This window comes from Oryctolagus cuniculus, chromosome 15, assembly GCF_964237555.1.
Source record: "Oryctolagus cuniculus chromosome 15, mOryCun1.1, whole genome shotgun sequence".
In the NCBI taxonomy this organism is placed as follows: Eukaryota; Metazoa; Chordata; class Mammalia; order Lagomorpha; family Leporidae; genus Oryctolagus; species Oryctolagus cuniculus.
Window position 1 is genome coordinate 16,957,509 of NC_091446.1, and position 71,722 is coordinate 17,029,230.

At 49.7% G+C, this 71,722-nt stretch overlaps 1 long non-coding RNA gene across 3 annotated transcripts; it reads left to right on the top strand.

Annotated features, from left to right (window-relative positions):
• The first annotated feature begins 25,030 nt into the window (after positions 1-25,030).
• On the top strand, positions 25,031-44,668 carry LOC127484167 (uncharacterized). Of its 3 annotated transcripts, none has more exons than XR_011382766.1 (3): positions 25,031-25,492; positions 38,242-41,039; positions 41,586-44,668. It is a non-coding gene; the product is annotated as an uncharacterized lncRNA (long non-coding RNA). The 3 variants fall into 3 exon arrangements; XR_011382767.1 differs by having other exon boundaries at positions 38,242-40,108; positions 40,600-44,668; XR_007910941.2 differs by having other exon boundaries at positions 25,060-25,492; positions 38,242-38,382; positions 40,902-44,668.
• The last annotated feature ends 27,054 nt before the right edge of the window (positions 44,669-71,722 follow it).

The following is a 71,722-nucleotide window of genomic DNA, read 5'->3' on the forward strand; positions in this document are numbered from 1 at the left end:
ATACGATGGGCTTTATCTTTCCATATCTTCAAGAAAAGAATTTAAGAATCTTCCCCAAAGCTAAATTTGTGTAATGTCAAAGCTCTGGCACTTTTCATTCAAATGACTACACTGGGGTTCCACAATTTAATTAGTGTCATTGGCGTCTTGCTCTTTGACATGACCTGAGGTCCTGCAGTGGCATGTCGTAGGCCCATGCTCTGTGAACACCAAGCTGAGTGCCTCGCTGAATCTCTCCCTAGTATGCAGGATCTGCTTGACACACCAGCAAATGTTAAGGTCAAACAAGAAATTTCCAACAAAGGCTACTTAATTTAGTGTGCCCTTCGGTAAGAATGATTACTTGGGCCTCTCCAAATGGCCACACCAACAAGTAGCTGCTTATAAACTAGAACAAGATCAGGTTCCCCAAAGATAAATCCTTGATTCATAAAGAGGAAGCAGCTGATTTATGACCTCTCTAGCTCTCTGCCGCTTCTCCTTCCCCTACCACAATACTGATGTCAGCAATGCCACAAAAACTCTGAACGTCATCAGAGCAGTACACGTGACTCGCACATGCCACAAACTCAGACATTTAAAACGAAGTCAGTGTCATCAACCGTATGACATTTAGCTTGATTTCATTTCTGACTTGAGCTCCTTGGGACACTGGTAGAAGACACTTAGTAAATGTAAGTAAAGTCATTGATTTCAGCATTTTCCTATCCTATCTTCATCCAGATAGCATTCAAGTTCCAGGGACAAGGAGGGGAAGGTACGTATGACCCTGGCCACTGTCAGCCCTGGCAGGCATCAGCTGTGCCTTCCCATTCCTGTGGGTCCCTAGTGGACAGCATCTGTCCTTGCTGCCATTTCTGAGAGGAGCTGATGTTTAGCCTAGGAGTTGAGACAGTGGCTAAGATGCCTGCATCCCACCCTGGAGTGCATGGGTTTGATTCCTGGCTCCAGCTCCTGATTCCAGCTTCATACCAATGTAGACCCTGGGAGGCAGCAGTAATGGCTCAAGTGATTACATTACTGCCACCTTGTGGAAGACCTGGATTGCATTCCCATCTCCCAGTTCTGACCCCAGCCTAGCTCCAGCCATTGTAGGCATCTGGGAAGTGGACCAGTAAATGGGAACTAACTTTCTCTCTCCTCCTTCCCACTCTTACTGTCAAACTAATAATAATCAAAAGACAGTCTCTGACAAGGTCACTGTTAGTCTCTATAGTTCTTCCTGGGCTGTCTCAAGCCACCTCTGCCTCCACAGGCTCATCACCAAGGTTCCCAGTGCCCAGGGTCCACACCCAGGGCAGGGAGAAGCTGGGAGGCTCTCCTGGGAGCCATGTAGGAAAAGAAGGAATGGGAGGAGTAATTCCCTTTGTCCCAGATCTCCATGTGTATCTAGAGGCTTTGCACTGAAATCCAGCAGGAGGGCATCAGACTATGGGAGACTTAGCAGAGCCAGGCCAGGGTCTGACTAACGCCCTGTGGCTCACCCTCTTTGTCTAACCCAGGGACTCTCTCCTTCTCCTAGGTTACACAAACCTGTCCCTTGAGTATCCTTCTCTCCTGGACTTGGACTTCAGCATTTGGAATTCAAAAGTCAAAAAAGGGATGCCTCTGCATGACTGTGACAACCCTTAGTCTGAATGCACAGGTGGGTGATGGCGATGACAGAGGAAAAGGGACTCTAAGATTTCTTTTAAGATTTATTTATTTATTTGAAAGTCAAGAGTTACACAGAGAGAGAAGGAGAGGCAGAAAGAGAGAGAGCCATTCACTGGTTCAGTCCCCAAATGGTCACAATGGCCAGAGCTGCACTGATCCGAAGTCAGGAGCCAAGAGGCTCCTCTGGGTCTCCTACACGGGTGCAGGGGCCCAAGGACTTGGGCCATCTTCCACTGCTTTCCCAGGCCATAGAAGAGAGCTGGATCAGAAGTGGAGCAGCCACTACTAGAACCAGTGTCCATATGGGATGCCAGCACCGCAGGTGGCAGCTTTACCTGCTCCGCCACAGTACCAGCCCCTCGAAGATTTCTCAAAGCAGATAAAACACTCCTTAAAAATGTTTGTTCAAGAATCATCACAGCAGAATTGCTGTATAATCAATTCCCTGAAGCAAGGTGCCTTTCGGGCACTATGTATAGTCGTGTCGTTTCTTTTGTAAGATTTATTTATTTGTTTGAAAAGCAGAGTTATAGAGAGGCAGAGAGGGAGGCAGGGAGAGAGAAAGAGAGAAAGAGAGAAAGAGAGAAAGAGAGAGAGAGAGAATCTTCCATCTGCTGGTTTACTCCCCAAATGACCATAAGGCTGGAGCTGGGCCAATCTGAAGCCAGGAGCCAGGAGATGTTTTGGGATCTCCCACATGTGTGCAGGGATCCAAGGACTTGGGCCATCTTTCACTGCTTCCACGGGTGCATTAGCACGGAGCTGGATCAGAAGTGAAGCAGCCAGGACTCAAACTGGCGTCCATAAGGGATGCTGGCACTGCGAGCGGCAGCTTTGCCCGCTACGCCACAGCACTGGCCCCTTCTCTTGCCATTCCTGTGGGTCAGGAACACAGACACTGCTGAGCTACGGCTCAGCATTTGTCACAAAGCTGCAGTTACCACGGGCCAGGGTTTTATTATCGGTCAGGGCGGCACCATCTCAAAGCTTGACCAGAGAAGGACCTGCTTCTAAAACTCACTTATGCAGTGGTTGGCAAGATTCAGTTCCATGCAGGCTGTTGGACCGAGGGCTTCAGTTCCTCTCTGGATGAGAGCTGGAGGCCTGCTTCAGTTCCTTGCCACAAGGGCCTCTGGCTCACAACATGGTGGCTGCCGTCATAGGTGGCTAAGTGAAATGGCAACAATGAGACGCAGACGTCACCACCCTTCATTCCCCTAATCTCACAAGTGACATCACTTCTGCCAGTACTCTTGGAACTGAAACAAGTCACTAGGTGCGGCCCACGGGAGGGGAAATGAAGACACCAGGGCCCCAATACCAAAGGCGCTAGCTGGGGGCCACTGACCGCAAGCTGGGTTGCCCCCACCTAAGCTGGCAGTACCCAGATGTGCCAGGTAAGCAGAGGAACACACTGTAGAACGTTCATACAATAGCATGGTACTCCGTGACGTAAAGGAGCAGGCTGACATAAAAGGCACTTCTGGATTGCACAAGTGTTTTTGCATTAAAATAAACATGTATGAATTCTATTTTCCATGAACTTCTTCAAAGACCCCAGATAGACACAACATACATGATGGTCATAACCATGTTGAGAAGAAGCCAGACACAGACGAGTACACACTTAGAGACTGTATTTTTTTTAAAGAGTTTATTTATTTATTTGACAGGTAGAGTTACAGACAGTGAGAGAGAGAGAGAAAAAGGTCTTCCATTCATTGGTTCACCCCCCAATTGGCCGCAACGACCAGAGCTGCGCCAATCAGAAGCCAGGAGCAAGGTGCGTCTTCCCGGTCTCCCACGCAGGTGCAGGGAGAGGCCCAAGCACTTGGGCCATCCTCCACTGCTTTCCCAGGCCACAGCAGAGAGCTGGATTGGAAGAGGAGCAGCCGGGACTAGAACCGGCACCCACATGGGATGCGGCTGCTGCAGGTGGAGGATTAACCGAGTGCGCCATGGCGCCGCCTCGAGATTGCTTTCTAAAAGGTTTTAGAACAGACAAAATTCATCTAGGGTGATAGATCAGTGGTTGCCTCTGGAGAGAAACTGATCTAGAAGGAGCCCAAGGAAATTTTCCAGAATGAAAGATGTCCTGAATTGTATGTGCTGGTATGGATCATGGGACTAGGCAGTTGGAAGCTGTGTATTTTACTGCATGTAAATTATGCTTCAATTTTAAAGTAGACTATTGATAAAGCATCCCTCGGTAGCTCACAGTATTATTCTACTACACCACTACTATTCCTGTTTTCTTGTCCCAGGAAGGAAGTACAACAAAAGATGAGATTCACTTACTGTGTGCCTTAGGTAACCTTTTTAACCTCTCTGAGCTCACCCAGTCAGCAAGTTTTACACATCCACTCTTCTCTTTTTGTGTTTATTGATTTATTTTTATTTATTTGAAATGCAGAGCAAGAGAGAGAATTTTTCATCCATTGGTTCACTCCCCAAACGCCTGCAAAAGCCAAGTGTGGGTCAGGTCAAAGCAGAAGCCAGGAACTCCATCCAGGTCTCCTCATGGGTGGCAGGGACCCCAGTATTTGAGCAATCACCTGCTGCCTCCCAGGGTGTGCATTGGCAGGGAGCTGGATCAGGAGTGGAGCAGGACACAAACCCAGGCAACTTCACTATGGGACATGGTACCATCTGGCGGTTTAATCTAGTGTGCCACAAAGCCTGCCCCCCACATCTATTCTCTATGAGATTTGTGGGATATAAAGGAGAAACAATTCAGTCAGCACTCTTCAAGTGCCTATAACAAGAATGACACACACATAATGAATGTAAGGTTGGGAGACAGGAGTACTGGGATGGATTAGTGATGTCTGCCTCAGGCATGAACTATGAAAGTGGTATTTGTCATCCCTGCCCCAGGGGATTAGAAGATTTAAGCGGAGCATCTGTTTCCTGGGTCCTGTTAAATCTGGTGGCAAGACCTTCCTACCTCCTTGTTCAGTGTAATTTAATTCAAAAAACATTTATTTCTTGGTTGCTTTCTGTGTACCGGGTATATTCAAACATTCTTTAATTTTTGTGATATGTCCATCTGGCCATTATAAACAAAATCTTACCTCAGTTGCAAGATGCTTGTTGGAAGATTTCACTATGAACTCACCATGGAGGGCAAGCCCACATACCATTTTTTCAACCTTTAAAACTCACCACAGAGCTTAATGGCAACATGCGACAAACACAGAACATGACTCTTCACAAAATCTGACTTTATAAGTTAGCAAAGGAGCAGCCAAGAAGCACCCCTGCAATGATTCCATGACGTCATCACATGCCCTGATCCACGCAGCACTCAGCGTTGCTACGCTGCTCCACACCTCCTCACAGCAAACACGAGGATGCCTCCACCATCACCCGCGTCACCCCCACTTCACAGGAGGAAACCAAAGCTCAGGAAGCTTAGCGCTTTGCTGAATGACCCAGGGTTGTGATGGATGAACACCTTTCTCTACAATCCCTTCCATCTTGATATGAAGCCATTTTTAAATGCCCAGAAAAACTACAATCCGGAGCTAAAACTTTCCTTGTGGGCCTTGCCAAAGCACTCAACATCATCTCCACTGAGCCCCACCCAGTTCTGCCAGTTTGATCAGAACACCACTGACAGGCGACCTGGGGCAACTCAGTTCCTTTCTGTCCACGCCCCCCCCCCCCCCCCCCCCGCGCGCCCCGTGTCCCCACCTGTGAAATTCGAGTACTCAACTTAGTGACAACAGAGTTTCTTCCAGATCAAAACAAAAATTTTACAATGCACATTTTAAAATGTTAAGAATCCTAAGAAAAATCATATATACTTTACCTGTGGCATAAAATTAACTTAATAATACTCCCTAGTTGATAATTAGGTTACCATTTTCTCCTAGGGACAAGTGGGGAAGTGGTTCTCTTTCCGGGTCATTAAAAGTAGACACTGCAGGAACCATATTTGCAAGATGTCATGCCAATCCCCCGCCTTCATCGACACTAATGTATTCTAAAAGCCATTTTTAGCATCTGGATGTTGAGGACTGGGAGTCAGATTATGTTTCCAAGTCAAAATGTAGTAAAGTTCACGTTCAGACAGATTTCGCCATAATCCAATAGTACCTTAATGGATCTATAAGCCTCAAACCACATTTTAACCCCTGAATTTTCAGGGAGAGCTTGGTCATATCATTTTTCATGGTTTATTGATTTTATCCAAGAATAAGAAAAGGCACTTCCAGAAAAAAGGGTTTGGTTTAACTTATAAAATCAAATGGATCCTGAGCTAGGAAGTCCAAGGAGTCTTCCACACTAAAACAACACTGAGTGAATTGCATATAAACAATGGGGCCTGGATGAATAGCGATGATTGTCTCCTTTATAGAAGACAACAACAGCAGCACTTCATTGAGGACAAAAGGATTTCTCTATTATGTGCAGCTAGACTGCAAGATGCAAGTGTTGTATCCTCAGCAGCTAGAAGGTTGCTCTCTTCACGGTTGTGAATTTTAAAAGAAGAAAAGAAAGCAAAGGAAATGGAGCAAAAGTGAGAAAGAGGAGCTTAATCCTGGGAGTGCGTTCCTGGGCGGAGGTGACTTGCTTGATGGGCCTCAGTCAGTTCACCTGGTTGGCTTTCTTCTTGGGCGTCTTGACAGCGGCTCCCTTCCTTGGGACCTTTCCCTTTCTTGATTAGATGAGGAAAGAAGAGCCACCCCCACAAAGGAAGGGAGGAGAGAGGTGACAGGACGTTGGCCTTGGAAGGGACTTTGGAGGCCTGCAACCTTTGGACATCTGCACTTACAGATAAGAAAACCAAGGCAACTGAAGGCTGACCAAGAGGTGAAGACATTGCCTTCAGCCTCTCACAATGGGAGTGGCACCACTGACACAAGATATTGATCTACTTTTCCAGGCTGCCACTGGTTCCAGAACATCTCATGGTGTTCCTCTAATAATGTACCTCACAGCCACCCCCAAACTTTACAAAATCTTAGGTCACTGCTGGAACAATGAAAGATCAGTATAGATGAGACTTCCACTCCTAACAGCAAATTGAGTGGGGTGGAGAGGTTAGAATCAGAACCAAGTTATCCACTCATGTTCAATAATTACCTGTTATCAAGGGGAGCCTAGCAGATCAGATGAAAATGAACATCACATCTTTTAATCAAAATAAGCAAGTATTTTTGAGCATCTTCCAAGTGTAATGGGGAAAGGAGGAAAAAGGAAAAGAGCTGTCACAAGGCCCCTCAGCAACTGAGTAGCCTAAATTCAAACACACAGGATCCTCTGATGAATACAGTCTCATTATTACAATACCTGAGCAAGGGATAGTCCTATACCCTAACAGAGAGGAGACAGCAGAGGCAAAGCCAGAACCTTGGTGGACAAAAGGCACCATTGCAACACCTACCAATGATCAGAGATTGTTTTTGTCTTTGTCCCTTATCTAAGATCAGGAATGCAGAGAGGTTAAATCCCAAAGCCCAGGTGTTAAAACACTTTCACACACTTTCTACTCTGCCAAGAGGAATGCACCATGCCTTTGCTGATTCAACACACACTCATCAAGTGCTTGCTTTACGCTGGGTTCTGCCAGAAGCTGTGGATGGAGCCAACAAGTTCCGGGTCCTCATGGAGCTCAGGGCCCGGTGGGAAGAATAGATCTAAGGGTGGGAAGGACAAAGGCATTAGGAGAGAACACAGGTGTGTGTGTTGGGGGTTGGGGGAGATCCTAGTTTAGGCCAAGAAACGCCTTTCTCAGGACGTTCTCTTTCATCTGTGACCCAAGGCAAGAGAAGCTGCCACCCTGGGGAAGCTGGAGGAAGCAGCATCCCAGGTAGAGCATCCAGAGGGGCCATGGTCTATACTGGGCAGTCAGAGGGAGGGGCCAGGAGGTGCAGGCGGTCAGGTGGGGAGGGGAGGGCAGGCAGTGGTGTGAGATGAGGCTGGAGCCCTGTGGGCCTGGGTGGGGGGTTTGGGTTTTATCCCCTGCACAATGGGAGCGCATTGAAGGGTTTAGGAACAGTCAATAGAAAGGAGCACAAAGGGCCTATCCGAGGGCCCCAGGCAGCCCCGTAAGCCCCACATTCAGGACCTCCCTGACTACTGGCTGCATTGTCTCCACTGCTCCTTTCACAAGGGTTTCTCAGCCCTTGGCTTTCCCAGTTCTTTCTCTCGGTGGCTGTCTTATGGCTCCAAAATGAACACGAACAAGAGAGAAAGAAGAAAAGCCCCCGGCCCCAGGGGCCCACGGGACTGCCGCACTTGGCGGACAAACACACAGCGAGGCAGGAGAGTGAGTGCGGCCACTCTGGGCCGAGGGGAGGGCAGGCTGAGAACAGAGGGCCAGACGCTGCACGTCGACAAAGCCCAGCCTCCCGTGAAGCCTTCCCAAGGGATGGGGAAGCCGAAGGACCCTGTATCACGCCTGAGATGTGCCTGCTGCCTGCATCCCTGGACCAAAAAGAGCACAGGAGGAGGAATAAGAAGCCTCTGGCGAGGGACAGAGACCATCCTGGGTAGACTCCGCCGGCCCCAGATTCGCCCTCCGCCCTTTGTCCCTGCTGTCCGCCTTCTGCCCTGCCAGGCACCCAGCTCCTCCAGGTCCCCTTGAGTGTGTGTGTGCGTGTGTGTGTGTGTGTGTGTGTTTAAGATTTATTTATTTGAAAGACAGTTACAGAAAGTGGTACAGCCAGAGACAGACAGGTCTTCCATGCCACTGGCTCACTCCCCAAACGACCGCAACAGCCAGAGCTGAGCTGATCCAAAGCCAGGACCCAGGAGCTTCTTCCAAGTTTCCCACGTGAGTGCAGGGGCCCACAGGCTTGGGCCATCTTCAAATGCTTTCCCAGGCCATAGCAGAGAGCTGGATGGGAAGAGGAGTAGCCAGGACTCAAACTGGCGCCCATATGGGATGCCGGCACTGCAGGCTGGGACTTTAACCCGCTGCACCACAGTGCCAGCCCCTCCCATTGGGTTTGACCAACTGGAGGCCCTGGTGGGAGGCTGGAGGTTTGGGGGAGAGGCAGATTTCGGTGTTTACTCTCCCAGCTCTCTCCCCCAGAGCTGGTGGGTTGTGTTAGCTGCTGCGGTTTTCTGAGGGCCCTGATTCCTGCCAGGCAGCCTTGTCCGTCACCTTCTCTGGATCTCAACAGCAGCCCCCCACCTCTTCACCCTGCTAGCCTGGGGGTGGTGACGGCTGCCTTCTGTGGCAAGCTCTGGGTGTTTCCTGTTCCCTCACTGGTCTCCTTACCCCTGCTCCCTACTCAGCAACCTTTCTTCATTTGGGGCCATCTATTTCCTCTCCCCTCCTAGCCAGTCCAAGGGGCAGTTACTGTGAGTCCCTCAGACTTGGTTTCTCCCACTGGTAGCAGCCCTTGTGAGAAATTCTTCTGGAAAACAGATCAAGCCAGATGATGCCCAAGAAAGCCTATTAGCTATTCACAATACCCAAAAGGTGGACACAGCCCAAGTGCGTATCTACAGATGAATGCATGACTACACTGTGACCCATGATCACAACAGATTATTCAGCCATAAAAACGAATGCTTCATTTCAAGGATGAACATTGAAAACACTATGCCAAACAAACAGCCAGACACTAAAGATCAAGCACTATATGATTTTTTAAGAAAAATATTTATTTTGATTTTTATTTGAGAGGCAGAGTTACAGAGAGAAGAGGAAAGAGAGAAAAAGAGAGAGACCTTCAACTTACTGGTTCACTCCCCAAATGGCCACAATGACCAGGGCTGAAGCGAGGAGCCAGAAGCTTCATCCAGGTCTCCCATGTGGGTGGCAGAGGCCCAAGCACTTGGGCCATCCTCTGGTGCTTTCTCAGGCTCATTAGCAGGGAGCTGGATCGGAAATATAGCAGCTGGAACTCAAACTGGCACCTATATGGAACGCCAGCCTTGCAGGCAACAGCTTATCCCCTATGCTACAGCACCAGTCCCTGTATGATTTTATTTGCATGAACTACTCAGAATAGAAATTCTATAAAGACAGAAAGCAAGCTGATTGGCTAGAGGGAGGGAGAATCGCAAAGAAACTGCTTCCTGGGGAATGGGTTTTACTTTGGAGTGAGGGGAACATTTTGGAACTAGAGGTGGTAGTTGCACAATAGGATGTGTTTGTTAAATGTCACCAAATTTTGGCTTTGATGTTATTTGCATTTCACTTCAATAAATTAATGGTTTTAAATAGTAAGCCTGCTAAAATCTATAAATTGCTGAAGAATTTTTCTGATTATATATCAGAAAAACATACACACATATATGTATGTATGTATATGTGTGTGTATATATACATATATATAAAACTAAAAATCCAACACATGCACAAGATAAGGCTTTCATATAGCTGGTAGAAGAGCAAAATGAGTGGGTTGGGTGATCACTGGGGCGACGGAGATGGGAATGGATTCCAGCCTGTGGCCAAGCAGCGGAAGCCAGGCCTTGGTGTGCATGTGAAGAATGAAGGTCAGAGCTTCCCAAGCCGGTGTCACAGGAAAAGTTCTGAAGGTAACAGGATCAAGGGATTGAGAACAGTGGTGAACAGTGTGGTAGGAACAGAGAGGCAGCTCAGAAGGAGGGGGAAAAGTCGGCCCAAACTTGGTTGTTTGGACTCTCAAAGAAGAGTGAAGTGGCCCATGCCTTATTCTAGAGGGGTGGGGATGTCGTTAGGATCTCCAGCTGGCACGATGCAAGGGAATTTTAGGCAGGTGTGCTTGATGGCACTGCCGAGTTACAGGGTAGATAATCTACAGTCAGGGAATGGCAGCAGGAACTGCCTAGGACTGAAAGGCAAATTTACCCAGCAGGGATTTATTCACTTTCAAAGCCAAATGGGTAGACTGATGGGGAGGCAACCATGTTTATTTCTCAAAGTGTGTCCCAAAGAGGATTTTCCAAATAGATTTGAAAAATACCGTGTTAAACAAAACCAGACATGTTTGTTTACCACAGGGTTTCCCAAAGGCTTTAACCTGCAAACGTGCATTAGGGAAGAGCCAGGAGCAGGGCTGCCAGATTCGGAGGGGCAGGGCAAGTCGCTTCACTGAATCAGAATTGCATCATACAGACGATACTAACACATTATTTGTTGTTTATCAGAAATTTCAACTTAACGGGGCATTTGCATTTTATCTGGCAGTGTTTCAGGGGGAGCCACAGTCTGCAGCCACTGTTCAGGTAGCATCTGCTGGGCCAGTATTCCAGAGCCACATGGTGGCAGGTGGCTGGCATCACAGCAAGACTACACAGGCCTCGGGGCAGACAGTGCCGGCTGTGTGATCGCAGCTGAGTCCCACAAGTCTTCCCAGGCCTCCAATCCTTCTGCAAGATGGAGAAGATGGTAATAATCACCTCTCTGGGTCACCAGGGAGCGTAGACGATGCAACAGGAAGCAAGGTCAGTAGAGTCCTGGAACATGCTGTGTAGGCAGCACTGTGCAGCAAATACTGGAGAGCTCACACACTCCCTGGCCTGTGGCCTCGGCATGTGGCAGGTGCGAATGTAACACCACTGAAGGCCCTGCGTAGTGACAACTTTCCAGTAGGGCTCATCAAAGCTTTCCCTTCAGCTGTTAAAAGAGAAGCTGGCATTTGACCCAGCTGTTAAGACACCTGTGCTCCACCCCAGAGAGCCTGGGTCCCATTCCTGGCTCTGGCTCTTCATCTCAGCTTCTGTTAGTGCAGACCCTGGAGGCAGCAGTGACTGCTCAAATGCTCGGGTTCCTACCAACCCTGTAGGAGACCTGAATTGAGTTCCTGGCTCCCAGCTTCGGCCTAGCCCCGTTCTGCCCATTGTAGGCATTTGGGAAGTAAACCAGCAGATAGGGACGTTTTCCCCTGTCTGCCTGTCTCTCCCCATCTCTCAAATAAAGATTTTAAAAAAGAAAAAGTTAGCAAAATGCGTTTTTGGCCAAACAGGCAGCACCTCTGAGGACAAGAGGTATGTGCGACCTGAGTGAATACTTCTAAGGCTATTCGTGGACTTAGGTTAGTCCTTCGCACTGGCGAAGCTGTCCAGGTTAGGTATCTGGAGGACAGTTCTAGGGGGAACTCCTTGGGGAGCCACAGACCTCACTTGTCATGGGTCATCGGCAGCTGGAAAGCTGGCCTTCCAGGATACAAACACAACCCTGACTTGTAGCATCTGCCGATTTCCCTGGTGTAAATTCTCCCAGCTTGGCTGATTTCAAGCCCCGGGGTGGTATCACTGAGCTCAGAATTGGACCAAGATGCACACAATCATTTCTCACAACCTGCTAAGGGGGTGCTGTCATGCCCCTGCCCCAAGAATCCTCTAGAAAATCCTTTGATGTGGACTCTCAAAGTAAACAAAGCACTAGGTATGCTAGATCAAGACTCACACAGAAAAGTCTTTATCAATCAGGGCAAAAAGGAAATGTTGCCATCTTCAGGGTGGTGGTTTCCTGGACGGGCATGGGCTGTGCTTTCTAGCCTCTGGTGGTCAAGGACACTCATCTCACATGACTTTTTTTTTTTTTTTTTGACAGGCAGAGTGGACAGTGAGAAAGGTCTTCCTTTGCCGTTGGTTCACCCTCCAATGGCCAGCGTGGCCGGCGCACTGCGGCCGGCGCACCACGCTGATCCGATGGCAGGAGCCAGGTACTTCTCCTGGTCTCCCATGGGGTGCAGGGCCCAAGGACTTGGACCATCCTCCACTGCACTCCCTGGCCACAGCAGAGAGCTGGACTGGAAGAGGGGCAACCGGGACAGAATCTGGCGCCCTGACCGGGACTAGAACCCGGTGTGCCGGTGCCGCAAGGCGGAGGATTAGCCTAGTGAGCCGCGGCGCCAGCTCACGTGACTTTCATTACAATCAGGAAGTAATGTTTGAGCTTCACGTGTAGGAGATGCTTAAATATTAGGAAGTCACAATAAGAGAACTTTGAATTTGTAGGAAACCTTCCAGGCCTTAGGATCAGATAGGAGTGATTTTTCCACACAGACAGCCGAGGAAACGGAGGCAGAGAGAGTGGGGACTCGCAGAGATAGCCTGGAACCCCGGACACCTGCACAGAGACTCAACACTCAAAGCCAGCTTCCTGCATGTCCATTTGCGGGTGAGTAGGTTCAGCTTTGGGGGTGGCCAGGTAACGGCGAAGGTGGGGCAGAGGGCCCGATGGAGAAGGAGAGGAAGTTGGCCCCCAGGGACTGCAGAGCAGGTGAGAGGACTTCAGGGAGGCGTGGGAGGAAGAGTTGAGTGGCTGCTGGTCTGAGGTCCCCATAGACGAGCATCCAGACCTGATTTTACGTCACAAGATTAAGCGAATCTGCAAACTGGGGACATCAAGTGCTATGTAGGAATCTAAAAGGCAATAAATAAATACCAACCTACTGTTGCCCCTCTCACCTGGACATATCCCCTCCTTATGGCTGGGGGAGAAGGAAGGCGGGGTGACTGTAAATGTCTTTGGAATTTAGGAGTCAAAGATTCTTTTCAGGAAGGTGGCCAGTCAGGAGGAACCCCATGAACCCCATCTACATCTCTAGTCTTGCATTTCATCCCTCCCACCCATCAACACAGCCACATGGTTAACATTCTTCATTCTTTATCTGGAGATGATCGCAGACTCACGGGAAGTTGCACGTGTCTTTGCTTTGAGATGACCTCAGGCTCACAGGAAATAGTACATGGTGCCTTGGACATTCTGTGATGTCTTTTCTTTTTTTTTTTTTTTTTTTTTTTTTTTTTTTTTGACAGGCAGAGTGGACAGTGAGAGAGAGAGACAGAGAGAAAGGTCTTCCTTTGCCGTTGGTTCACCCTCCAATGGCCGCCGCGGCCGGCGCGCTGCGGCCGGCGCACCGCGCTGATCCGATGGCAGGAGCCAGGAGCCAGGTGCTTTTCCTGGTCTCCCATGGGGTGCAGGGCCCAAGCACCTGGGCCATCCTCCACTGCACTCCCTGGCCACAGCAGAGGGCTGGCCTGGAAGAGGGGCAACAGGGACAGAATCCGGCGCCCCGACCGGGACTAGAACCCGGTGTGCCGGCGCCGCTAGGCGGAGGATTAGCCTAGTGAGCCGCGGCGCCGGCCCTGTGATGTCTTTTCTAACTGTGGTGTGATATCCAAAGCAGAACATTGATATTGGCGTAAAACATTAACTGGATTTCAGACAGTGTTCAATTTCTACCAAGATTTGTATACACTTGTGTGTGTGTATAGTTCAATGTGATTTGATCCCTCACATAGATTCACAGGATGATGACCACCAAATAGGATACAGAGGATTTTTTTCACCATGAAGAAACTCTCTCATGCTACCCTTTATAGATTCATCCCCCTGCTCTATTCCTGGCCCCTAGCACCCACTAATCTCTTCCCTGTCCCTAAAGTTTTGTCACCTGTGTATGACATATAAATGGAATCACAGGTGTGATCCTTTTCACAGATCACCCCTCATCCACACTGTTGCATATAACAAATTTAATTATGTTCCCTCAAAATTCACATGGAGAAGTCCTAGCCCCTAGGACCTCAGAATGTACCCTCGTGTGGAAATAGGGCCATAACAGAAATAAATTCATTAAGATGACGTCATACAGGTAGGGTGGGCCCCTGACCCATTAGGGACTGATGTCCTTATAAAGGGAGAACTTCGAGTGAAGGCTGGAGTCTGGCTGCCACAAGCCGGCCAGTGAAGTCCCGGAACATAAGAGAGACCTGTCACAGACCCTTCCTTCGCACCTGCAGACGCAGCCTGCACTGACGGCGTCCCACACTTCAGCCTCTCACTGCTCGTTGCCAGAACCATGAGAAAAATGGCTGTTGTCTGGGCCATTTCATGCACGGGGTTTTGTGGCCCAGGAAAACGACCACCTTGCATATCTCCAAGTGAGTGCTCCAGTCTATCGTGAGTTTCTTCCAACTGTTTGCTCACTGAAGGACATCCTGGATTGTTTCCAGTTCTAGGCCATTACAACTAAAGCAGCTATGAATATTCACAGATAGGCTTTGGTCTGGAAGCAGGGTGTTCATTTCTCTGGGAAAAGTGTCCAAGAGTACAACGACTGGGAATTAAGTCAAGCATATGCTTAGTTGAAAAGAAAAATTACCCAATAAGGTTTCCCTATCATTAATCTTTGTAATGAATAGATTCTCTCCAACCTCTGCGATGCACTCGTTCCACTTTTAAAGACAGTAATGGATCCATCAAGGGAGGTGGGAAGAGGGAGAAGGTGGAGTCCCCTCTAGAAAGCCTGCAAATAGGACAGGGCTGTGGCGTCTGATGACTTCAACGCTGACAGTGGCAGAGTGGGTTAAAGAAGCGTCATGGCCAGCCTTGGTTACCAGAAGGAAGTCAGCAATTTGACAAAGGTTGACTCAATGCTCAGTGTGTGCCAGGCTCCATCCAACCTGAGTGCTGGGAAACCACATACAGGTGGACGGCCCTTCTTCCTCAGATCCCTTCACTTGGCTTCACAAGTGTGTAAGAGACAGATGTGCACCAAGGCACCAACTTGTGAACCACACGACTGAGAGGGCAAGGGACGGTGAGACACACATCATGCAAGACAGATGAGGAGCCCAGAGGTGTCAGCGTTTGAGCTCTGGAGGGGATGGAATGTCCTCGCCCCCTTCCTATGTCTTCTGACGTAGGATGTGACTGCCTGAAACACGAGTAGGCAGCTTGGAGATGAGGTTGAGATGAAAAATGAATACTGGACAGACCAGAACGTGAACACCAAAACTCAGAGTCACTTTTTTGACATCTTGAGCAACTGGTAATAGTATGACCATTTTATCAGTCACAAGAAAAGCAGTATTTTGCAGGATTATTGAGATCACCCATCTGGTTGAACCCATTCAGTCAGAGATGGCCCATATCTCATGGTCTCAAAGCTTCTTTCATGGGAACACATTCACTGTCCACAAGTTTGCTTTGTCAGTTTCCTTTATCCCCTCCTTGCCCTGTGAGGGAAAAAATTATCTATGGAATTAAGACTGAGCCCTAATTAAGGGCTATGGGCAAGTTTTTAAGTCTCTGTTGTCTCTTCTCAACTGAGAGCTTTTAAGGCCCCAAAGACTAACTCAGCATTTAATCTAATCAACAAAGCTCTTGTCAATAACACAAATAGTTCTCACTTGCCCTGTCTTGAGGATTTTTATTGATCTAAAACATCTCCATGTATGTTTGACTCTATGATTCTTTAACTTGACATCTGTCACTCGCCTGTCTCTCTCCTTCCGTCTTGTCTCAGGCAAAGCTGACATAATGGAGAGCTACTTTGGAGCATACAATCAAGACCAGCACTTGAGATCCTGGGTCCTCACCTCATCAACCAACTGCTTATTCTTGAGCACTGCTGGGAAAGTGAAATTAACATTCATCTTTCCTGTTGAAGCCACTATGACTCTGGTCTTTGAAATAACAGCTGAATTTGCATTCTGAAAATACATGGAAAAATCCAAAGGAGAGAGCCAATTGATGGATAAGATGGAAAGGAGAGAGAGAAAAGAGAATCAGGGGCTGGCACTGTGGCGTAGCAGGTAAAGCTGCTGCCTGCAATGCTGGCATCCCATGTGGGTGCCGGTTCGTGTCCTGGCTGCTCCACTTCCAATCCAGCTCTCTGCTGTGGCCTGGGAAAGCAGTAGAAGATGGCCCAAGTGCTTGGGCCCCTGCCCTGATGTGGGAGACCTGGAGGAAGCTCCTGGCTCCTGGCTTCAGATTGGCACAGCTCCGGCCATTGCAGCCATCTGGGGAGTGAACCAGTGGATGGAAGACACCTCCCTCCCCCTCCCCTCTCTCTCCCCTTCCCCCTCCCTCCCCCACCCTCCCTCTCCGTAACTCTGACTTTCAAGTAAATAAATAAATCTTTTTAAAAAAAGAAAAGTGAATCAGGCAAGGCTCTATTAGGAAAAGTAAGAGACTGAGATTGGTACAACCAAGCGGAGGGGATAGCTCACTGGACTGAAGCATGTGGGAATCATTCAATTAACATTTGTAGGCTCCAAAGCTTCCTCCCAGCAGCCAGTGTCCATTCCGCAAATGCAACATCCTCTTGGTCACTTCCTGGCCTACCCATGTGCTTTCTCCTTTGCAGAACACCTTCTCACATCCACCATCCTGCACACTTGGGTAAATTCTATTCGTCTCAGATTTACTCCTGAGGGTTAACTTTCCCAGAGAAAGGTAAAATGAGGTACTCCCTGCCCGGGTACTTCCCCTTGACACTACCCCTGCCCTTCAACCTGCTGCCCGTTTGTCTGTCTCCCCCTTCAAAAGAGGGCAGGGAAACCACACCTGCCCTTGAGCCACCGTATCCTCAAGGCTGGCCCACCAGGATGTCCAACAATCACTAAATAAATGACCAAGCCAGAGGCTGGCTTTTGAGGGAGCTGGTCGGGCACCTATTTCCTGAGGCTTTGAGTACACATCAGACCCTCTCTTAGCAAACCCCTCCTTCTGGGAGACCCAGCCAGATGCCCTAATGCCTGTCCTTGGGGAGAAACAACTGGAGTCCCCATTTCCCATTTACAATTCTTACTACTGACTTCCCTCTCTCTACTTCGACCTGTCCCAGGTGGCTCCAGTTGAGTTGGGGTTGCTTTTCCCCCATTTCCCTCTCACTTCCCACTGTGACTTGCAGTTTCTAGTGGTCATCCTGCTGTTTGGAGCAGAGCACCTCGCGGACAGCACCCTGGCTGCGCTCCTCCACGCTGCCTCCACCCCATCACCCACCTGCCTCCCCTGAGCACGGGGCTCTGGGATTCTCTGCTCCCAGCGCCTACAGCACCAAACGGAAGCTGTGCTTTCATTGTCAAATCCCCTTCACCTCCGAGTTTCTCATATCTTAATAAGGCTCAAACCAGTTGAAGCCGTTTTTCAAAAGCCACACATATTATTCAAAACAACAACAACCGAGAAGGAAGAAAAACAGCTAAACGGCAGAAGTCATCCTGTGGGCTCAACCTTTGGTCTCGTGCTGTCTTTGATGACAGGGAGTGGAGAAGGCTCACTGGGAAAACCACCTCACTTTCTGCAGCCCCACATCCCTCAGGGCCTGTGTTCCTGCCAGGAGCAAAGTGTCCAGGCCACGGACACTGTAGTCGTGCAAACGTGGAACCCAGGGCTCAGGAGGGACCCACGGCAGCCTGGCGCTCTGCCGCCCTGGTCTTGAATTCTCAGTAACTTTTGAATATGCACCCTCCTGCCACAGTTTCATGATACGGTGGGCCCTGCCATAGGCACCAGCTCTGGAGACTCACAGGCCGCCATCCCCCCAGCCAGGGCATGGCCTCCCAGTCTCATGAGGACTCAGAACCAAGGCCTGGAAGGGCCACAGGACAAAGGGCACAGTCTCGAGTCCCACCTTGCCATTTACTTAGCTTGCAATTCACCAGCACACAGCGCTGAGCCTCAGTTTCCCCTCCTGAGAGTGAAGGAAGTCATCCCTCACCTGAGAAGGTTGTTGAAGGGGTCAAAGGGCATCACGTGCTATTAACCAGACCCCCAGGAGAGACTGGGACTTTGAATATTCCAAATTGGTAAACAGACACTTGTGGCGTTTTGGATAATCTCTAGTCTACGAAGGAAAAAGTGAATTTAACTTTGGCACAGGCACTCCCTTTGTTCCAGGCGGGCTGTGCCCAGAGCCCCTTTGGTCCTGCTGGTAAGGCCCGTTCTCATCCTGATGGATACCATCAGCAAGTGCCCATGGGAGACTCTTCAGATGAAATCTGAAGTCAGAAATCCTTTTTCTGAAACTCATGGAACTTTGACACTGCCTGCCTGCAAATCCCCAGCTGCTCTTGGGAGATGAGTCTGTCTTTGTGACCCAGACGGACTCGGGAGGGATCAGGCACCAACACTGCATCTTTGCTTCCCTGAATATTGTTGTAAAGATCATGAAGACTCTGGGCCTGGCTTAGCCCTCAAAACGGGACCCAGGTTACTGAGTCGCTCCTGGGGGGCCACTGAAGAAGCCAGATGGGGCGAAAGGTCAGCGGTGAGTGTGAGTGCCTGGTACTGCCCACAGCCTGGCAGACGGCAGGGGCACGGCCTTCAGAATGATGGGAGCCCACTGCTGGCCTTCCCAGGAACTGCGATGAACCCTGGTTATGCAGATGAGGAGGACTCTGGACTGGAAGGGAGGAAGCACTTCCTTCTCGGAGAGCCACCTGCTATTTACCAGTAGAAATGTTCCACAGGTCCTGTTGGGTCCTCTAACCTCATGAAGACCCTTGGAGAAGCTATACAGGGGCCAAGCTTACTTTTTGAGTCTAATTCTCTTGTTCCCAAACAGTAAATAAAGTTATACCAGTTCTATCCCATTTTAGCCATGCCTTAAGAGACTGAAGAAAGGAACTCATGTCCAGGTTAGGAATAAAGATATACAAGGGTGAGCATCAGCAGCTTGGAAAACAGGATGCTAAGGGTGCTCAGCTGCGCTCAAGGCAGGCAAGAATGCAGAGCTGGAGGCTGGCAGGGGTGGCACGCCACTGCCTGTGCAGACCTGGGCAACCTACAGTCCTCGGGATGCCCAGAAATACCCCAGAGGAGGGGACTTCCTTGAAATGTGGACTTCCTTAGTGGACACGACACTAGAAGAACAGGCAACAAAAACAAACAAGTAAGTGGGATAACATCAAACTAAAAAGCTCCTGCACAACGAATGAAACCATCAAAAAGAGAAATGACAGCCTACAGAAATAGAAGAAAATACCCCCAAACCAATGTATCCAATAAGGGGCCAATCTCCACCATACTTAAGGAACTCCCACAATTCAACAGTAAGCCAAAACAAATAGCCCAGTTAAAAATGGCCTAAAGATTTGAACAGACATCTGTCCAAAGAAGACATACAAATGGCCAATGGGTATATGAAAAGATGATTTATGTCACTAGTTATTACTGAAGTACAATTCAAAACCCTAAGTAGGTATTTCTTCACACCTGTCAGGATGGCTATTATTAAAAAAACAAAAAGAAAAAAAAAGTGTTGGTAAAGATGTGGAAGGGTGAGCTTTTTAGGTAGCAGTTAAGATACCACCTGGGATGCCCACGTTCCTTATAAAGCACCTGGTTTCAGTCTTGTCTCCACTTCTAACTCTAGCTTCCCAGCAATGTGCACCCTGGGGGACAGCCCAAGTTCTTAGATCCCTGTCACCCACATGGGATATCCAAACTGGGGCCCAGGATCCTGGTTTTGAGCTTGGGCCTTACCTAGTTATGGTCCTTATGGGCCCTGGGTATTTGGAGGATAAACCACTAAACACAAGGTGTTTGTCTGTCTGTCTCTCTCTCTCTCTCTTTCAATAAATAAGCAAAGTTTTTTAGATGTAGAGAAATTGAAATCTTTGCACTCAGTTGTTAGGAATGCAAAATGGTATAGCCACTACGGAAAACAGTATGTAGATTCCTCAAAAACTTAAACAGAGAACAACCATGATTCAATAATTTCACTTTGGGTACATTTTTTCCAAAGAACTGAAAGGAGAAAATGCTGCATATACATACAATTCACTACTACTGAGCCCTACAAAAAGGAGGGACTTCTGCAATATAGAGCAACATGGAAGAACCACGACAACATTACGCTAAGTAAAACAAGCACAGAAGGACAAATACTACCTGATTCCCCTATACAAGAGGTCCAGATAGTCAAATTCCTCTCATCAAGGAGCAGAATGGTGGTTTCCAGGGGCAGGGGGAGGCGCAGTGAGGAATCAGTCATCAGCAGGCATAGAATTTCAGTCTTACATAAGATGAATAAGCTCCAGAGATCTGACGTCCAATAGTGTACCTGCCGTCAACAATAGTGAACTGACAAAAATGTAAGAAGGTAGATCTCATGTTAAGTGTTTTTCCCATAATAAGAGACAAAAGAAAGGGGGTGGACTTCTTTATCCGATAAAACAGGGTTTGCATTAATATTATGTAGCCACAGTTGCCTGAATGGGGGTGGAAGTGGGGTGAGCTTCCAAAAGGGGGAGATCAACTGGACTCCACAGAAAAATGATTCACTCTGACATTTAGTGGCCAATATAATAACTGTTATTTTCAGTTGAGAAAATTAAGGTTTAGAAAGCTGAACCATTGTTTCCAAATGTCCTTTATTTCTTTGTCCTCTGCACCCCTGTATTGGAGAACCTGCCCAGTTCATGGCTCTGGGAGGGCAGCCCAGGGCATCAGGGAACCCATTTCCCCAGTCACTGCTAATTGGACCAGGAACTAGCACCTGGCTCAAGATAAGCCAATCAAATTCTCTCTCCTGGTATTTAAGGGAAGTCTCTGGGGCCAAGGCTGTGGTGCAGCAGGTTAAGCCTCTGCCTGTGGTGTTGGAATCCTATATGGGTGCTAGTTGAGTCCCAGCTTCTCCACTTCCAATCCAGCCCCTGCTAATGTGCCTGGGAAAGCAGTAGGTGACCCAAGTTCTTGGGCCCCTGGACTCACCTGGGAGACCCGGAAAAAAGCTCCTGACTCCTGGCTTTGGATCAGCCCAGCTCTAGCCATTGCGACCATTTGGGGAGTGAACCAGCAGACAGAAGATCGATCTCTCTCTCTCTCTCTCTCTCTCTCTCTCTCCTTCTCTCTGTGTATCTCTGCCTTTCAAGTAAATAAATAAATCTTTTTTAAAAAGTAAATAAAGTCTCCAGCACTAAGTTGTGAGGAGCTCGAGTGTCAAGTCTGAAACCGGTACCACGGTCAGCCAAAGCCAGGGGCAGCTGACAGAGGAAGAGGTAGAAAGTAGGCGTGGCTAGCAAAGTTGGTCTGTGGGGAGGACAGGTGAGCAAGTGTCCGAGGAGCTGCCGAAGGAGCCATCTACAGGATGGCAGAGAAATGGTGGTTTCCCACTCCTGGGAGGCCAGGCTGCAGGAGCTGCCCCTGCCTACTGATAAGACTCCTGTGTTTCACTTGAACTGACTGAAGGAGCTTCTTTTCTTTTCTTTTCTTTTCTTTCTCTTTCTCTCTCTCTCTTTTTCCCTTTCTCTTTCCTTTCTCTTTTCTTTTCTTTGACAGGCAGAGTGGACAGTGAGAGAGAGAGAGACAGAGAGAAAGGTCTTCCTTTACCGTTGGCTCACCCCTCAATGGCCGCTGCGGCCGGCGCTCCGCGCTGATCCGAAGGCAGGAGCCAGGTGCTTCTCCTGGTCTCCCATGGGGTGCAGGGCCCAAGTACTTGGGCCATCCTCCACTGCCTTTCCGGGCCACAGCAGAGAGCTGGACTGGAAGAGGGGCAACCTGGACAGAATCCAGCGCCCTGACCGGGACTAGAACCCGGTGTGCTGGCACCGCAGGCAGAGGATTAGCCTAGTGAGCCGCGGCGCCGGCCTGAAGGAGCTTCTTTTCAGTACATTCAGCAATACCTTGTTTCCAGAGTGTGTGGAGACAGGTGGACTCCTTGCCTAGTGCTCCTGCTGGGCCACCACTCTACCTGCTTCTCTGGTGTCAGTGGGATCTGTCTCGGGACTCAGCAGTAAAAAATGTGATTTTTCTATATCCTCTCAAGGTTCTGGATATGGCATCATGGCCAGAAAAGACCCAGGCCTCCATCCCGAAACAGGGATGTTCACATGACACCTGAGAGCCAACCGGGAGACACCAGGCCACACAGTGGTGCGAGCCAACTCAGGCACCAAGGCAGCCTTTGTCTGTAGCCTGGCAGGGCTCCCTGTGCTGGCCCAGAACTCATGTTGCAAATTTTCATATCAGGTGATTCCCAGAAAACAGTGTGACTCGAGCCCCAGGTGGCCAAGTCCCATGGATTATTTCCCTGCTAGGAAACAAACAACTTGGCAAGAGAAATCACTGGGTACTCCCCACCCTTGGTGAGAAAGCCAGGACCCATTCACTCTGGGCATGGCTACAGGAATAATCCACTTACCTCCACCACCACCACCCATCACTGTTTGCCTGCCATTCATCTGGGACTCTCCATAAAAGATAAACCTCCTCAGAAATAATAGACAATAAGAACCATTACTATCAGGAGCCTGTACAATTTCTCTCTAGCTTCAAAACTATCATAAAATAGGGAGCATCCCCCCATTTCACAGATAAGTACCAGAGGTTCAGAGTCCTTCACCATTGCTGCTGTAGTCTCTCGCTGGCCAGTGATACAGTTGGGGTCTGCTTGCTTACCCCTGCTAAAGCTGGCATTACTAAGTTTTTCAACTACGAGCAGGCTGCTTTGTTCAAGTGTTTCATTCATTCATCACCAGCAACCCTAAGTTTGCAGTTATACTAGCGTATGGATAAGAATCCAAAGCAGAGAGCCCAAGGAATTTGCCCAAATTTGGTAGAGAAGAGACTTGCACTGCGCTGTGCCTGGAAGCCCTCCCTAGGTTTCTGGCAAACCTAGGCCAGGGCTGGCGGATAAGAGCCTGCTGAGACTCTCACTGATGGGCCGAGGGGGCGTCCTCCCCGCCAGCGTGCATTTCTCCCAGCGTCCTCACTGGTGCCCCGTGCAGCATCCTGTTGGAGCTCACAATCACCTCGTAGGGTGAGCAGATCACGTCCCTGAAGAACCGCCTCCCGGATGGGAACAGCAAGGCTGGGACTGGTGCTGTGGTGTAATGGGTAAAGCCGCTGCCTCCAGTGCCGGCATTTCATGTGGGCACTGGTTCAAGTCCTGGCTGCTCCACTTCCAATCCAGCTCTCTGTTATGGCCTGGGAAAGCAGAAGATGGCCCAAGTCCTTGGGCTCTTGCACCCACGTGGGAGACCCAGAGGAGGCTCTTGGCTCCTGACTTCAGATGGGCACAGCTCCAGCCGTTGCGGCCATCTGGGGAGTAAACCAGTGGATGGAAGACCTCTTTCTCTCTCTCTCTCTCTCTCTCTGCCTCCCCTTCTCTCTCTGTATAACTCGACTTTCAAATAAATAAATACATCTTTAAAAAGAAAAAGGAAAAAAAAGAACAACAAAGCTCAGAGAGATGCTCTGTCCACTCCTAGATCACACAGCTGGAAAATGGGCTTGAACACGAGTTCTCGCCACAGAACTGCAGAGACGCACGACAGAAAACCAGAACACCAGGTAGAAAGGAAAGAGTAACAGAAAGGCTGAATTTGAGGAAGGTGACAGAAAACATCCGCCCATCCCAAAGCCCCCAGAGTTGGGCCACCACAGTCAGAGATCTCAGGGGTCCTGAGGGGACAGTTCTGTGTCCAGAGACACCTGTGACAATCAAACGGCCAAACGGCCATGGCGACTACCCAAGAGCAGGTCAGCCGTGCTTGGGCCAACTCTTATTTCCTCTCCCTTGAAACAGGGAAGACCTTGGGCCAGTGCGCAGTCTTCCTCTATAGCCGCCTGAGAGTGGACTGTGCACACAACAGGTGTCCTGCGGAATGTCCCCGGGATGCACAGAAGGGGAGGGCGGGGCAGCAGGACTGAACGGAGGCCAGAAATGGAGCAGAGACTGAGTCACACAGAGAGCCCTGCTGCTCCCACAGGGAGCCCTGGAGCTGGGAGGGGCCTCATGTTGTCCTGAACGTGGGCAGGGGGCCGAGGCCTTCCATCCCTAAGTGGCTCAGTCATTGCATGCAGGAGTGCCCGGCACAGGGCACACATGAGCAAGGCGGCTCCCCTTGGGTGAGGGCAGCCCACGCTGGCTGTGAGCCGCCAACAACCACACTGTCGGCAGCTGAGTGAATGAGCACTTTGGTCCTCAGTAGGGACCTAGGGGTCCACCACAGTGTCCATTTCAAACAGCATTTGGGATGCACATGGTGTGAGCACATACCGCTCTGTGCGTATGCTCTCGCTCACTCACTCTCGCTCGCTTGCTCTCTCTTCTAGTCCTGCCCTGCCCAGGCCTCTGCAGCCTACTGCTTTCCCAGCCAACTGGAGCAATGTGAAAGGGATGCCTGCCTCATGGCAGAAAATCCACAGGGCCAAAAACAGCTGGCTATTGTATTTCAGAGTCACTTCATCTGTCTGGGGCTACCTGGAAGCTGAGAGGGCGTTACCCCTTCTGTCTCCCTGGACTGACTTGCAGGGGCCTCCACGCCATCTATAGCTCCATTGGCACAGGCCCTGCTAGTCACTCCCCGGTCCTCCTCCATCCTAACGATTGGTGTTGGATGAGCTCCAGACACCAAACCTGAAATGTGAGTCCTCTGGTGAGGACAAACGTGCTCTGGGCTGCTTCAGAGGCAGTCGCTCCTCTCCACCAAAAACAGGAATTCAGTTTGAGGGAAAGCACTGTTAGACACCACCCTCTGAGACAGACACTGAATTTCCCCCCAAAGGTTTGCTTTTCCAAGAGCTAAGTAGGGAGAATGAACAAGCCCGAGTCCCCCAACTTTATGATGGCTTTGGCCAAACTCACCCCCATTATAGGGGATTATGTTGTTACTCAATTACATAATAGATGGTTGCCTGATTCATCCAACTGTATATAGATTTTTAAAAATCCATTTCCCCCCATAAACAAGAGCATAATTTTAACCACCAAACCACTCAGAATCTTAACCCCAGCCACCTTATTTGCATTTTTTCCCGACAGAGCTTACATTTTTCATTTCTTTAATTGGACATTTTCGAGCCCTGAGCCTGACCACCGGCTGTGCAGGGTGATAACACCCTCACTCCGGGGTCCTACTCCTTCCTCCCCCACTCCCCACTGCCTGAATTAAAGGAATGTCTCATGCCTCAGGCCACTTCCGGAGTAAAAAGCATGTAGAAAGATTTGGGCTCAGGCTGTTGGGTCAGGAGACAACACCAAGGGAAAGGAAACGCCCCCTTCTAACTGTGACATCACAATGGTGGCCACAAATGTGGGGGCTCTGAAACTCCCACAAGTCTTCCTTCCCGGAGTCCCGAGAACCTCGGGGAAGCTCTTAGAACCGTAGGGAAAATGAGAAGAGGACACAAGAAAAACCAGTAAGTCATCTACCCCCCAAATCCTTCAAGCATTGCCAGGCCGTATCTTCTCCCAACTCTTCATTTAATTACCTCATCTTATGAAAAGAAGCAGCTGTGACCCACGCTGACAGGACCAGCTCCATCCATTTCCCTATAGACTGGCGTGATAAATTAATATGGGCACACCTGTCATAACATGTACAGAGGGCAGATTTACAATCTAACAGCTTAAAAACCTTCCTAGAGGATTCTCTGCTTGCTCATACTTGGGTGGGGGGGGGGCGTATTTTATCAGTGTATTGGGTTGTTATTATTACTGTGATTGTTGCTATTGTTTTTAATCTTCCAAGTTCTTGGAAAATCCTTCCCCAGGGCGAGATCTTTGGGGGCCTTTTAACACCAGAGTAGCTTTGCAGTTAACTTGCAGCCATGGTACCATTCAAGATCAAAGAGGCAAGGCGGGATTAATGGCAAGGAATTGCTGTTCCTTTGTAAGACCTGCTGGATGTTAACCATCTCTGACCGTGTGTCAACTCCTTCCAACTCCATTCATCAATAGACTCTCTTGAAACCTCATGGATCCCCTGGCCTGTAATCTTTTGTTTCTGTAATGAGATGAAGGGAAATAACTTCCATTGAAATAAGTTTCAATTAATTATGCCTCTGAGTCAAGCTTTTGGATCACCATCAGTGGCTCACAGTCGGAAGTGCAAACTCTCCTGGACTATGTGTGCGTGCTTGCTTTTGGTTTCGTGCTTCTTTTAGGAAGCAAGGAACGTCAGGCAACAATAAAGGAGCTCAATAACTGATTGCAATTAAATACTTGGAGGAGGATACCAGCGTTGGAAGATGAGGTTGATATGTCTGCAACTCTTCTGGAAATAACCTCTGGCTAGAGGAGTTGGATTTGGGTCTTTCCTTTCAGATTTAAATGCTATGAAATGATCAGATTGCCTATATTTCTTTCAACTTCTGGTAGAGAGTGTGGGAAAGAGGGTAGAGGGCAGGGAATAGGGACAGTAACCAAGATGAGACAGAAATGTTTATTAAAACCAAGTAAAGGTTTTATTTTACATTGGAATTTTTGCCTGGGGAAGGTTAACAATTACTTTTCAAAGATTTACTTATTTATTTGAAATGCAGAGTGACAAAGGAGGGAGAGACAGAGACAGAAAAAGATCTTCTGTCCACTGGTTCACTCCCCAAATGGCTACAATGGCCAGGGCTGAGCCAGGCCCAAGTCAAAAGCCCAGAACTCCAACCAGGTTCCCAAGCACATTAGCAGGGAGCTGGATGGGAAACAGAGAAGCCAGGACTCAAATTGATGCTCCAATATTGGATGCCAATATGTCAAGCAGAAGTTAACCCATTGTACCACAATGCCAGACCCAACAATTGTTCTTACAGTCTTTCCAATGCTCTACACAAAAGTGTATAGTTTCTAAATTCAAGGATCATTGGCCAGCAGGTAATAATTTGAACTTTACAGAATTTTCCTATATACAGATTGCATACAAAACCCAGGGAAAGAAGACTCAGCCAGGAAGGCCAGAGTAGCAAGCAGAGTGCTTTGGGGAATGCCACCATTTCAAAGGGAAGAAGGAAGGAAGGGGTTCCAGGAAACCGAACTGAGACACAATTGCCATCCTTCATTGAGCCAGGTGTCGGGCACAGAGCTAAGAACGTCTCAAACATGAGCATCCATCAGACTTGTTTCCAGACAGTGGAACTAAGGCTCAAGTTCAGATTCTGTTCAACAAAAGAACTGGCATTCAAAGCCAGGCCAGCCTGGGGCCACAGTATGAGCTCTTAGTCACCTCACTGTGTTGCAGGCTGATAAGAAGGAAATTCTGCAGGGACCTGGGAAAGAATATAGCTGAGGAAGACGAGGAAAACATCTCAATAGCGAGGAAATAGTGTTTCGCTTGAACTATTCAGAAGAGTAAGAGGGTAAGTATTGAAGAGTCAGCATTGAACTTGACAATTTGGAAGCAGGTCCCCATACGACTTAACAGGTGTGTTTGCTCTTTTTTCCGAAACTTAGCACAAGTTCAGGGACCACATAAGCTTTTGCCTGAAAACAGTGTCATTCTTTGGGACACCAAACTTTTCCTATAAAAAGACCAGAGAGTAAACACTCCTAAGTGTTGCAGGATTTGCAGTCTGTTCCGTAACTCCTCGACTCTGCCACTGGAGAACAAAAGCAACCACAACACACATGCAAAGGGAGGCGCTTCCCTTAGGAACAAGCAGCGGGCTAGTCCGACACACAAGCCGTAGCCGGCCAAGCTCTTGTCTAGCATAACTGAGCCAGCCTTCCACGTCCTGGATTCCAACATCTGCATACGCAACACCTGCTGATTGGAAACCCCGTTTTAGGCCGATGATGCTCATAGGTTGTTATGCCCTAAACCATACAGTATAACAGCCACTGACGCAGCACTGACATTGCGTAAGGAATTATAAATAATCCAGAGATGGTTCAAAGCACACAGGAAGGTGTGCAGAGGTTATGCACAAATACCATGACGTTTCATAGAAGCGACTTGAGCATCAGCAGAGTTTGCCGTGCACTGGAGCATATTCCTCCACCAATCCCTCCTGGATGTCAAGGGGCCGCCCTACTCAGCAAATACCAATTTCCTTAACTAAGAGTTAGCTGGACCTCATTAACTTTGGGCTCAGCAATGTCCCGTCTAAGATTTTTTATCTTGAATAAATATTAGAGAACGCGGTCTGTGACATGTTAGAAGGATGCCCACTGCTTCATTGTTTGTAACAGAAAAGAATGGGAAACACCAAAAATTAGAGCTTGGTTAAATGAATTATGTTACATCCCCATAACAGAATGCCAGGCAGCCATTTAAAATTAGATTCCAGAAGAACACTTGATGTGGACATATGTTTCCTACATACCAAGTGAACAAATCAAGTTACAGAACAATTTGAACAATCCATTTTGCTAAACACATATTCATTGTAACGTACACAGACACAAAACCAATGACAACAAACTGAAAAGACGTGTATCAAAATACTGGCCGTGGTTGAGATGGGGAGAACTTAAGTTTTCTTTATGCTTTTGCATATTTTTTAGATTTTCTCCCTTGGGCAACTATTCCAGAGAAAACATGTTTTTAAAATCATGCACAACAAGGTTTCAGAAGACTTAACAGAAAAAGAGGATCCACTTACCCTCTTCAGGTCGCCCGCCTGTCTCCTGCATAAGCCCGGTGCCACCCCGAAGAGCTTTCCCGGAGGTCCCAGACTCTGGTGGCTCCACAAACTGCAACACAAGCTGGAGTCGAATGGAATCCCCACAGCCAAGCTCCTTCCTCAGGCCGGCACCCACTGAGCCGGAAGCCACAGCGGCTGCCCGCACGCAGCTCCTGCTGGAGTGGGAGAGGCCAGATGTACACAGCACAGTCCCGCGGGTCCCTCTGACCTCCCCCTGGGAGATGCAGGCAGCATCACCAGGGTCAGCGGTTGTGGGTGGGCAGGAACAGGAAGATTCCTCTCCCACTAGCCCGAGAACCGCATCTCATTTAACTGCTGGAGGAGGACGCCTTGGAGGATGCCCCGTCACTTCTTTAAGAAGAGGAAACCCAGCGCCGGAGCTGAAGCGAAGTGGGCTAAGCCTCCACCCGTGGCGCCGGCATCCCTCCCTGGGGCAGGTTTGTGTCCCGGCTGTTCCTCTTCCAGTCGGGCTCTCTGCTATGGCCTGGGAAAGCAGCAGAAGATAGCCCAAGTTCTGGGCCCCCGCACCCACTGGGAGACCCGGAAGGAGCTCCTGGCTTCTGATTGGCCAGCTCTGGGCATTTCAGCCATTTAGGGAGTGAACCAGCGGATGGAAGACCTCTCTGTCTCTCCCTCTGTAACTCTGCCTCTGAAGTAAATAAATACATCTTATTAAAAAAAGAGAGAGAGAGAGAGAGAACAAGTCCAGATGGCCTTGGGACAAGAAGCAGTAGCGCTGGGGAAGACTTTCTCTCCCAGCCCCTCTGATCTCTCCAGTTCTTGCTCTGTGTCTTACAATGTAAGAAATAAAAATCCACCCTCTGCAAGTGGATGTTCTACTTTATTTTTAAAATTTATTTATGAGAAAGAACGCTCACATCGGTCAGTTCACTCCCCCAAATGCCCACAACAACCAAGGGGACCAAAGCCAAGAGCCAGAAACCCAACCCAGGTCTCCCCACATAGGTGGCAAGAAATCCATTATGTTTGCCATCACCGCTGCCTGCTAGGGTCTGCATTAGCAGGAAGCTAGAATCAGGAGCCAGAGCTAGAAGCTGAATCTAGGCATCCAATCTGGGATGCTAGTGGTTTAAATGCTAGGCCAAATGCCCACCTCAGGTATTCTACTTTTTATTAAAAAGGGTTCCAAGTTCAAAGATTTGGTGGAAGTGGCATCAACTCCTCTAGCACACTGAAGGCTCTGATAAGTCCTGCAGCGAGACACCTGCCATTTTCGATGCCCACCTGAGCATTTTTCATGCACCCTGCACCACGAAGCCATTTTTCCACGTGCCATCTGCTCATCCCCTGGGTACCCATGAATCTCAGCCTCTTAGGCAGGGGGAGGCTGCGTATGACGGAAAGCAGCTCAGCACAGAGAGATCACACCCTGACGGGCGAGCGCGGAGCTGACAGGCTCAGCCGGGGAGACAGGTTACCACATCCTTTGTGGGACCCCAGCGGCCGGCATGCTGCAGCCAGACTGTGAAGCCCCTAAGTGAAGCCCCTCTCCCTGGATGGCAAGGGAGGGCCTCAGGATTTGTGCCTGCAACGATGCAGAAACCTGGGAGGCCGTGCAAAGAGCGCGAGTGACAGCCACGCTGGTGACAAGTTAATTTCCTGGTGCGGACCCGAGCCCGCCTGACCCAAACAGGCACACGATTTGCCTAATGCTCCCTCAAGGGACTTGTCTTCCCTCCTCCAGAAGCCACCAAGGAGCTCCTCCCTCTCTCTGGTAAACAGCCGTGGATAACGTCTCCCCCCATGATCTTACCAGCGCGCCGGCCTTTGGACGCTCATTTACCCTAAATGGCTGACAGCTTCGCGGGGCTCTCTGGGGGCCGCAGCCTACCGGATAGGCAGCCCTCTCCCCACTTTGCTCGGCTCTCCAAGCACCTGAGAAAGTGCACAAGGGTGCGCCCTCCAGGAAGTCTGCACAGTTGTAGGCCTGGGGATTCTAGGACTAAAAAAGCGCTGACTGAACAAAAACCAGGCCACATTTGCCACCAGCGCTCAGCACACATGTGTCCTTACCATGCACACACCTGGGAGTCAGCGCTGGCTGTGAACCTGCACTAGCTGTGGGACTTTTGAATAAGAATGCAGCCTCTCCCAGTCCCAGACCCTTAGCCATAAGTCAGGAATGGGATGAAGTGAGGTGACAGATGCCAAGCACCTAGGACAAAGCCTGACTACAGCCCAAAGTGCTGATGACAATGGCTGTGATGGTGACTGACTCTGACCCAAAGGAGTCCCCATGGCTGGGGAGAGGACGTGAGCAAGTGCAACCCCTGGGAGAACTTTTAGTCCCCAAAGCTTGGTTCCATCAGGGCTGTTGGAAGAAGAAAGGCCCCTGGCACCAGCAGGCACAAGAAGAGGCTACACAGAGGGCGTGGGGTCATGAGCAGAGGAGCAGCACCACGAGAGGAGCAGAGCAAGAGGAACAGCACCAGCGAAGGCTCAGAGGCAGCCGAGGCTGTCCCAGAGCAGGGTGCCGGCTACATCCGAGACAGCCGGGCACAGGAGATGAGCAGGAACAGGCAAGAGCAGCAAGAGGCAGACAGAGCCACTCAGCCCCACACCACGAGGACACACAGAGCTCTCGGAGGCTCCTCAGCGCAGGAAACAGGGAACTAAAACGATCCTCGGGAGAAATTCATGACAACATCGTGGCCTCTGGGGGAGTGACGACCGGAGGAAGGACACCTGGGCACAAGCGAGAGTAGCTTGTCATCAAAGCACAGTAGATCTCACCCGGAGACAACAGGCGTGTGTGGTCAGATGGGACACCAGAAGCACACAGCCCACCTAAGGGTGCCTCCAGCTCTCACTTCCCAGGCGGTGGGCACGTAGGGAGAGAGCCGCTCTAGCCTTGTGGGTAATGATTTAATTTTTACAAAATTGGATTAATGCATTACTTGTGTAATGAAAAATTAATTTAAAAACACAACAAGTAAGCAGTCAAGCTTCCCGGCTCTCTAAAAGAGGATTCCTCGCAGGGATTTCTCTTTGATTTGTGGGCAGAGGTTTTCACAGATTAGTCAAATGAAACACCAACATTCTGGGAAGAGTTGCTGTCCGAGGCCTGGACGTTGCCTATACCCGCCTCCTTGCCAGCCAGGGTGTAGACGTGAGGGTGTCTTTAGTGAGGGTTCGCTGAAATCAACAAACCAACAGGCTGCTGGCTCAGGGTTTCTCCTTTCTCCCAACGTGCCCCTTCGAAGCCCCTTCCCGTGACTGCTGCCACGCCGTACGCTGGCAGTGGCACCAGAGATGCCACCAGAGATGAAGTTTCATGGTGCTGTAGTCGTTGGCATCAGCTGGTGACAGGGCTGATCCCCAGCCGGAGCCCCATTTTACATGCCTGCTCCTCACCGCCTTGTCAAAGGTCCCTGCAGTGCCCTATCATCGTCAGGAGAAAAAAAAGACAGAAGGCTGTGCTGGCTGGGCAGTGATCAGCAGCATAGAAGGTGCCAAGGGAGAGGGAAATATGCAGCATTAATATTTAATGCCCCTTTTCCATTTTCCCCTAATAAGCCGAGCGCTGTGGCGGGCAGAGCTGATTTATTTTGTCAGTAGTGGAAATATTTCAAGTATGAAGCATGTCACTGGGTCACACGGAACCCATCACACACAAAAAAACACACACTGCAGAAGCTTCCAAGGGAAGTCACTTCTGGACTTGATCTCAGAGTCTGGGCTTTGGGAAGTCTTGCGAACAGCACAGGATTTCAGTAGGGATTGTTTGCGGGCAGGTATGGGGGCAGGCATTGGAGTCATGGTCTGTCCCCCAGACGGGACAAAGCACTGCACTACGAGCCAAAGGGCAAAGACTTTGGACCCATTTGGCAAACAGCATCATGTCCCACACTGGCGCCCTCAGCCTGTGCTATTCTCCGTCGGCCCAGAGGGCTATCCATTGTAAACTCTTGGTCTAAAGGGGCTCTCGGTAGCCACCAGAGCTTGCGCTGCCTGTTAGCAGGACAGGCTGGAAAAGCCAAGGAGTTCACGCTTCTGGAATTAGCCCATAAACTGCTCTCCGACGGGAGGTGGTGGATCCACAGCACAGGTTCCTTACTGCTCGGAGGTGGCCTCTTTACCAGCTCCCAGAGGTCCCCCATGGGGTTGCTAGCCCCAGCAACATCTAGCTCATAAGTGCCATTGGTTCTGGTTTCCTGTACTCCCTGTCCCACTTCTCCCCTTGCTCACCAGTTCTTCCCAGAATCATCCCCCAAATAGACTTGCACTCAGATCGTCATGGCAGATTCTGCTGGGCATACAGTTTCACTCTTGGTTTTCTCACTGGTCAAAATGCTGGCAGCAGCAACCATCTTGCTGGTTGTTCCGAGAACCAAATGTTGTAACACCGTGAGGGTGCCTGCATGCTGAGAGATCAAGGCAAGACTCACCCATCTCCAAGGAGAATGTGGGTTTCTTGTGAGCCAGGCACCAAACCCTGATACTGGGACATAAGATGAGTCTTCATTCTACCCCTATGTGAATATTAGTTTAGCCCAACCCTAATAGTGTCATTAACATTCTCCTTACCATGAGCAACAAGCACATTGAAGAGGAGAGAAAACTAGAGGAAGTGCTGAAAAGACAATGGCAGAAAGAACGTTAGCTCTGAGTCAAGTGATCTGGGTTAATGGTGGTGATTATGGCTTCCCCTCAAAAGATACTCCCAAGCCCTAACCCCGGCAGCAATGGATGTGACTTTATATGGGAAAAGTATACACATGTTAAGTGAAGGATCTCAAGGGGCGATCATCGTGGATTGACTAAGTGAACCTTAAACCCAGTGACAAGACAGAGAAGGACAAGCAGGGGAGGAGGCCAGGTGGGGATGGCAGCAGAGGCCCCATGCTGTGACCACCAGCCAGGGACGCCTGGAGCCACCAGCAGCTGGAAGAGGCAAGGGAGGACTGTCTCTTGGAAGCTTTGGAGGAAACACGGCCCCACCAACATCTGGATTTCAGATTTTTCGTCTCCAGAACACCATGTTTCTGTTATTCTAAGCCTCCTAATTTGCGGTCATTTGTTACAGCAGCCTTGGGCAGTAACACACTGGGTACGGCCAGGGCTGGCCCATTTCCCATCTCAAGGTCCATGAACCCTAACTCTCCTGCATGGCCCCATGTGAGTGTAGGCCTAGAACACAATACCTGGCCTTGTGCCAGGGAAGCACACGTATTCATGGGCTCCAACAGTGATTGCCAAAGTCACAGATTCAATGGCCAAGAGTCTGGGCAGCCAAAGCAAGCCAAATTCACACCATGAGATGATGCCGGGTAGGCTCAGCGGCTGCTGCGACCTGGAAGCTACCACGTGCTCCTCCCCACCTCCAGTGGTGGGCACTGAGGCCCCCTCCTCATCATCAGCTGCACACTAAAATCACCAGGAGCTGCCTTCGGAAAACCAGCATTGCTTCCACCCCATGCCATTCTGATGGCATCGGTCGCAGGCTTTGGATTCTTTTCAAAACCCCAGGGATGATTCCAAGGTGTAGCTGTCCTGAGCTGTCTGACGTTATCATGACATCTGGTATTTTTCAAGAAAGAACTTTCCCATAGATTATCTCATTGAATCCTCAAAACAACCCTATGAGCGAGGGTAGACCAATATTGTGGCCCCTTTTCCCAGATGAGGAAATGGAGTCCCTGAGCGTTCCTCCTCCATGTACCACAGCTGCTCAGAGCACAGCCAGGACACAAGCTCAAGTCTACACGGTCAACTCTGGTGCCCTAGACAAGAACTCTTCTAGGCAAGACAGCTGGCTAAAACACTCCACCCCCTCTTCACGAGGGAGGCCTCAGCTAATTGAAAGGCTACAGCAAGACCCGGATTCAGAAGCACAATGTCTTTTTTTCAATATCAAATCCTAGCATCTAATGAGAAGACTGCCCTGCCAGCCACACGCCCGCAGTTTGGATGTGAGGCTGTTTTATCCCTGAGGTGCGCTAGGTATTGTGCCTGGGGCCCACCTCCTTTGCAAGTGCTTACCATAGTGCTAGAGGAGTGGAACATCATCGGCTCTGAAATACTGAAAGCCAAGTGCAAACTAATAATACATTAACACTTGATTGATATATACAAACACCAGGACTGACCAACTTTAGTCTGCATTAACATTCTATAGAATTTGAATGCAATTTGTAGGTTAGATTTTTCTTGCTTTGCCTTGCACAATGAGCTGCAAAACCTGAGAAACTGTGGCTAATCATAAAATAAATGAGTTACTCGGAGCCATATAATTTCAAAAGCAAAATCATAAAAGTCCTTTGAAGTTTTTTATAGCAAAATATAAATTTTGCTATAACGCGGGTGCCTTTCATATTGTTGATATCATGTGAGGTGGGCCCATCAAGATTAGAAACTGCCCAGGGCCAACAGAGGACTTAAAATAGCCCTGGTTATATGAAGGCCACGGTGTGCATTGCCCCCATCCCAAACCACCCTGCCTACGGCTGCTGGTGACAGGACCAGGATAGCCACGCCCACGGCCCTGGCCTCCCCTGTGCCTGGGGAGCAAGCCCAGACACCCCCACCGTTGATCTTGGTGGGGCAATAGAAAGATTTGGCAGATAAAAATGAGGACTTCCTCATGGCTTTATCAATGTTGATTGATGGAAATCTCCACTGGGCTTTGATTTCTTTTTAACGTTCTAAGTTCTTAAAGTCTTAAAATGATGCAATCTATAATTTATTCTCCTCCTTGGCTCCCCACACTTCCGTGAACAGCTTTCCCACAAGTTCCTCCGTGCTCCTCAACAGCTTACACTTGATTAGACCAATGGGCCTGTCAACCGAGACTTGGAATCTCTGATACATTTCTCTTCCTCGCCCCTCCTTAAATGGTTCCCTCCTCTACTCTCTCCTCGCTTCCCTCTTTCTCCTTCCTTCCCCCCATTCCCATCACATTCAGCCTCTACAGGGGTAGATACTCAGAACATAGAACTGACAAGGGCAGGGGACCTACTGTAAGAACTGATAACTAGTGGAGGGGGAGATAAGGTAAACAGATTTTTCAATAAATTATTGGAATCCAAGATCATGCAGGTGTATAAGTGGGATCATAGGTTTACAGAAGAGGATGTAGAAATGAGAGGAAGAGGCCGGCGCCACGGCTCACTAGGCTAATCCTCCATCTGTGGCGTCGGTACCCTGGGTTCTAGTCCCTGTAGGGGCGCCGGATTCTGTCCCGGTCGCTCCTCTTCCTGTACAGCTCTCTACTGTAGCCTGGGAAGACAGTGGAGGATGGCCCAAGGGCTTGGACCCTGCACCCGCATGGGATACCAGGAAGAAGCACCTGGCTCCTGGGTTCAGATCAGTGCAGCACGCCGGCCATAGCAGCCATTTGGGAGGTGAACCAACGGAAGGAAGACCTTTCTCTCTGTCTCTCTCTCACTGTCTAACTCTGCTTGGCAAAAAATAAATAAATAGAAATAAAAAGAAGTGAGAGGAAGGAAGATTATAAATCTCTATTTGAAGAAGCCAAAAAAGTCTTCCCTAAGAGCATCCCTTGCCCAGGAATGCAATGTTGTTCTGATTCCATGGTGTTTAGAGGCAATTTGGGGGAAAGTTGAGGGGAATAGGCCAAAAATGCCACTGTCTAAAATACTTGTGTGAGGCCCCTGGCCATTCTGTCAAGTTAGGGGATATAATTTTATGATGCTACTGAATATACTTTATGTACACATTCATTTAATAACTTTCAGCAAGGGTTTTGACCCAGAGATGTGCTTGTCTTCCTACAATGAATTGGCATGAAAGTGAAGTAGTTAACCAGATTTCCCTTTTTGCCTTAGCAGCCAGGAGGCTTAGAGAAAAGTTCCATGCCTATTAGAAGGAATATCTCATCCTTAGGCTATTGTGGAAGATATAATTCATGATTAAAACTGGTGATCTCCAAATTTATTGTAGGGCCCAGCCCACAGGATGGAGTTCCTGGCTCCTGGCTTTGGTCTGACCTAGCCCAGCTCCAGTCATTGCAGCCATTTGAGGAGTGAACCCGCCCAGGGAAGATCTCGCTCTCTGTCACTCTGCCTTTTAGATACATAAATCTTTTTTTTTCTTTTAAAAGATTTTTATTTTTATAGTATTTATTTGAGAGAGAGAGCGCGTTAGAGAGAGAGAGACAGAGAGAGACACACACACAGAGAGAGAGAGAGAGAGAGAGAGAGAGAGAGAGAGAGAGAAACATAGAAAAAGGCCTTCTTTCTGCTGGTTCAGTCCCCAAATACCCACAACAGCCAGAGCTGAGCCAGTCAGAAGCCAGGAGCCAGGAGCTTCTTCTGGGTCTCCCATGTGGATACAGAGGCCCAAGCACCTGTGCATCTTCCACTGCTTTCCCAGGCCATAGCAGAGAGCTAGATTGGAAGACGGCAGCTGGGACTCAAACCGGTGCCCATATGGGATACTGTTGCTGCAGGCAGAAGCTTAACACTCTACTTCAAAGTGTCAGCCCTCAAATAAATAAATCTTTTAAAAAATTATATTCAGAGTGTTAAAGTAACTCTTACTCTTCGATAATAGTAAGATTTAAAATCCAATAGAACATGGGCAAATTGCTTGAACGGGCACCTAAATGAGATGCACAAAAGACTAATAAATGTAAACAAAGGAACTCAACCTTAGAAGTCATCAGGAAATGCAAATGAAATTCACAAAATACTAGGTTTTTCTGCTATAAGAAGTAAATGAAACAAAGCAGTTGAGCTAACCCTGGGTCAACATGTGGCCCTATGATGCAGACTTAGCCACAGTGCCTCCCCCAGGCCAATAATTCCTGAACCAGTCAATTCCCTGTTGACCAAAACAAGTCTATGAATCACGCATTTGGGTACTGGTCATTGCCAGACTGTTGTAGATGTTCCTAAATATTCAGTCTCACATTCTGTAACTGTCTCATTGCAGAACGGTAAGTCGATGGTTAGCACAGGTCTGCAGGCAACATTTTTTGAGTATTGGTGACATAACTATTGTTGCCAAAATTCAGTAACCAAGACAATAAGCAGATTCTTTTGCAGAATGAAGCATTCGCCAGGTTTAATTCAGCAAGGTGGGCTGCACTGTTAACTAAGGGTTTTCCTACTTTAAATCAACAGATAGGGAAAAGACCGCTTATTCCAAAATCGCCAAGAAAACTCAAGATAACAGCTTAGGAACTAGAACTGGGTAAAAGAAAGCCGAAGTACACACCTGAAGATAACTTTGTATACTCTTGGAAATAGGAGATGATGCCCAGAAATAATAGCCCGAGGGGAAGCTGGCCAGGAAAAGGTCAGTCAACAATTTGAGAATCTTTTCCCGTTAACCCGAATCTCTGAGAACAGCAAAACCGGTCCCTGGAGAATACACTTAGAAGGTGTGTATCCCCTCCCCGAGGGACTTGGCACAATATTGTTTCTATGCTGAGGTCACAAAAGCATTTTTACAGAAATCAAGGGGTTCAGTCCCTGGGGGTATTGTCTTTCTTATTTCCATGTGCCTCATGGATTTTTCTCCTTCCACTTCTTTCCTTAACCCAGTGATTCTCAATGCTGCCTTTGCAATAGAATCATCTGGAAAAATCTCAACAAATGCTGATGCTTGGGTTCTGCTCCCCGGGAGTCTATTCTACTTGTGTATGATGGCGTCCAGACATTTATGTGGTTTTGAAATCTACCTAGGTAAGTATAATGAACAGGATGGAGATCAAAAATCACTTGACCTTCCATGGGCAGTTGGGTGTAAGCAACGCATCTGTTAGCTACCTTTCTGAACTCCTGTTGTGTGCTGGAGATGTGAGGACAACTTACTGGGAGGCATCCAGCCAGGCTCCTCCAGAACAGAGCTGTCAAAGTGTGGTCCCTGGCCCTGCAGCATCAGGATGACCTAGGGATTTGCTGGACAGGTGAATTCTGAGGCCTCACACCAGATCTACTGAATCTGAAACTCTGGGATGCAGACCCAACAAGGTGTGCTTGAAAAAGGCCTCTAGGGGGCTGAAGCCACAGCTCACTAGGCTAATCCTCGCCTGTGGCGCCGGCACCCTGGGTTCTAGTCCCAGTTGGGGTGCCAGATTCTGTCCCGGTTGCTCCTCTTCCAGTGCAGCTCTCTGCTGTGGCCTGGGAGTGCAGTGGAGGATGACCCAAGTGCTTGGGCCCTGCACCCGCATGGAAGACCAGGAGAAGCACCTGGCTTCTGGTTTCGGACTGGCGCAGTGCACCAGCTGTAGCGGCCACTTGGTGGGTGAACTAACAGAAAAAGGAAGATAAATAAATAGAAAAAGGCCTCTAAGGGTAGGTGTTAAGATGCCCTCATACCCCATTGGAGGACCTGGGTTCAGTTCCTGGCTCTGGCTTCCTATTCTAGCTTTCAATTAACACAGACCCTGGGAGGCAGCAGTGATGCCTCAAGTAACTGGGTTCCTGCCACCCACCTGGGAGACATGGATTGTGTTCTCAGCTCCTGGTTCAAGGCCCAAGCTCTTGCGTACCTCTGGGGAGTGAACCCCAAGGATAAGAACAGATGTGTGTGAACTCTCTTTTTCTGTCTTATCTTTGCCTCTCCATTAAAAAAAAAGCTCATTAGGAGGAAGCAAATTTATAGAGACAGAAAGTAGAATGGCTGCTGCCAGGGTAGGTGGGAGAATGAATGGGGAGTCATTATTTAATGGCTGTGGAGCTTCAGTCTGCAAAATGAAAAATATTCTGTGGATGGATGGTGGTGCTACTTGCACAACAATATGTGTGTACTTAATATGACTGAAACGGTAAAAATGGTAAATTCTATATTATATATATATTTCACTTTGAACAATCTTTTCCTAAAACCTGTTAGGTGACTTGGACAGATGCACAGTAAAGCCCTGAGGACTGACCATTCATTCATGCATTCATTCATTATGTTTCATAGCACCTCTGTGTCCAAAGAGACTGTGCCCCTACCCCTGTAAGAACATCATCACTGGCCCTTGGAGTTTAGAGTCCACTGTACAGGCAGACATTAATGAAATGGTTATATCCCTTATTATTTAATGATAACTGTGATTGTACCCCCACAGGTGGTATGGAGTACGGAATGCCATGGGAGCTTATAACCCATCATGGGGCAGTCATGAAACAGAAAACCTCTCTGAGGAAAGGAAACCCTGAAATATGATTAGGGATTCTTCAGGTCAAAGGTTGTGGACACTGCATTCTAGATACAGGGAACAGGTTCTGCAAATGTGTCGAGGCAGGAAGGTGCTGGGCGTGCATGAGGAACTGAGGGAGGACTAGTAGGGTCGCAACAAAGCACATTTGAGGGGGAAACAGTGAGGAATGAGTCTGAGCAGGAGCTGGAGCCATGCCAGGCAGGGCCTTGTGATCGCGTCAGGGATGCTGAACTTTATCCCATGGGCAAGGGAGGCTGGTGAATGTCGCTCCCCCTCTTCATGGAGGAACGACACTAAACCCTGCGCTGTTCTTTCGTCTGCTCGGCCCTCCCCGGGTTTGCTGCTGGTTCTTCCCGGGTTGGCTACTGTCCCTTCCACCTCCGTGGAAGGGCGGTTCCCCCTGCCACTTTCCCCACTTCCGCAGGGGAGCGGCACTCCGCCGGCCGGCTCTCTCGGGGGCTGCACAGGTGTTCCCCTTAGATGTTCCCCTTAGATGTTCCTAGTGCATGCCGTCTCTCTCCTCCTTTATAGTCCTCTTCCACCAATCCCAACTCTGCTACCCACACGCCGAGTACGCTGCTCTCCTCCAATCAGGAGCAGGTCCCACAGTTTATTGGTTGAACTGGAGGCAGCTGTGTAGAAGCTGTTTCCCTTCTCAGCGCCATATTGTGGGAAAGCAGATGCATAGAATAAGTCTTAATTCCAGTAACTTAGTCTAGTCCGAGTTGCTCCCAGTTGCTCCCCACAGGTGAAGATTTTGTAAAAAGGGGAGACCAGAGCAGTGCCTCTGGGCTCATGTCAGAGTATTTCTCAAGAGGCCGACTTTACAGATTTGTGATTGGGTCCTGGAGACTCAAACTACCAGTGCCACGGTCAGAGGGGCGAGTTGAACATGCCCTGTGCTTTAAGATCTTTACAGCCAAGTTGAAAAGCCAGAGCTTGCACATACAGAATAACATCCTGAGCATGTTTCCGTATTAATTAAAATGTTACTAAAAATCCAAGTGGCTTAATGTGAATTTACTTCTTGTTAATGCTACATGTGCAAAGGAGGTCAGCAGAAAACTGTTGCACACGGTCGCCCAGGGACCGAGGCTGAGGGCGCCGCAGGATCTAGAGGTATCCTTGCTCACCGCAGGAGGAGAGAACACTAGAGCGTCAGATACTGGCTGTGGATTCTTGTAACACGTAAGTGCGACACTTTTCACAATGTGAAATCGCTGACTTACAGTCCACTGCCAGGCTTAATCACATGACCTGCTGGACCAGATGGAGGGTTGAAATGTAGACGCACACTGTCTCTGGCAAGCATTCAAGTTCCTATCATCCAATAAAATATGCCAAAGGCGGCAGGTTTCTCATAGGCACTGCTGAGTTACAAACATCCTGTTTGTGGACCCCTAGGTGAGGGTGAGCCAAGCCTGACGTGGCCCTGAAAAGATGAGCTGGGTCAAGGAGGTCTGAGTCTTCCTGACAGCCCAGTACCTCAGGGAAGAGCAGTGGTGGGATTGCTCCCTCCTATTCACTGCCCCAGACAGACCAGAGTTTCCTCTAGACTTCTCTCAAGCACCAAACTGTACCTGTTAAATGCTGGATGGATAAGTCCTTCAAAATCATTTAATCCAATCCTCCCTAAGGTGGAGATAGCCCAGGCTACCTCAAAGAGAAGTAATTTACCAAATGCCATAAGTTAGTTACTTAGATAAGAATAGAGTCCTGTTTCCTCTCTTCCAGTGCTATTCTTACTACCTCCCCAAGAACGTGATAAATTACATACAAAATTTTCAGTCTTCAGGGAAAAAATAATTGACACAAACCTCAAAAATTCAACGCAAGTACACAAAAAAGAAAACAACATAAATAAAAAATAGACAACAGAAAACATGAAGTAAAGCATCAGAAACAAGCCTAAAAATATTCAACATTACAATAAATGTGAATGGGTAAAATTCTTTTATTAAAAGTCCAAGACTTTTGCTACCCGTGATTCAGCCCAGAAATGAAATGACACAGAATGGTTAAAAATAAAAAGAATGACAAGAGAAGCTAATCAAATGGTAATGGACTTGCTGTGGTAATATTGATATCAGAGAAAATAAAAATTTTTAATTAAAACTTTAAATATGACAATCAAATTAGGAGCCTTGGCTGCGTTTCTAATCAAAAAAATTGCAGTCCTAAGAAACCAAAGCTTAGGTTGTATAAGGGGAACCAATATTTGAAAGATGATGTGAAATATCTGAGAGATGTGTGTGGGTTTGGGTGTGCATGTGTGTGTATAAATGTGTGCATGTCCTGTGTGACCCAACTGCTTCTGGGCTCTATAAATCTATCTCACTTCTTTTAAAAATACTTAGTCACAGTACTACACTGAGCTTAACTCTCTGTCCTCCAAGAGCTGACCAGCTCATGGGTATCTCTACAGAACAGCACCATCCCAACAGCGTGCAGAATTCTGCCAGTGAGGAAGCCAATATACACTCACACAAAACCTCAGAGGAAGGGGAATAACAATTTCTCTGTGCTGTGTGAGATTAACTCAGAGGATCAATGCCTGATCCTCACAGCACAACCATGGCTGCAAAGCACACTGGGGAAACTCCAGAACTCCCAACTACTTTTTCAAGGGGCAGCCAGCTCCCTAGACACAGGGCTGGGCCTGGTGTGACCCCAGCTGCTGAGAATTCCCTCACAGCCCCTGCCTTGCTAGGTGTTTCCAAAGCACATATCCCAAGGCCCACACTAGGACCGTCCACTTCCCATTTTGAGGAGTGAGTGCCACACATATGAGTTTGTTAAGCACTTCTACTAAAGGAAAGAAACAGAAACAGCCTCCTAACGTGGCCCAAGCAGTCCTCCCTTGTCTGCACTTCTATAGCAGGGCACACGGCACAGGGCAGCAGAGGGCCTTGGCAGCATGTCAGCGAACAGCACAGCCTCATAATCTCTGCTCCCATCCATCACAACTCCATGCCAAAGCGTTAATGGGGGCATGCTAGACACTGGGTATGTATGGCCTGGGCCACTAGCTGTAGCTGGGTCTTTATTTCTAAGACATCAAGGAGCCATGGGGCTGGCTGCTTGGGAGTGGCAGGCTTGTGGGGAGGAGGGTGTTGAATGAGGCTACACGAGAAGCTGGAGGGAAAGATCATTTCCGCAGTGGGACTCGGGGTCAGACGAGAACTGCAGCCGCTGCTGGGAACTTGACCGCCCGGCTCTGTGTCTTTTGTTGCCTCCAATTGTCCCTCCCGCAGTCCACCGTGGGGACCCCTGAATGCACTGCACACATTTTTGGCAGGCTGGCCTCGGTGCTGGGCTGGCATTCATTAATCTGCCTGCCATCAGGCCCCTGTGAAAAGAGGACATTGATTCACACTCGCCAAGAGACAAGGGGAAGAGGGGTTTGGAGCGGGACGAAGGCCCAGACTGGAGCCCGGCAGCCGGGCCTGGGGTGCTGGGGCCGCGGCGTCACCTCCACTGTGCCAGGGAGAGCGGCCCCTTTGGGAAGCAGGGAAGCCCTTCCTTGCAAGGACCTTGCAATTCAGGCAGCTCGACCGCTAATTAACCCAGTAATGGGGGCGGGCTGGGGTTGCTCAGCCTGAAAGCGTGGGTCTGAAACAATCAGGGCCTGTTTTCTGACAGAGATGACAAATGGAGGGGGCTGAGAGCAGACAGCGAGGCCAGGACAAATTGCTGTAAGGGACCAGAAGGGCAGGCTCTCGAAGTTAGGGGAAGACGCCAGTGTCACCGGGCCCATGTGGGGCCTCCCTTTCAGCCCCTCTCTCAGCACAGCCCTCAAGGCCACATCCAAGCAGCCTCCCCCGCCAGCATAGGGCTGAGCCCTCTGTGCTTCTGGGACGAGTGGCGCTCCGAAAGGCATGGGGCCACTCACCCTTGATGATGTCTAGGTCCCCATTATCACGTGTGATAGGAAAGGAGTTGCAATCTATAATACAAGAAAGATCCCTAGCAGAACACAGCCCCTCCTTCAGCTGGGAACGCCCTGCAGAGCGGGGCTGGGAAAAGCTGGCTCCGTGCAACAAAGGGGAGAGCTTGGAGCAGCCAGGAGCAAACCAGGAGGGAGTGGGGAAGAGAGGTGGAACAAAGACAAGATGGCAGCCAGATGCCAAAGGCCCAGCCCCGGCCTTGGGGATTCACAGGTCACATGAGGGTCGCACTATCATGGTGACAGTCCCATTCTTTGACTGGCTCCCTCAGTCCCTGTCCACCCACCTGAATATCCAAATGTGTTCCTCGTGTCTTTTCCCTGTTTTCTAAGTGGTAGCAGACAAACAGTAGAACGCTCTACAGCCGTGTGTCTTATGATGCTTTAAGTCATTGATGGACCCCAAATCCAATGGTGTCCCCGTAAGATCAGGAGCTGAGGGGCAGGCACTCAGCACAGTGGACGACGGCTGCTTGGGATGCCTGCATTCCATTAAGGTGCCCGGGTTTGAGTCTCAATCCCATCTCCGTTTCCAGCTTCCTGTTCATGTCCACTCTAAATGGTGGCAGGTGATGGTGCAAATACTTGGGTCCCTGCCACACATGTAGGAGACGCAGCAATTGTGGGTATTTGAGGAGTGAACTGGCAGATGGAAGATCTCTCCAGGTCCATCTTTCTCTCTCTGTTGCTGTGCTTTTCAAATAACACAAAAATAAAGTTTCACAGATTAGGAGCTGCAAAAGCCCTATTGTCCAATGACATTGTAGCCACCAAAATGTTGTAGTAAGGCATATTTCTCAGATGTTTTTTGTGAACAAACCTACTGTGCTATCAATCATGCAAAAGTATGGCACACACAATTATGTACAGTGCATAATACTGGAGAATAACAAACAATCCTGGTATTATTCCCATATTACTGCACTATCTATCGTTATTTTGAAGTGTGCTTCTACGTGCAAAAAAGTTTAACTAACAGAATAAGCTGTGCAGCACTGGCGGCGGCCGCATACTCCTTTTGCATCTCCTGATTGCATTAAGAAGCCACAGTTTATTTTTTTAATGCACGTGCTCTTCAGCTGATGGGTATCCCACTTGCCTCCTCTTTGGGGCCATGATGAATGAGGTTGCCGTGAACACTCACTTCCGGGTTTTTGGGTGTGCCTGTGTTTCTGTTCTCCCCCATCATATCTAGGAGTGAAACTACCAGATTATATGGTAACTCCATGCTCTACCACTTGAGGAAGTGGCCAAACTGTTGTCCAAAACCGCTGCTCCATTTAATATTCAGCAAAGGCACTTGGGAAGTGTCAAAGTAGGTTAATGGTTGCAAGTTCGTATCACTCGCTGAAACGGCAGGGCTCTCTGACCAGGGCGGTAACTTCCGCAGTATGAAGTGTCTAAAGTAACACTCCCCTCCAGCCTCTCTGCCACGGCCCCTCCCAGAGGAGCGCTAGGAACAGCCGGCAAGAGGCCATCTGCCCTGTTTCCTTCGCTCAGCACGCACATGTCAAACTTGCGGGGGCAGATGTTTGGCACAGTGGGTAAGACGCCACTTGGATGCCTCCACTGCCTGTCAGAGTGCCTGGGCTTGAGTTCCAGCTCCGCTCCTGATTCCAGCTTCCTGATGATGCGCGCTCCAGGAGGGAGCAGGAGGGAGCAGGTGGTGACTCACGCAGTACTGGGGCCCTGTCACCGGCATGGGAGACCTGCACTGAGTTCAGGGATCCTGGCTTTGGCCTGGCCCAGCTATTGTGGACGTTTGGGAAGTAAACCAACAGATGAAAAATCTGTCTCTCCCCGCCTGTGCCTTTCAAAGAACTCTTTCATTAGACTTACATACTTTTATCAATATGAAAATGCATTCTTCATATGCATGGGATTTCTTTATTAAGTTTTGTATTTTTAAAATTGCGGTAAAATACCATTTTAATCATTTTCACAAAATCCCATAAGAGTACAATCATACAACATTTCTCCCTTGGTGACTAGCTTATTTCACTTAACATATTGTCTTCAGTTTCATCCATGGTGTAGCATGTGTCAGAAGTCCCTTCCTTTTAAGGTTGAATAAATAAAATTCTATATATCCCACATTTTATATATTTATCCATCCATCAATGGACACTTGGGCTGCTTCCACTCTTGGTCATTGTGAACAACGCTGCCATGAATGTGGGTGTACAAATCTCTTTTCATGTCCCTGTTTTCTGTTACTTTAAGTATATATCTTCTAATATTCTTTTTTTAAAAAAATTATTTATGGATTTGAAAGGCAGAGTTAGAGAGAGAGAGGATCAATCTTCCATCTACTGTTGCACTCCCCAAATGGCCACAACAGCCAGAATGGGCCAGGCTGAAGCCAGGAGCCTGGAGCTTCTTCCGGGTCTCCCATGTGGGTGCCTGGGTCCAAGCACTTGGGCCATCCCCCACTGCTTTCCCAGGCACATTAGCAAGGAGCTGGATTAGAAATGGAACAACCAGAACTCAAACTGGTACCCATAGCGGATGCTGGCGTTATAGGCAGTGGCTTTACCCACTACACACTACAATGCCAGCCCCTGACATCCTTTTTTTAAAAATTAAGTAACTTTTTAAAAATATTTATCCATTTACTTGAAAGTCAGAGTTACACAGAGAGAGGAGAGGCGGGGGGGGGGGGAGGTCCTCCATCTGCTGGTTTGCTCCCCAGATGGCGACAACAGCCAGAGCTGCGCCAATCCAAAGCCAGGAGCCAGGAGCTTCCTCCAGGTCTCCCACGTGGGTGCAGGGACTCAACGACTTGGGCCATCTTCTACTGCTATCCCAGGCCATAGCAGAGAGCTGGATTGGAAGTGGAGCAGCTGGGTGTCGAACCAGCGCCCATATGGGATGCTGGCATTTCAGGCCAGGGCGTTAACCCGCTGCGCCACAGCACTGGCCCCAAGTAACTTCTTATTGAAGTATGCATTGCATTAAAATCTTAACAGCACACTGATGTGGTTCTTCTGTTACTAAATCACCTTCATGCTCAGATGGCTCCATTTTCATGCAGAGTGTTTTATAATCGACCTTACCTTCTCCATTCGCGGACATTGAACATAAATTACTAGAGGATGTTTGCTGTGGTGCAAACCTCTTCACATAATCCCTTGAGATGGATATTCATGTTAGCGCCATTTCAGAGACAATGAACTTGAGAGGTAGAGCTGAAGTAACTTGTGCAAGGCTATTCTACTGCTAAGTACTAAGGTTAGAAATCAAAGCATATCTGGCTCCCAAGCCTGCTTGCTTAATCTCAGTATCCTAACTAGGAACGTTCCTGATGGTCTGTTTTTTCAGTTGGCCAAGGAATGGCCTGTGAAGGGGTGAGGGGAAGGGCAGTGGGAAGGGAGGTGGACTGGACCTTCTAGGAGCCATGGGGCTGATTCTCCAGCAAGGGCAGAGCTACTGTTCTGCAATGGATCTCCTTTCTCAGAGGTGAGGTTTCACACAGCCCAGAAACCCACTCCAAGAGGTGGGATCTGCCAGATCACACTTCCTTCTCTGTAACATCTCACTTGCCAATTCTGCCTCCCCCGACTCCACCACCATACTCCTCCAGACCATCCAGGTTCAGAAACCAGAAACCCAGCTCAGACTCACTTACACAAATGAAAAGATTTGGGCACTCCTTTAACTGGGAAAGTAGGCGTGCATCTGACCTCCATCACGATTGGATCCAGGGGCTTGGATGATGTCATCAGGCTCTTAGCTTTGCTACCCTCCAGGTGATGACTTAGCTCTGTCCCGTAGGAGATAGTCTTTCTCCATAAAGTGGGAAAGCTGGCCATCAGTAACCCCAAAACCATGGATTCAAAGCTCAGCTCTTCCACCAGAAGGAGGACCAGTTGCAGTCTCCCAGCTTCCATATAGCTATCTCAGGGAAGGACTCTGATTGGCCCTGCTCAGGCCATATGCTAATTTTTTAACCAATCATATGGCTAGAAAGAGGCAGTATCAGAACTTCGGAAACTTAGGAAAGGACAAGGAAAATGGTTTGAGCTACTAGAGAAAGCAGAGGAGGAAGCAAGTGTGCTATGCATTCAGAAATAACAGCCACTCCCACACCTTGTCTGCCTCTGGACAAATGGGTCCTCCCAGAAGCAGCAAACGCCACCCCTGCCCCCACCTCCCACACACACGACTTCTGCGGTCTCTGCCACCATCACCACTCAGCTCTACCTTGGAGAGTGCAGGAAGCTTGAACGCACTGCTTTACAGAGAATGCACACCTCAGGTCCATGGAAATATCCAACCGTGCAACCCTGTCTCCTCTTTCTGGAGAAGACACTGTACTATATAAATATTTTCATCATCTGCTGCTTCTTCCAACGGACTCCCCGGGCTTGGCTCATCTTTCAGCAGGCTCTGCTGCTCCCCTACGCCAAGGTATGGGAACATGAGGTGCCCAGATGTACCCCTGTTTACACTGCACAGGGCGTGAGGCCATGCGTGTGGCTCTCTGCTCATCCCTGGCTCCTTTGGCGTTGCAGCCCCAGGCTCTGATGATTGCTTCAAGCCCAGCGGTCATGGAGAAGCCTGGTCATTTTTCTGCCTCTTCCCCTCGACTCGCTGCAGGCCTGGCCGGATGAAATATCTGCTTTTCTCATCACAGAGAGGCCTCGGGTTCCCTCGCCATTTGATTGACTGTTAAATGAAAGCCAGGTCCTTTTGTTTGCTGTGGGTGTTGTGTTTGTTTGGTTGGTTTTTTACAGCGTGTCACGATGAATTCCTTTCTGGCCTGCCTCCACGGACAAGCTAGAACACCTGGCACCTTTTTCCTCCTCTCCTTTGCCTGTCCCGTCCCTTCCTGCATCCCAGACCCAACTCGGTAAAAAGAGGGTCACCAACTACATCTTGTCTTTAGGTGAATATGGATCAATATTTCAAAGCTCCCAGAGGCTAGGACTGTGTGAAATAATAACAGTGTGCAAACCAGTCAGATGCTCCTAAACCATCTGCCCGTGCCAAATGGAGAATCAGGTCACAAAATGCAAACCAAAGAAGCTGAACCACAACACTTTCATTTTCAAATGAGTCATTCACAAGCTAAAGAAACTTGAACAGAATGAGCCACTGGTGTTCTCATTCTTACCACTTTTCTTAATTCACACAAAGGCAATGTGTGTGTGAGTTGTGGTCCGACATTAAGCAACCACTTTTCTGAGCCTCTATGGTGATTTGTTCCATGAACCCTTGCAGAGCCTCTGCTATGGGCCAGGTCACTCAAAGATCAGGGGGCCGAGGCAGGCACTTGGCCCAGCAGTTAAGATGCCTCTCGGGATACCTGCATTCCCCATCAGCATGGGTTCAAGTCTTGGCTCTGCTCCTGAGTCTAGCTTCCTGCTACTATGCACCTTAGAAAGCAGCAGGTGACATCTCAAGTACCTGGGTCCCTGCCACTTACATGGGAGACAGAGAACAAGGTCCAGGCTCTTGGCTTCAGCCTTGCCCAATTCCAGCTGTTGTGGGCAGTTGGGGAGTAAACTGGCAGATGGAAGACCTGTTGTCTACCTACCTCTGTCTCTTTGCCTTTCAACTAAATAAATAACTCTCTAAAAGATGAGGGAGCCACGTGCCTGCTCTAGAGGTGCCAAGGTTCCAACAGGAGAGACGGGCACACGGAGCAAGGAAAAGCCCAGACACGGGGCCCAGGGAAGCCACGCCTGACTCTGCAGCTCTTCTCAGCTAAGGGCTCCCTATTACATTCTCCTTCTCCTCACTTCCCCCTTTCTTGGCAAATCAGAATTTGGCCTGGCGGATGCACAGCCCCATCCCACCAGCTGCTCTCCCGCCCATCTGATCCCCAGCTTGGTCTGACCCAGTCTGGTCACCCTTCACCCCCAGGTGTAGTCAAAAGGTCCTTTGTCTCCAGGGATTGTGGGAAATTCCTTCCTTCCTCCCTGCTTGGGGACCTGCCACTCTTAATAGGTTCAGTATTTGATTGTCAGCAGATGGAAGGTCAGTTCTCCAAAAACAAGGGCTTTGGGTCTGATTGTTTCTTTAAGTCTCTCAGACTCTCCCAGGTCCCAGGCTGAATCTAAAATAAATCAGACCCCAGCCCACAGAGCAAGAGGCTGCAAATACAGAATGTGACCTGTGGCACAGGTGCCACACGTGGTTCTCCAGAGAATGCACGCCCTTTGTGCCCCGGCAGCTTCTAGCACAGCACAGACATCACGCGAAGGTAGCCAGATCCTTTCGAAGATACGTGACAACAACAATCAGAAAAAATACCCATGGAGCATTTCAAACCTGCCATGTATTGAAATTCTGTTTTCCAGAAATCTCCCCCACTTACTTAAACACAGCGTGGCCACTGTGGTCTAATCCTCCCCTCGCACGCAGGCTCTTAGAGCAAGGAAGCCAGGGGACTCCAGAGAGAGAGAGACAGCGAACCAGGGCACCATGTGGACTGGGGAGGCAGGGTTCCTGCTTCGGTGGCCTTTTCAGAGAGCTCTCTCCCCTTCTGTCCTACAACAGCCAGCCCTGGTTTACCCGGGCCATGACAGCCACCCATAGACCCTGATACCACTCCACAAGCCCCAGAAATCCAGTTATTCAAACAAAGTCACTCAATGGCACCATTCCCTGTGCTGCTGAAGATGTCACCTTGGGTGGAAAGGAAACAGCCAATGGGCAGCCTCACAGTTTAGAAGCTGAAAGTCACACACTCACACACACACACACACACACACACACCCCTTCCTACCCAGGAAGGTCCCAGGGCTCCACACAAAGGCTCCCCAGCTGGAACCTGCCCCTTTTCTCTCCCCTCCGCTGGTTCTGAGCCTCTCTCAGTGGCTGCTTCTGTTACCAGCACAGAGTGGCCGAGGGCAAATGGCAAATAATATAATAGCGCACCTTCACTACATAAAATAGCAGGTGCATCGCTATAAATAGCATATTGGGCTATATGCAAATCACAGGCAAATCCACCTGAGAGCTCCTACTCTATTAAATATTTTATGAGCACCAAACAACTGACTTGCATCATGGGGCAGACACAGTCCTGATGGCTAGCATTTATTGAGCACTTACTTTATGTCTAAACCGGCTTCCCAGAGTGCTCAGGCATAGATTCAAAGAGAACGTTTGAAATGGAGCGGAAGTGGTGCTGCGACCCACGAAGACCCACAGCAAAGGCCTGGAAATAGGGATGCAGGCCCAGAGCAGGCCTGCCACCAAGACCTTTCCTCGGAAAAGTCTGCTTGTTCTGAACCAGAATCTCAACAGCGGGGCCCAGAGCACGACCCAGGGCTGCATTTCTCACGGAGGCAAGGCCAAGTTTCAGAACTTGCTTCCTTGCCTGGCTCCCTTTATGGAGCCACAGAGCCCAGAGCCGAGCGAGGCAGAATGGCTGTGACAGTTTCATTTTATTTTGTTCTAAACAAGAGATAATATGAAATAGGCACCTGGGAGTGGTTTGAATTAACAACCCCAGCCCCACGAACAGCTGCATCCCAGAGAGGGGGGCGGGGGAGTTTCCTGCTCTGAGCCATATTTCCTTTCAGCAATATTACATTAACACTTATGAAATACAGCCGAAAAGTCGGGCAGCATTTAGGGGAGAGAGAAAGGTACTTCCACGCACTGTGCAAAATGCACTGCCAATTAATTGGCCGTGTAAGCCTGGGTTTTCAGCTCATCTGTGGCAATCTCAAGGTTAATGAAACCATTACGCATGCATGGATGTTGCAGGAGGGGACAGTGAGGAAAAGCATAGCCAGTGACACTCACCACCTCACTCTGCGGCCAGGGCTGTTCTTATGTGACAGTGCTTAGCAGAGTCAGGTACGTGGGCGGCGTGGGTGTGTGTGCGTGGGCATGCGTGTGTGCGACCATGCTAATGAGAACAGTTCTATTTCTCCATCTGGACTCCATTAGCTGTGATTATGATGACAGACTCTCCTACCCTTATTGCTATCAGGATTAGCTAACCCCATTATTACCCAGGCCCCCTTTCTCAATCTGCTCCACGAAGCCGAGGAGACGGCTTCCTGTCATCTAAGCCGTCTTGCTCTCCCACTCCGGAGCCATTGTAACTCCCTCACCCCGGCTCAATTACCAGAGCCCTAAGAGGCCCTCTCGTCCCAAGTGACAGGCCCTGCAGGTGCAGAAGAGGCAGGGGAGGGGACGGCCAGAGGATCGTGCAGCCACAAGGCCCGCACTCACTCACCCCTGCTCACGGCACCCGGCCTGCGGCTTGCAGGTGTTCAGCAATTATCTTGGCCTTGGTTACCTCACCATTTTCAGGGTGGATGAAAAAAATAAATAAGGCGCAGGAGAAGAGCTGTTATTAGAAAATAAGAAGAGCTTGAGTGGCAAGCAGGACCCCACGTACAAAGCTTGAGGTCTGCACTCCAGCTGATGGCTTGCAGAACTGGTCCTCTCCCAGGTGCTTTGAGAATGGACACAAAGAAGGGACCTGGGGTGCTCCCTGGCTGAAAACCCCAAGAAAGCTGTTAGGAGTTTGGGATGTCGGGCTGCCCTCTTCCCTAGCAGGCCCCTTTGTACCTGCCCTCCCCCTCCTCCCACCCCCGCCAGCCAGAAGAGCAAGCAGGTGCATAAGGCAGCAGCAGGAAGCAGGGCTCTGAGCACTACGTTGGAGGAAAGCATTTGATATTTCCCCAAAAGTTCCCAAAGAAGCCACTCCGGGTGGGGTCAGAACGCTGTGGGGTCCGCGGAAGGGGACTTCACGCTTCAGGAGGGTCTCGGGCTGGTAGCAGTGCGGTTGGAGGTATGCGCCATGGTGTCTTCCAGGACTCAGCCTCAGAAGCGCGGCGTCTCCAAGGTGCACCTGACACGGAAGTTCCTCAGCCTTCGGGGAGCTGGAGCAGCGCCTCTGGCTGGAAGAAGACGCGTCCAAGAACGCTGCATGGCGTGGACAGCAGTGTCTTTGTGTGCAAAAAGGAAGGTTGGGAAGTCCGGCCCTAGAGGCCTCCTTTTCACCCACCTGCATCCTCCCAGTCCTCTTTCCTCCTGCTTCGGAGGTCAGAGCGGTCCAGGCCCTGCCCTCGGCCCGACGTGTCCTCCTTTGGCCAGGGAGGAGAACTAGGCCCTGACGGCTGCTGACTTGTCTATATCCTTGGCAGAGCTGGGAGTAGGACTCAAGCCTCTGCCTCCATCCTTGGGAAACATGGCCAAGACATTTCCTCTGCTTTGCCACTGGAGGCAGAACCCATCTCCGATCCGCTCCGTCTCACCACCTCTGCTTTCCTGATTGCCAGGTGCTGATTCAAACCTCCAGGCTTCAAACCGGAACAACCGTGGTGTCAGGAAGCAGTCGGAGCCAGAGCACGCATGGTTTCCTTGCATCCTGACTCAGAGGGCAAGGGCAGCACCTCTGTTGGAAGCTGCCCGGCCTCGCTTCCATCAGGGGACAAGGACAAGCCTGTCCCAGCTAACCCTGGTATCTCAGAGGGGCTGTGGCAACTGGGGGAAGGCTTATCCTGAGTGCTTATCCCCTGTGGCCATTGGTGCTGGGGTTGCCAGGGGACCCAAGTGTCACAGATTCAGAGGGGCCCGCTTCAAGGCAGCCATTCTAGGGGATACCCCAAATATCTGCTTCCCAGACAAATTCCACAGTCTGCACTTGGGGCAACAGGTGAGCCTCTGTGACAAGCACTATATCCTGCTTTCATCATCAGACCCACCTGGAGCCCCAGCTGAGCACATCTGTCCCTGTGTTCAGAGAGGGGAGCGCCATTTCTGGTACTGCGTGACTGTTCATCCCTCGTCAACAACAGGCTTCCCGCTCCGGTTAGGGACGGCTTAACTGTAGTAGCATCTTGGGTGATCCAGGAGAGCAGAGATACTTTCCCCTAAATCTTCACTTGGCGGGTGAGGGGTACAGATCTATTCTGCCTCCAAAGTTCACTCCCCAGGGTCAAGGAAACAAGCAGGTGCCACATAAGCTGACATGCCCACCCTCAGAACACGGGCATGATGTGCCCACCCTCAGAACACGGGCATGATGTGCCCACCCTCAGAACACGGGCATGATGCCCGGTGTCATCCAAACTGTACCTGGCAACCATTTGGAAATCAGGTGGAAAACAGTAAGCATCCCATATGGGTGCCGGTTCTAGTCCTGGCTGCTCCTCTTCCCATCCAGCTCTGCTATGGCCTGGGAAAGCAGTAGAAGATGGCCCACGTCCTTGGGCTCCTGCACCACGTGGGAGACCTGGAGGAAGCTCCTGGCTCCTGGCTTCAGATCGGCACAGCTCCGGCTGTTTGCGGCCATCTGGGGAGTGAACCAGCAGATGGAAGACCTCTCTCTCTGTCTCTACCTTTCTCTGTAACTCTATCTTTCAAATAAATAAAATAAATCTTTAAAAAAAAAAAAAAGGAAAGAGCACTTGGTGTGGTTATTTTCTTCCCAATTTAAAAAAAAAAAATAGTTAGTGGTGACAAGGAGACTGGGAAAAGGACAGTTTCCGAAGCTGTTGGCAGAAATGAAAATGGAATGGCAATTTGACAAATATATACCAAAACGCCTGAAAAAAATGTGCATACCCCTAGACTCAGCAATTCTAAGAATTTTACCCCAAGGAAATAATCAGAAATGTGTACAGAGACCCACATGTATGAATTCTCATCTTTTTGTACAGTAGAAAAAAATATAAAAAATAACCTGAATGCCCAGGAAGAGGAATTCACTCTTAAAAAATGCTGCTTCGCTGTAGAGCCACTGAAAACAGGAGATTAAAATTCCCCATACTTTTTCCATACCATAATTGTAACTGAAAAGAAGGTCAGGCTATGAAAGTTTCTACAATATTATTCCAATTTTATTACATCTATGTGTATTGTGTGTGTGTGGATATTGTATAAAACATAGATTTGATGCCTACACACAAATTTTTCTACATTTTCAACAATGAATATGTGGGTATATTGTTTTTATATTATTTGGGTATATTGTATTTATACTATTCTAAGGAATTTTGTGACTACAGAAAGACAATGCAATATAGCGTGTCTTTCCTTACTTATCTAAAATTCTCAACCCTTACCCTCAGTTCTCAAAGTTTTTTCAAAATATCAGATCTTGTCCAATCAATACTCATCCAAGGCATAAATTTAGTTTTATCAGGTATACTTTGCACTGTGTAATTTTCTAGGTAGAGCTAAATATTTTTCACACTGCTTACTTGTGACAAAATACATGTATTTACATGTCTGATGTCTGGGTCTGGCATGCTCTGAAACTGAGAGAGCTAGGATTTGTCCCGCCCATTTCCCTAGGATATCATCCCAGGAGTGGCTTCACATCACACTTCGAAATCACCTGACCTCCGGGCCACGCCTTCTCTTGTGAGCAACGTCTACCTCTACCATTAGTCCTCTTTGGTCAGCTGACCCTACCTGGTTCGTGCTCTCCCATTTTGTCTAGTGACCAAGTTGCTTCTCTCTCCTCCCAAGTCATAAGAAAAACTACTTCCCCAAGAAGAGTTGGTTAGAGGCATGAATAGAAAAGCAATCTAGCTGGCTCACTGGGCTAATCCTCCGCCTTGCGGCGCCGGCACACCAGGTTCTAGTCCCGGTTGGAGCACCGGATTCTGTCCCAGTTGCCCCTCTTCCAGGCCAGCTCTCTGCTGTGGCCAGAGAGGGCAGTGGAGGATGGCCCAAGTCTTTGGGCCCTGCACCCCGTGGGAGACCAGGAAAAGTACCTGGCTCCTGCCATCGGATCAGCGCGGTGTGCTGGCCACACCGGCCATTGGAGGGTGAACCAACGGCAAAGGAAGACCTTTCTCTCTGTCTCTCTCTCTCACTGTCCACTCTGCCTGTCAAAAAAAAAAAAAAAAAAAAAAAAAAAAGGCAATCTGATCGAATTCTCACATTACAATAGAAACCTCTATGGCCCTACCCCTCTCTATCTTTTAAATAACAGTAGCCCATCTCCTTTCAAAGGGTGGCCTTAGAACCATCTACATCAGAATCACCTGGGAGCTGGGTGAAATTGTGGGTCTCTGGGTCTCTAATGCACCCCAAAGTTTGATAAGTGGTGGTGGTTGGAGGAGAAGCCCCCTCCAGCTCCAGGGCCCACTTCCCACTCCAGAGGCATCCCACATCAAACACCAGGAGGGAATAACGCCAGTAGCATTGCCTAAACAGTATGCAGCAGGCTCTGTTATCGTGCAGTTTGTAACAACGGGGAAACTGAGGCTCGGAACGGTTAGATGGCTGCCTCCACAGTCACCCAGCCCGGAAATGCTGGTTCTGGATGTCCCGAACCCCAGCAGCCCTCCGAAAGACTCACTTCAAACACCGTGACAACCTGTCTCGATCACAACTTGGCAAACTTGAAAGGCTACGCAGACATCCCTGAAAGGAGAGCGAGCGAGCGAGAAGGGGAGGGGGGGCGAAACGAACTTAAGTGGTGAATCACTTAGAACGCCACACCGTGTGTCAATTCTCATTGAACATTTTGGACACCAATTTAGGCTGGTTGATGTATTATAGGTTTGCCGGAGAAGGCTCAGAACTTTGAAACTGCTCCCTTTTGTGCTTTGATTACACATTCATTCTGACTTGAAAAAGGATTATGTTGTAAGGAGCCACACACTCCCTAGCTCGGCCGGTTGTAGCTGTTTCCATCTGTAATGATTGTTTAATGACTGTAAGAAAGTGCTGCCTGAGGTTCTCTAATCACCCAGTTTTTATTAAGCACGCAAGGAAATGGCACAGGTGCGGAATGGCCTAATTGACAGCAAAGGCTTGAGTTGTGCAAAACCTTCTTCCTACAGAGGAGGAAATGCAATGCTGACGGCAGTGTGACAGCCCCTCCCTCAAGAGGGGGCACCTCCACAACCTGGGGGGGAGGGGCGGAGACTAGCACCTGGATTCCTCCAGAGGGAGGGAATGTGGAACTATGAGACAAGTAAGACGGGAGAAAGAGGCCGAGAGCAAAGGGAACAAAGACTCTGAGTAGGGACTCGCAAAGATCAGGGAGGAGCTGGCAGTCAGGGGTCCTCTTCTCCCTCCTCTCATGAGCATCCTGGAGATCCAAGGCTCATCACCCCCAAGACTTGGGGAATCTTCAACCCTAGTCAGGATGAGCTGTGGAGCCGAGCAGTTTAATCAATGGGCACTGAAGCCGTGCTATGAGATCGAGACAAATATGAACCAAGCACAGTTTTTAGCCTTGAGGGGTTTGGAGTTGGGGTTGGTGGGGAGATGCAGACAGAGGGGTATAGCAATGCCCACCACTCAGGTAGCCCTTACAGGTGAAGTGGTGTGCTGACACCACTGAGGGACTGTGTCCCATCTCCAGGCGAGAAACAAGACCTAAAGTAGTGAGTGTTTGCTCTCCTTACCTGGAATCAGGTGGCTCCTAAGTGATGCAGCCAGAGGCTGAATATAGGTCTGGCTGCAAAGTCCATGCCTGAACCACTTGTGGTGCAAAGAATCTAACCTGGAGCTATTATACAGACGAAGAGCCAGATGTGCCCATGTGTGGAAGGAATATAGAGAGTGGGCCCTTTTAGCCCAGCATGAATTCAATTCTGTGTCTACTACTCACTGAAAAACAGGAGACCTCGGGCAAAGAACGTAATCCCCCTCAGTGTTCTCCATCTCAAAAACTAGACTGTGAACCATGCAGGACTCTCCCAGAAGGTGAAGCATTCAACATAGCAGCACCTGAGAGGTCACATGGTGGTGTCCGTATTGCTGCCCCTCTCCTTTCAGGCTGCTTTCCAACTGGGAAATGGTGAGAGTTGGCACGTCAAAGCAGAAATAGACTCCATAGAACATGAGGAAACCAGCATGCCCATGGTGGGAGGGTAGCTAAGGGCAGCCGTTGAGTGGCACACTCTACTGTGACCGGGTGAAAATTAAGTCACCCAACCCGTAAGAGACAGACATGTGGTGTTCATCACCATCTGTGTGCAACAGAGGGCAGTTGGAAGCAATCTAGATGCCCATTACTTGGAAATCAGCGAGAAGATCATGGGCGATGCCTGTTATGAAATATGACATAGGTGCTAGCGAGAAAGTGCTATACATGCATACATCATGGATAGAAATTAACAACATAAATGTGGAGCAAAAGAGTCTAAAAGAGATGTACAACTTAATTCCATTCACATAAAGAATGCTTGCACAATCAAGTCAACAGCGCATAGTTTGCCATGATGTCGATGTAGCCAATGCATTTATCTGTATGAACATACAAGGATGTCCACATCCAAATCCCCAGAATATGTGAATATACCGTGTTATATGGCAAGAAGCAATTAAGGGTGCAGATTGAATGAAGTTAAATTGCTATTCAGCAGACCTCAAGATATAGGGTTATTGTGTGTAATTCAAGTGGGCTCAAGGTAACAATGAGAGATACACACGAGAGAGAAAAGACAGCCATTCCTGGCTTTGAAGGTGGAAGGGGACCAGGAGCCAGAGACCATGGGCAGCCTCCAGGAGCTGGAAAAGGCAAGAAAACAGATTATCCTCGAGAGCTTCTAGAAGGAACAGCACCCACCCAACAAATGCTCTTATTCCCATGCAACTCCTGTTGGCAGCTGACCTCTAGAATGATTGGCTAATAAAGTGGTGCTGTTCAGCAACACCCAGTGTGTGCTAAGGTGTTAGATTAGTGACAAGAAACCAATACAACATCGAGCATTGGAGCTGGGGAGCAGAGGTGAAGAGGTGGAGGAGAAGACTAGAAAGGAAAGGAATGTAGCGCACGGGCCACAGGATGCTATGCCCTGCACGGAAGAGTCTGCTGAACCCAGCTCTGTTCTGGGGTGGGGGAAAGAGAAGGAAAGGAGAGGAGGCAGCGAGGGAGGCAGGCTGGCTGGTCATGTGGACATGTCATCCTGGGCCCCTGGAGACTGAACGGCTGGTACCGAATAAACACGTGCATGGATGAGACTGGCAACCTACAAAGGGAGGTACATAATACATTTTAAAATGTTTACATAGAGAAACACACAAAATATAAAAAACATGTTAAGGTAGGATAGATTACAACTTCTAGACCCACTAGAGTCACGGCTGTGGCTTCCTCTGGTTCAGAGCCATCTTTCCTGTCTCACTCACCCAAAGATACTTCTGCATTGTGTGTAGAAGACCAAATGAAGATAATCAAGTCTGCCTTTACAAACAGTGGACTAATGCCAATTTTACACAATCTCCCCCAGGAAAGAGAAGAGGACACATCACTTCCCAACTCATTTTCTGAAACTAGCATTACCCTGATCCCAAGACCAGATAAAGACAGTACAAACGAAGGCAACGACAAACCAGTATCACACTTGTTCAAGACGCAAAACTTCTCAACAAAGCATTAGCAAATTGAATCCAGCAGTGTACACAAAGCATTACAGACCATGACCAAGAGGGATTTATCCAGGTATGCAGCCTGGCTAGACACTTGAAAATCAATCAGCATAATCCACCATGTCAACAGGCTCAAGAAGACAGCGCATATGATCATACCAACTGATGCAGAAAAAGCACTGGACAGAATCGAACACCCATCCATGACAAAAATTTATCAGCAAATTAGGAAGAGAGGGAAACTCCCTTAACTTGATGCAGACATCTACAAACACCCACAGCTAACATGGTGCTGAACGGTGAATGCCTAGCGCTCCAACTTAAGACGTGGGCAAGGCCACTCTCTACTCTCGTTCAATACAGCGATGGGAAAAACAACGCGCTTATCAGGCCCTACTGGAATGCCTAACAGCAGAGGCTGCCATCCGTACATTTAGCTCCCCTGGGGGATGAAACCCCCAGGACCTAAGTCTCTAAGCGACCCACACAGCAGCCTTTCAGTCTAAGGTCACTCCCCCCGGACTTGCTCACAGCCTTAAAAAATTTATTTTTATTTCAGAAGACAGACAAACAGAGCTCCCACCCACTGGTTCAATCCCAAAATGCCCACAATGGTCAAGGTTGAAAAGTTCCAAAGGCAGAAGCTAGAAACTTGATCCAGGTCTCCCACATGAGTGGCAGGGATCCAACTATACTTGAGCCCTAGCTGCTGCCTCCCAGAGATTTTGCATTAGCAGAAAGCTGGACTCATGAGCAGAGTCAGGATTTGAACCCAGGCACTGTGATGTACAATGCACGTGTCCCAACCTGCAGTTTGACCACTAGGCCAAACACAAGCCCCAGCTTCAATATTTTTTAATGGACTATTTTCCCTTGGTATTGATTAATGGATCCAAACCTGCACATCATTCCCTTATCCTTTTGAAGCAAAAAAAAGCTTCCCTAGTTGCCACAAAGGTATTCCAAGCTAAGAGGAAAGAATTCTTGCCAGTTATTTCTCTCTAGCTGATCCCAGAACAAGAGCTCACCTTGTGCAAGTCTCTCAATAGCAAAGTGCTTGCTTGTGCGTGCGCGCGGCAGATCAGACCCTCTCCTCTCACCTCCGCGCCTTTCCTTGGCTCGCCCTTGGCAAATTAATTGCTCCCTCTTCTGAGCCCCCCCGGCACTTCACAGGAGCAGCTACTGCCGCACCGGCCGCTTTGTGCCCCGCGAGACCTGCAGGGACCACGCAGTGATTAATTTAGCATCCTCGCCTCCAGCACCCAGTGTGGGCTTTGGTGTGGGGAAGGGGCCCAGGAGCGGGTTGGGGTGTAGTTCACCAGCAAGGTGGGGATTCTTGGCACACAGAAGGGACTCCGTGACTGTAGCTGCCGTGGCACGTTGGAGAGATGAAGCCGAGCGGCAGCCACACCAAAGGACTCCATCAAGGACACACAGCCAGGCGGTGTCAGAGCTGGGCTTTGACACAGATCTTTTGCCTTTCATTTGGATAAACAGACACTTTTCACCTGCTGATGTCCTGCCCTGTAGCTCTGGAGGGACCCTACCCTGGGAAAGCAGCTGAGGGTTTAATTCATGCCTCAGCGTGCAAGCTAAAGAGAAAGAAAGTGCATTGTTCCCGCCGTGCCGAGACGCCGCACAGAAGCAGAAAACCCGCCGGGCCCCTAAGAGCCCTTGCAAACAGGATGCAAACCACAGAGCTCAGCCTATCACAAGTTCAACAAAGTTTTTCCCGACTGAACTCTGAACTTTGCGAAGTCTGGAATCTTTCGCAATTGCTTATTGCCTGCAGGATAGATGCAGTTAGCCCCGTGCCTCCTGGGCATGCCCTTAGCTGCAATCCTCATTGAAGTTGCTATGCTACTGCTTTCAAAACTGCTCAAATTCCTTCACTCAAGTGTTCTTAGCACTTATGTTGATAGGGAATACTTCAAAGGGTACATCTTTACTTTATCAAATCTGATCTAATTTTGCAGATGGAATCAAAGAGGTTCATTTTGAGTCTAGTCAAGTTTGCGAGCCATCCCGGAGAGAAGGCATCAGTGCCTTGGCGTCTGTGTAATTAACCTAAACAGAGAGGCTCCCGAGACATGGTTGGGGGCGCGCAGGGGGGTAGGGGGGGTAGGGGGTGCTGTTTGGGCAGGCGGTCCTGGAGACCCCTAGACAGAGGCAAGTGCCTCCCTCGGAGGGAGGGGGACACAGGGAAGGGAAAGACAGGTCCCCGCCACCCGACGCCATCCGTGGCCGGTCCTTCTCCGAAGCTGTCAAAGACAGGATGGGTGTTCCAGGGGAGTTCTCTGAAGGCAGAAAATCTAACGAGCTGCAGTGTGCCTGGTGGTCTTCAGAGAGCGCTGCGTGGTATAAGGGAGCCCGGGAAGCAGGGGGCCAGGGCCCCGAGTATTAACCTTCACCCTCGGCTGCAGGAACAATCACGTTGCTCCTCTCCCAACCTGGCACTTTTTATAAAATCCAAAACTTGATGTCGGTGCTAATTTGCCCCTGATACCTGCGTTTGAAGCTGGATCCAGGCACAAATTCAGCTACCTAGCTAGACAGTCAGTTCCAGCTGAGCTATTATAATTGTTACAGTCAAATGGCTGTCTGCATACAACACACCAGGGCGGTGGGAAAGCCATTGATTTGGGGTATTCAGAAAAGCTCTCTGTGGCTCAGAGAAGAGACATTTCTGGCTGGTTTGACTTTACTTTATAAATATATGTATATACGAGGGCAGCTGTTCCACATCGCAATTGAATGCGAAGGCAAAGAACTCAGGGATTCAGCGCGCACTGTCCTCAGCTCTGGGGTCCCCCTTTTAGAAAGCTCTTCAAAAACTCCCACCCACAACCGGCCCCGGCCTCCTTTGGCTTTGGACGTCGGAGGGAGCCACGCTCATCCAGCAGCCTCCAGGAGGCCCGAGGAAAACCATCTCTGAGCTTTTGTGCAAGGCCATGCAAATCGGCCATGAAAAGATTGCACGGCCCAGATCTCTGCCCATGTGGCCTGGCCATCAAGAGCCTGGGCTTCACTCGCCTTTCACACAGATGAGGAAAGCAGGCCAGGCCTGGGAGGGCAGAGAACCCCCAAGGTTCCTGGGATCTTCCCCCACCTCCTGTTCACCTGCCCGGCTGCCCTCCACACACATCTCTGCTCCGCAGCCAGGGTTCAGCAGCCCCGCAGCCAACCATCTGCGGGTGCTCCCGACGCTCTCAGGACAAAGCCCGAGCGTCCTGAACATAGCCGTGAGGCCTGTGGGGTGCCCCAGCTCTCTCCCCAGCCCTCTATCTCACACTCTTGGATGTGTGACCCGTGCAACCACCCAGAGCTCCCCATACATCGAGGGCCCCTGCTGTCACCGTCTTGAAATTCCTAACAATGTTTTTCAACAAGGAGCAGCATTTTCACTTTGCCTTGCGAACTATGTAGCTCGGTCTAACCTCCCATCATGCTCCCTCCTGCCAGAGCCTTCACACATGCTGTTCCCTCTGCATGGGCTGCGCCTGCATTTCCCATCCCCACCTCTGACCCCTCCACTTCTTTCACTCCTACTCATCCCTTGGTTCCAACTGAATTGTCACTTCCTCCAGGAAGTCCTCCTTTCCCTTCCTGAGCCCCCTGTTACAGACTCTTGGCGCACTCCACTGCCTTCCCCCAGTCGCTCTTCTACGTTTACAATGCATTTAGCTACATCAATTACTGTATCCTCTTCTGGAATGTAAATTCTAGAGGACAGAAATCATGGCTGGGCCGGCGCCGCCGCTCACTAGGCTAATCCTCCACCTTGCAGCGCCAGCACACCAGGTTCTAGTCCCGGTCGGGGCACCGGATTCTGTCCCGGTAGCCCCTCTTCCAGGCCAGCTCTCTGCTGTGGTCCGGGAGTGCAGTGGAGGATGGCCCAAGTGCTTGGGCCCTGCACCCCATGGGAGACCAGGAGAAGCACCTGGCTCCTGCCTTCGGATCAGCACAGTGTGCTGGTGGCCATTGGAGGGTGAACCAATGGCAAAGGAAGACCTTTCTCTCTGTCTCTCTCACTGTCCACTCTGCCTGTCAAAAAAAAAAAAAAAATCATGGCTGAATGTCTTGCTGCCAGTGGCCAGTCCAGTGCCTGGACACTTAATAAACCTTGTCTCGGACATGTGCTGAGCTAACGACATCATATCATGGGCGGGGCAACCAGCCTCACACCTGCTACTGCTGCGGGCTGTGCCGCCCCAGGTTCCTTTCTCCTTTTGAAATTTTTTGTTAATTTTATTTATTTGTATTTGAAAGGCAAAAAGAGAGAGAGGGAGAGGGAGAGAGAGAGAATCTTCCTTCCATCTGCTGGTTCACTCCCCATCTTATACCAACAAAATCAGGAGCCATGAACTCAGTCCTGGTCTCCCATGTGGGTGTCAGGCACTCAGGGAGCCATCACCTGCTGCTTGCCAGGGTGTACACTAGCAGAAAGCTGGAACCGGAAGCAGAACCAGACTTGAATCCAGACAATCTGATATAGGACAAGGGCATCCAGAGCGGTATGTTAATCCCTGTACCAAATGCAGCCCCTCAGATTGGGTTCCTAGTGCCTCTGTTCTAGGCTTTGTTTTCTCACCAGGATAGAGTGGATAACAAGAGCGATTGTGAGGGGCCAACACTGTGATGCAGTCGGTTGGGCCACTGCCTGCCATGCTGACATCCCATATGAGTGCCAGCTCGAGTCCCAGCTACTCCACTTCCTATCCAGCTGCTTACTGATGCAAACAGAGTGGCCCAAATCCTTGGGCCCCTGCACCCATGCGGAAGATCTGGATAAGGCCCCTGGCTTCAGAGTGGCCCAGCCCCAGTCATTGCAAACATTTGGGGAGTGAACCAATGAATGGAAAATCTATTGAAATCTCTGTCTCTGTCTTTCTGCCTTTCTCTGTAACATTGTCTTTCAAATAAATAAAAGTAAATCTTTCAAAAAAGTCATGAACTTGTGAAGAAATGGTGTACAGGTAAGAGCTGAGACCATGCCCCCCGCTACCTCAGGAGGGCTGGTGTGCACTGCCCGTAGGACAACTCGCCATCTCCAATCCTGGGGACAAGGTTGCATAGCAGCAATTACTGGCCCAAGGTGGCACAGCCAGCAGGTGTCCCGGCTGGAGACCATCCCTTGCCCTGAGGTTGTGTCCAAGACGTGCCAGTCCAGAAAGGACAGCAGCTGGGGTGGGCAGTGGGCAGAAAGCAGCAAGAGGCGGGGGTCAAATTCTGGCCCCATTTTGTACTATTTGTAAGGCCGTGACCAATTTTCTCAGCTTTCTCGGGTCTCTGATAATGAGAGAGGTAGCTCACAGAGTCGCTGTGAATGTAAAAGGCGACAAACCCTGGGCATAGTCAGGACCTGGTCTGGGTTAGCTCTCTGAGGGCGCAGCCCCGAGTGGCTCCTGTCCTGTGTCCTGCAGAAGCGGCTGTGTGCCACCTCACTTGTAGAGCTGACTTCCTGCCCCAACCAGAGGCACCAGCCTTCCCAGAGAGAGGTGGGATTGCCCATTAAGGAAGCATTCCGTAGAATTCCTCCAACTTCCAATGTCCCTAGATGAATTGTTGTGCACTCAACACCTGCATCTTCCTAGACCAAGGGGCCCTGTTCCCTAGAGTGGGGGAGATTTCGCAAGACTAGAGCCCTGGTACAGGTCTCTGAGGCTGCTCCTCCTCTCCGTCCACCTCCTCCTGGAGAAGACAAAGGCCTGGAGAGCAAAGGGTTAACCCTAGCAGGTCCTGTCCCTTCTCCACCATCAAGAGGGGTTTCCAGCCTGCAAGGTGATCTGTGAACTCTGCTTTGCTCAGGAGGAGCCCAGGCCAGCAGTGCTGTGAGCAGCTGTGAGCCTCCCAGGGAGGGAGCCCCAGGGCACTGATGGGGACTGGGGAGGTCCGGAAGGTGGAACCCCAGAGTCCTGCCCCCGCTTCAGTCAGAGCACGGGAACTATCTCACACATGTACCAGGGCTCCAGCAAGGGCTTGGTTTTGGGGGCACAGTCACTTTTTAAGTTATTGCTAAAAATGAATAAAAAAGTGATTTTTAGCCAGCGCCACGGCTCACTAGGCTAATCCTCCGCCTTGCGGTGCTGGCACACCGGGTCCTAGTCCCGGTCGGGGTGCCGGATTCTGTCCCGGTTGCCCTTCTTCCAGGCCAGCTCTCTGCTGTGGCCAGGGAGTGCAGTGGAGGATGGCCCAAGTGCTTGGACCCTGCACCCCATGGGAGACCAGGATAAGTACCTGGCTCCTGCCATCGGATCAGCGTGGTGCGCCGGCCTCAGCGCGCTGGCCGCGGCGGCCATTGGAGGGTGAACCAACGGCAAAGAAAGACCTTTCTCTCTGTCTCTCTCTCTCACTGTCCACTCTGCCTGTCAAAAAAAAAAAAAGTGATTTTTGTCCATCTTCCTTGGTGCACACAGAATAAAAGCTGCAATCTAGGGAAGGCTCCGTGGCTTCCCTAAACCGCTCGTTATCAGCCCCACCCAACTCACAGCGCGGAGCCTGATGCATGGGGGCTTGAGAAGAGTGAGCTGGAGACCTGCACATGAAAATTATCTGGGGAGAAAACAGGAAAATCACAGAACCAGAGGAGACTCCAAGGGAGTCCCTGTTCTTGTTGTCAAAATAGGCAGGACTAGAGCCAGCCGCACCAACCCTTGGAGCTTCTGTGCCTCGCACAGCACAGCACTGAGGTGTTCTTTGCAACAGAGAAGTGGGTCATGCCCATTCCTGAGTCCCTGCACACAGTTCCAGGACATGAGCCCCGTGGTCCTCTCACCATCAGCAGATGCAGGGCATCAGTGAGCGGCCATTAGCTGGTCTTGACTACGGGGCCACACCATTGGGCACTCATCTCTGCATGTCTCACCTCTGGTCTGAGAGTGTTGGAGTCCCAGCCCAATTCGCTGGCCATGAGGACGCTACTAATCAAGTGAAGTGAGACGTCCTTCAGGCAGACAACCCTGGACACGCGTCTGTGACCTGGGAGTATTTAGTGGAACACTTCTCCAGGGCGCTCTCTACTCACTGCTTTCCCCCCTTTTACGGTAGGCCGTGAAATCCCAAAGATTTTGAGCAGGGAGGGACATTCAAGGTCATCCATCCTAATGACTTGCTCTGCAGATGAGGATGCTGAAGCTTGGAAACAGAAAGCGACTTGCTCAAGTTGAGAAAAAGAACATATAATAATAGACCTGTGCCTCTGGGGTAGGAGAAACAACTGTGTCTCACCCTTTCCCGAGCTGCCTGCCTCACCTCCAACCAAACACACTGTCTTTCTTGACTGCCAGGGCTCTCTGCTCAGTCCCCTTCCTCCTCCCATGCCCGGAGTTTATTCTAAAAGTTGCTGTCCCGTTGACAGGAAGCCCTTGCCTCTGGATAGGTCATAAGTCCCCATCCTTCTGCCTTCCCAGGTGTCTGGGCCACCCAGGAGACACTTGCAGTAGTCAGTGGTCCATGCAGGGAGCACTAAGCCACTGAGCTGAAGTCACTGTGTCCTTGACACCGATTCAGGCCACATCTCAAGGCCCTGAGGGTCTCCATCAGCTGAGCCCTCCCCACTCTCTCCTTCCAGAGCAGGGAGTCAAGTCAGCACGAACCAATCTGGAGGACATGGGTCGGTCATGTTAGCCAGGACACGTAGAAAGGGTTTTCCATGTAGTTAAAGAGGCATCAAAGTCAGAAAACTGATACCTTAGACTTGGGATCTAGGAAGCAACAGGAATGAGCCCCAATTTCCAAACCAGACAGCAAATGTAAAATTAACACAGAAGAAAGACTTGCCCTGTTCAATCAAAATTTAAAAAGATGGTGATTATGACCCAGGAAGGTGTTGATGGGGAGGCAGTGGGAAAATTTTCATTTTCTATCTTGTCAGACGGATTAGCTTCCTTTAATCAATTCCATCCACCTCTCTTTCAATCTTTAAAAGTTCCTAATTTTTGCCTTTCAATATTCATATATTAAAAAAAAAGTCAAGGTCAAGATGTTGGCCAAACCCTCACCCTCACTTGACATATTCTTGCCACTCCCCAACCAGCCTCTCCTCCAAAATGAGCCCAGGATAAAAGTGCAGCAGGCTCTGTGCATTTTAAAGAGTTAGCCTATTTTCAACTATAAAATAATATGTGGCATAGAAAACAGCATGTAGGATGAAAAAAGATCCTGTTTAGTTTCAGTGTGACATTTGCCTGGGGGAAGAAGTGCAGAGCTCATTGGCAAGCCGATTGTTGAAGCCCTGACCAGTCAGTTACAAAGTGTCATCATTTAATATGCCACTCAGCTCTGCCTTTTCCAGGCCAGAGGGGGCGAGGGTGGGAGTGGGTAGCAGAGGAGACATGGAGTAGAGTGGGGTCGAAATGATAGAACCAAGATGGTTGAGTGCCCACAAGAACAAAGGATTTCAGAAACATGTATTGCTCAGCCTTCGGCCCACCTCCAGGGCCCCAGTGACTGGTGCCCATTGGCACCAACCAGCCAGAGCCCAGTAGCTCTTGGTCATGGTAGCTGCCCAGGTGAGACGCCCATAAAACTGAGGATTCCTGCCCAGCCCATGCCCCAGACACATATACATGGGCCCCAAAGCCAAAGGACTTATATATGTCCCCTAAGATCTGGGGTCATTCTCTGGCCCCAACCACTACCAGGAACACCAGCCTATAAAGTTTTGGGCAAAAAGGTCAACAGATCTGAACCCATTAGCACCGCCTGCAAGATCCACACATTTCTGTGTTTAGACATCAGTGCAAGATCCCGGCTCCCTTTCATGACTCTGAGCTTTGTATCCACCTTGCCATTAACAGGGTTCAGCCAAGGCAGGGCTTTGACTCTCCCTCTCCCCCCACCGCGGCCCCCTCTCTCGGTCTGTCAGCCTTTTCTTCATCAACTATATTTGTTACAATCAAGTGCTGTCAACTGTCACAGCTTACATACAGACTGCCAGTAAATATGTCTTTCCACTCATTAGACATTCCTCCTAGTCACCTTGGGATTTCTACCTTGTCTATCTCACTCCAAAAAACTTTTGTTCAGAAGTATGAGACGCCCACTGAGCAATGTCAGCTTGCGGCCATTACCTCAGGAAGTGACAGAAAACACCCAACTGTCACTCATTAAGATCCATTTTTTCCAGAGTTGATGTAAGTCAGACTTTGCCCCCAAAACGAATCATGATTTATTTAATATATTTGCTTCTACAAGTGTCAGCTCATCAGCTTAAAATGTTCCTCCTTTAACTCTATTGAGGACTGTACAGAAAGTTGGCTTTGAAACCTAGTTTTTGCTTTAAGGCTTAATAATTAAAACAGAACCAAGAACAGTCAAGACTCTGCTCTATAGGTGCACTTTGGTGGCCCCTGGTTTTATAATTATATGTACAAAGCAGTCGTGTTGGAATTATCACTGGACACGCTGGGAAAATCACCTCCCACTGAGCAGGCTGGCTTTCTCTGCCGGGCACGCGGGCTGGGGCAAGATGAAATGAAAATCCGAGATGGTTTGAAAGCAGAGACAAAAAATAACAATTAGAGAAGAGAGGAGGAGGGAGATGCAGTTTCTTAATTGCTTGGTCCCTGAGCCAGTGGGCAGCTCCCTGTCACACAGCAGGAGCGTGGGCACCTCGGAGGACCTGGCGCTGTCCGGAGACCTCAGGGACTCACACAAAGGTGCCATCAGCCACAGCTTTCCGGAAAAGATGCCCGAGGCCTCACTTTGACCTGGATTTGGGGAGAGATCAAAGCCTGAGCCCAACAGGAAGGTGATTTGATGGGCTGATGGCTTCCTATGGGGGTCTCCAGCCCAAGGTCATTTCCAGCCACTCTCCGCTCTGTTTCAGATTCGCTCTGCCCGTTCTTTCTCCCAAGAGAGGAGGGGCTGAGCTCCATGGGAGGGGCCTCTCGGAAGGTACCTGACTTCCCGGAGGCCTGGCAGCAGGATCTCTGGCTGAGTCTCACCCAGCTCTGAGGTTTGCTTCCCTCCATCCCAGGGCCCAGAGACCCAGAGTGAGATCAGTCCTGGGCCAGCTCCCATCACTAAAGGGGCTTAGCCACAGATCCAACGTACACCTGGGTCAGGGTGAGTGCCACGCGGTGAGGACAAACCTGAAGAGTGGGAAAGAAAGGAGGAAAAGCAAGCCTGTGGGGTGCCTGGGATGAGAGCGGTGGTCTGGGGAGAAAGCGGGGCTCCTCTTCCTTAGCAGGTCCACATGCAGGAGCTGCTTGCTGGGGTGTGGCACGGACAGCCCAGCCTCCTGTGGGTGTCTAGGCAGACACTCAGCCCCTTGGGTGAAAAGCTAAGAATTTGAAGAGTACAGATTTTGCCAGGGGTAGGAATAGTGATGTGGTAGGTGAAGCTGCCACTTGAGATGCCTGTGTTCTCTGTCAGGGGGCCTGGGAGAGAGTCCCAGCCCCGCCTCCAATCCAGCCTCCTGCTTACGTGCATCCTGGGAGGTAGCAGGTGATGGTTCAACTACTTGGGTCACTGCCACCCACATAGGACATCCAAATGGACTTTCTAGCTCTTGACTTCAGGCTGAAGCAGCCCCAGCTGTTGTGGGCATTTGGGGAGTGAATCAGCAGATGGAAGACTCCTCTGTGTCTGTCTGTGTGTCTGTCTGTCCGTGTCTTCCAAATAAATGTATTCTTAAAGAGATTTTTCTAGACATTATTTTATTTACATATCACCACCTCACTAGTGGGCCTCCATCCACAAAAGCCACTCCCCAACACATCACACACATGTGGCTGAGGGCTCAAATGCTCACCCAGGGCCTGACTTTTGGGCTAGGCTATCCGTCTGTGACAGACACATGCCCTGGCATGGCAGGGGAGCTGGGATACAGTGCCTGGACACCGGCTCTGACAGGCAGGCACCAGAAGGTGGAGGGGACACCACACTGTCCAGGGACCTCCCTGCCCACTCAAGTGACTGGCTTCTCCCCTTCCTACCCTGGCTCTCGTGCTTCCAGCAGCAACCAGTGATATTCCTAAAACTCAGAACTGATCATAAAACTTCACATCAGTACCTTCCAATGGCTGCCCATTGCTTGTAGGATAAAAGTCAAACCCCATAGGCAAGCAAGCCGGCCTGGCAACTGTCCCATGCCTCACTCGCCTCAGCTTCATCCCAGCTTCCACGGCCTCTCCTGGGTGCAGCCTCTGATTTCCAGGTCATTAGGCAGGCCTTGCCATACCTTAGAATTTTGGCGTCCCCAAGGTCTTGTGGGTTCCGTGAGAAATTAGCGCACAACCCGCTCTGAGTCAGGGGCATCTTACAGTGGAAACCAGCACTGTGACTCCCAGGAGATGAAGAGGAAGGAAGGGATGGATGGATTGGGGCAGCAACCAGGACTTTGCATGGTACCCATGCTTCTGATGGATTTTCCCTAGACAGGGGAGCCTGGTGGACTGAATCCAGATCAGGTGCCCAAAGAGCCAGCTGCCAGGAGGGTTGAGAAAGTAGCCACTGCCATTTCCACTCCTTCACAACTCACAAAGTGGTGAGGGCGCCAAAGGAGTTTCAGGTGCTGGGCCCCTGGTAATTAAAAAAAAAAAAAAGTCCCCCTCGCCCCAACTCAGCTCTTTGCTGTCCCAGAGACACTGGAAAATCCCCTAACAATGCCTAATATAGTGACACTGTGCATCCCTCTTGCTCCCCAAATACCAGGACTAGGACTATCTACCACCAAGCACCCACCACATCCCCATCCTGCCCCCTCCACCTGACATGACAGGCAAAACGCCAAGGGGAAAAGGCGCATGGAAAATCAGCCTGCAAATGGATCCCTTTCATGTTGCCTACGATCCACAGCTCCAAAAGCAAGATCAGATATGGACGCGTTTGATGGAGTTAAGTCCATTTCCAACCCTCTATTCCCTCATTTAAAACCATCATGTGTTTTAAGAAGTGAAAGGCTTTCATGTGTTGGGGGTGTGGAGGGAACTGGGCCCCTGCTCTCTGTCCAGCACCAGGAGGCTGGGACTGTGGAGGAGAAGCCCCTGTCTGCTGAGCTCGAAAAATGATTGCTAATGATCCACAGCTGGGCCGCCCAGGGGCCTGCATTCATTATAAATCAGGGTGGGCGCTGTTCCGGACTGATGCATCTCCTTGGAGACCCTGAGCTCAGGTAGGACCCCCTCCCCAGGCAGAAATGAAAGAAAACAGATGTGTGCTTCTCCTCGGTGGGGAGGGAGAGGCTGCCCCAGAGCCCCCACCAAAATCCCATTTTCTCTACCACAAGTGTCTCGCCGATCCTGAACTCCGAGGCATATGTCACTTGTACCCTCTTGTTTCAGCCTTCAGATGAGACCACTGATGCATTTGTTCATGAAGCCCCAAGGCATGCCAAGTGCTGTTCAGAAGGTTGGAGGTAAAAGGCACCCTGAAGGTCTTCTTTCAAAAGACAAGGAAACTGAGACAACCCTTAGAGATGGGGTTGGAAGTGGGGGTGGGGAATGATTTGCCCCAGGTCACACTTGTCTCCAGTGGGGTCTCCAGGCTCTCACAGCTCCCGACAAGCTGGTCATTGCTGATGGTCAGTGTCCTCTCCCTGCACTCTGCCCTGGCACCAGCAGCTGTCATCATTCATCTCTGCCCCATCAGACTGTGGGCTCAGAGGGCA